The sequence below is a fragment of the Chaetura pelagica genome, unplaced genomic scaffold (assembly GCF_000747805.2).
Source record: "Chaetura pelagica isolate M959 unplaced genomic scaffold, ChaPel_1.0 scaffold28, whole genome shotgun sequence".
Taxonomy (NCBI): domain Eukaryota; kingdom Metazoa; phylum Chordata; class Aves; order Apodiformes; family Apodidae; genus Chaetura; species Chaetura pelagica.
Window position 1 is genome coordinate 653,327 of NW_009954303.1, and position 60,140 is coordinate 713,466.

General features: G+C 39.0%; 2 protein-coding genes across 2 annotated transcripts; one reads left to right on the forward strand and one right to left on the reverse strand.

The window, feature by feature from the left end:
* Positions 1-13,374: 13,374 nt before the first annotated feature.
* TRPM5 (transient receptor potential cation channel, subfamily M, member 5) lies at positions 13,375-52,834 on the forward strand. The gene is made up of 23 exons (XM_010003899.1): positions 13,375-13,491; positions 14,504-14,684; positions 16,179-16,345; positions 20,384-20,564; positions 22,876-22,940; positions 25,321-25,512; positions 26,907-27,009; positions 27,870-27,988; positions 28,599-28,949; positions 31,329-31,460; positions 32,661-32,784; positions 34,757-34,902; positions 35,625-35,737; positions 37,194-37,289; positions 39,597-39,855; positions 41,036-41,154; positions 41,704-41,836; positions 44,230-44,404; positions 47,435-47,603; positions 48,260-48,438; positions 49,927-50,059; positions 51,684-51,756; positions 52,733-52,834. The coding sequence occupies exons 1-23, from the start codon at positions 13,375-13,377 to the stop codon at positions 52,832-52,834; spliced, it is 3,429 nt and encodes a 1,142-aa protein (XP_010002201.1).
* A 3,905-nt stretch (positions 52,835-56,739) lies between these two features.
* On the reverse strand, positions 56,740-57,783 carry TSSC4 (tumor suppressing subtransferable candidate 4). The gene has a single exon (XM_010003873.1). It carries the CDS (start codon positions 57,781-57,783, stop codon positions 56,740-56,742), a length of 1,044 nt encoding a protein of 347 aa, XP_010002175.1.
* Between the last annotated feature and the right edge of the window lie 2,357 nt (positions 57,784-60,140).

Sequence of the window (60,140 nt, forward strand, 5' to 3'; positions counted from 1 at the left end):
CCTGCTGTGGTCTATTTCTGGTAACTGTGCTCCACTACTGCTGCAGAGAAATGCTTATTATTTGCATCTCCATCTGTTTCATGGGGCTTATTTTCATCCCAGAAAAGAGCTACCGGAATCATTATACACTAGCAATGTTTATTTTCATAGGGACAGGTGTGCAAGTAATCTGGTAACATCTTCCTCAACAGCAGCCAATGACACTGGTGACAATAGCCTCCTCAATGCAACTCAGCCCTGCAAAGGACAGGCAGCAGGTAGAACCACTGACTATACTACATAAATTAAGGATGCTTGTGAACAAATGAAGAAGAGATCATTACCTACTCCACACTTTCTTTCCTGTTCATCATCTGTGAGTAATAAACAGCAATATTTAACAGTCATTGCTACTCTTTCTTCCTTTTGAATAATGAAGTATACATAAAACTTCCAGATTTTCTGTATCGGGAATTTCATGAGCTGTATTTTGCTGACCTTTGTCTGTGTTCTAGATCAATTTCTGTAGGTTTTCTTCTGTTCGGTACTTCATTTTTCTTACAAAAATAGTAACTTAGTGTATTTGTCCTGTTCTGCAATTGGACATCAATAATGTTCTACTATTGTTCTCTCCACTGCTTAAACAGCCTTTTAGCTTACACTAGGAATAACCCTTTGAATCTTCATAGACTCTTGTATTTAGCTGACCCTTAGCTACTGTGATGGCCTGATATTAGCAGACTGCAGAACAATTACAGTCAGGCAGTTGTCTTCTATACAGATGTTTCTGAGACAACAAAGTACAGAGGTGGACCCATGATGCCTACTCTCCTGCACTGTAGTCTTCTCCTCTATGGGATTCTTCTGCTAGCTCCATGAGTTAAGCACATGAACACATGCTAACGTAACTGTATACTGTGCTACTCTGTTTTCCTCTTTTATATGTTTACTGTTTTCTCCTCATTGTCAGCCCTTGAAGACCATTCCCAACAGTATCTCGGGGCACAGATGACGTCTTCAGCTCTGGTGTCTATTTTAATATTTGCTTTTCTAAACTTTTAATGTAATTTTTCATTTAAAAGATTGCATTCAGGTCAGCAGATTATCTGAATGTTAGTTGACAGACATAAGGTAGAAAAAGCCTTCTTTATTTTAAGGTTTCTGATAAAAGGCAGTCAGCTACCTGTAGAGACTCTTAAATTCAGACAGAATAACAGGGAACAAAGCCAGAAATGCTGACAAGCCAGACTTTGGCTTTTTTTATTCTTATAACTCTTCATCTTCATCTGGGATAGCAACTTCTCCTAGTGAGTTAAAAAAATAAAATCAATAGATAATAAATGTGAAAGTCATCCTTGTCTTTGTTAAATTCTTTGAACTTTGTAGAATTCTTTTTATTCTAGCAGATAGCTCAAGAGAATTGGTCATGTAAATAAAATTAGGTATACACATTCTCAAAGCATGAGGTCTATTATCTTCAAAACGGGTTAAGACCTTCATAGAAGTAAACTGAATGTCTGCTAATTAGAATCACCCTATATGAGTATGTTGCCTTCTTCTATTATTCAGGATTTTCTACTACATATGTTTTTGTTTCATCAATATTATGATAGACAATGTGGAATAGGACATAGCTTATTGATAGTAATAGTAGCAGGTATTTTAATTTTGCACTTCAGTAGCCAATAATAATTCAGCAGAGTTCCAGTTTTTAGCTGTTTTCATGAGACTTGTGGCAAGCAAGAAAGTGGCTTTTTAATGTTTTTTAGACTTTCATTTTGTAATGAACTAGAGGTTAATCAACACTGGCTTTGTTCTTTTTTTAAGCAAAGGTAAACATCATTGTTGCATCCTCAATATATAGCTCCACACTCTTGTAAAAATATAAGCTTTTCCTGGCCTTCAGTATAATTCCACTTTATAGCAGAAATATTAATAGGAATTCTATTAAATTTCAAACATGAGCACCTCTGACAACACAGTAACTACTGAAGTGCTATTCCCAGCCCTTGCCTCCTCTGTAGCCCCACACTGTGACATAAACCTACAAGGAGATGGCTCATGGATCTAGCATCAACTGTGAAACCTTTTAACTTCCTGGAATGAAAAGCTTACTTGTCAGGGCACCTGATTTAAGCTTCTGTTTGGTTGCTTGAGGAAACCTGTGAGGGCACCATAAAGTACACTGCATAAACATAGTTCTAGTTTTATTTAACTGCTAAGGGCATTTTACTGTATCTTGATGATACGGGTTACTTGGACTAATTGGGACTTAGTAAAATCTCTTTTTCAGACAGATAAAAATTCATCACCCCTTTAATCTTTAACATATTAATTATTTCATTGTCTATATAAGTGCCTTGCCTTTCTGGCAAATGTAACAGTAAGGCATCCCATTAAAGTTGAGCTATATTAGAGCACTACAAAACTTGGCCCTGTGTAACATCATGTATTCAATGTCTGTAGCTACATTGCTACCATGATAAAACAAACAGGACCTTGCAGTTACAGAAGCAATGACATCTCTTTATTGAAACTGTGCATCTATCTTTCTCTCTCCAGTTTCATTTACAGAAACTAGATTGATACAACGGGATTTTTGTTTGGTTTTTTTCTTTCATCATAGCACTTAGAACCTCTAGGTATTAAAAAAAAAACCCAAAGAAACCCCAAACCATCCAACACTATATTATACATTGTAGAAACAGGGGGCAGAGGAAGCATCTCTTTTAATAGCAAGTTTGCTCTGTAATTGCTCTTTGCAGGACAAAATTTTGCTGGGTGAGGCAGAAGCCAGTTTAACACAACTCGGGAGGTCTGGGTGTTGAAGAGGTATTTCTAAACTAGTCAGGAAGCACGTAAGGACTAATGGTTTTAAGCAGGCCTTGATGAAATACAAACAAAAAAATCATTGACTGCTATCTGAGAGGAAAATTTTCATTGCATATAGCTTCCTTACAGCCACTTTAGAAGAGTAAAATTCATCAATGATTTACAAATCAGTTTAGTTTGCTATGGAGCAAACCTTTAGAAATGACAGGAGATTTTTATAAATATTCTTATTCATTCCTTCACCTCCAAGTTTCATCTCATTAAAAATCAAGAGGTTGCACCCAGGAAAAAAAACTGACCAGGGCAACACTTTGAATATGTATAAACATCAAGTGAAAGGAAGCATTTGTTATTCTATTTCATTCCAACAGCATGTTAACCTCTGTCAAGCAGAGAATTCACCACATTTGAAGATTTACCTCCTGTTTATAACTGGTTATCACTGTGAGTACACCTGCCAGCACAAATGTTATAAACATAGAGAAGGCATGTGTGTATTGGGAAACAACAGAGGCTTTTAATACACAGTGAATTTGGCATAACTGGAATCCCTGTGCCAGTAAATGCCTCTTGTCCATTTGTAGACAGAGATACTCCTAAGAATATGTAAGGTTCCACTTTTTCCTATATATTGAAGCAGTCTTTAACAACCTTAGGTTGTAAGTATTTTCATCCATATCCCACTTTCAGACACCTTCTTCTGTGCCTTGCAGTTTTATAATCTCATTTATGTGGATCTGATCTGATCCTTTCTGATATGTAACATGAGGAAGAGTACCAAAGTGCAAATTGACTGATTTTGCTGCAACTGTGGGTTAAAAATCAATACTATCCAGAGAAAAGAGGAAAATGCAGGCATCCTGGTAGTGCATTATGGTCATATATTTAAAATTTAGGTTTATCAGGGCTTGCTATATGCAAAAGAACCAAATTTCTGAAAAAATAAAATAATAAAATTAAAAATACATCATGCTGCATTCAGTGGTTCTGATTTCTAAATGAGCAACATGGCACAGCAAACTCAGGTGCTTAAGCCAAAGGCTTCCTGAAATTCACAACCACATCCAAATGCAACTTCAGTTTTACAGTTAATGGAAAAGACAGACACATCTTGTCAAGGGAAAAACTTAGAAAAGTTGAATAACAGTTTTGCCACAATCATTTTTGCACATAAAGTTCAATTTATTTTTTTTCCTGCAGTTTGTTATATTTAAGAAACAAACATGGCTATGTTATTTTCCTAAGGTTTGGAATTCTCAGATTACATCCTGTATATGGTTTATGCAAAAGAGATTCTTGGCTTTGAATATACTTCCCCTTTCAGCTTACAACATTTGCCTAAAGCACTGAACAAGCTCTTCTAAATAGAGGAGGAAAGCAGTCCCACCAGGAAACACAGTGAAGAGGGTTTTTTGCCCCTGGGGAAAAAAAATAAATAAAAATTGTTCTTTTATATAAAGAATGCTTGGCTACAGGCATGTAATTGAAAAAAAAAATAATTGTACACATGACAAACTTGAGAAGATGCAAAGATTATTTTAGCATGGTTTGTAAAGCAGAATTTGTAAAGATTGGTACTTTGCCTAATGCTAGGGGCTAACTTTGTGAAGTCAGCTGTTGGCATCAAGAGAGATATTTGTGAATTTTTACAGATTCTACAAGGATGATATATTAAGATCTTAAAAAAGAAAAATACTAGCTGATATGAGCAAAACCACAGTAGAATATTGCAAGTCTTTCTAGTTCCTAACTGGCGGTTCTTCTTATTTTCTAGTATTTCTGCTTTCAGCAGTATTCATTGTGCCCTTTGCTTTCAATAGTACTCGTTTGCTAGTGTTGATGTACTATCCAGCTTCAACTAAAGTTTTCAGGTATGGTTTTGTTTGCCCTATCTGAACATTATCCTTCCTGAAGCACTTCTTTTGAATTGAAACTATTCCCACGTTCTTGAATTTTCCTTCAGCGAGAACTAAGGCTGTGGTTTCACAAGACATTACTTTCAGGAGTTTGTGTGTCACGCTGTATACCCCATTAGTGAATTGATTTTGCTGAAAAATGACCTGGCAAAAATGAGCTCTTTTTAAGTGAACTGTGTCTGAATCACTGTGAGGCCACACAGAGAGTTACGTTGGCACAGCTTCAAAGTGGTATGCCATGCTGTGGGAACAGAGCAGTAAAGGTCCAGGAATATTTGAAGACAGTGTCAGCCTCCCCTAACAGCCCATACGCAGTCTGGTGTGCAAGTACAGCAAACTCCTTCATTTTTATGGAACAGTGTTGCTGTGTGTTTTCACTCATCTGTTCCATCTGCTCCTTCCATTGTTTGCCTGCATTTCCCTTTTATCACTTCTCCACCCTCTCAGGTTTTCTCCCCAGAATAAATCCACTTCTATGAAATTCACTGCTTGACATCCATATGCAAATTTCTACAGTCACAGTACATTATTCAAATAGTTTATAGGGCTTTACTGTGTTAAGTAGATGAAGACAGAAACAAAACAAAAAAAAGGACTAAGTACCTATATTTGCATTAGCAATTTGCACATTCATTTGTTAAAGGCTTAGTGCTAAGACTATCCAAACTAAAGCACAGTCCACTCTCCTTGAAATTAACAGGAAGACTCCTGCAAATACTAGATTTGCCTTGGATCCTTGGGATCATCAGGCTCCAAAGCCATACCCAGAAATACTAAAACAAAACCTATGTTGGTTCAGTAACAAAGTTCTCTTCCTATACACTTTTATAGCTTGCTGTTGTTAATGGGGCTTTAAAAATATTTTTTCCTCCTCTGACATTTTGTTCTGATTATTGACTACACACAGATGGAGCAAAGAGAGACTTGAAATAACATTCTACAACAACTGCTGCTATAGAAGGCAAACTGACAACAGCGATGTTTTTGAAAGCTTCTAGTGTGGCCAATTCACATAAATATATTTGGAAACATAACACAAACTTCTGTTGTACTAGGCCTGTTCTATGTTTTACTTCTTTGTGTGATTTTGTTTCAAGTTCCTTGTTTCTATAAACTTTTGCCCCTGTCAGGCACCGTGTCTGCAAACTCATAAAATCTCTGATAAATGAACACATTCCCAAGGTTGTTGTCAACCTCAACTAACCTCTTCGTCCCAGTCAAAGTATGGAGAAATCTTCTAATAGGTTATTTGCTTTGTATTTGTTGCATCTCTCCAGCTCTTATCTCTGTCACTTAATGACTTTTCTTAGCCCCTCATCTGAACATGAGAGAAGTGTAGCATACTACAGTTCAAGATGCACTTGTCATGACATTTGCATTTCTTTTGTTCCTTTTCTGTTCTCTCTGTGCAATTCTCAAGGATTTAATTGCTGCAGACCTCGAATCATAGAATGGTTTGGGTTGGAATGGACCTTAGAGTTCCAACCCCCCTGCATGGGCAGGGACACCTTCCACTAGACCAGGTTGATCAAAGCCACATCCAGCCTGGCCTTGAACACTTCCAGGGAGGGGGCAGCCACAACTTCCCTGGGCAACCTGTGCCAGTGCCTCACCATACCCACACTAAAGAATTTCTTCCTAATGTCTAACCTAGATCTTCCCTCTTCCAGCTTAAATCCTTTTCCCCCTTGTCCTATCCCTACATGCCAATGTAAAAGTCCTTCACCAGCTTTCCTGTAGGCTCTGCAGGTACTGGAAGGCCACTATAAAATCTCCTTGGAGCCTTCTCTTCTCTAGGCTGAACAATCCCAACTCTCAGCCTGCCTTCATAGGAGAGATGCTCCAGCTCTCTGATCATCTTTGTGGCCCTCCTCTGGACTCACTCCAACAGCTCCATGTTATGTTGGGGGCCCCAGAACAATAAAGAACATGACAAAACCCCACACAGGAAAGCTGGCCATGATTTCTGCTGGTGTATTTCACCATTCCTAGTTCTTTATGCTTTATTTAGAGATTTCTTGGCAATCATGGCAGAGGATTGAATCTGCTTTGTCATTAGGCTGTGATGCAGAAACATTTCATGCATTGTTGCCAGAATTTGAATGTACTAATTCCTGACAAACATTTTCCAAACTTCAACATAAGTATAAGCAAGATAATGTGTATAACTGCACATAGACGTATATATGTCAATCACACAGATACGTATGAGTTTATTTTCTCTAACAAATATTCCTTTTTGTCTCACATCATATATTTATATTCCCAAGGCAGGTTTAGATATTTTTTCCTTCCTGAATTCTAGTTAAAGCCTTCTCAAACCTCCCCTTTTCCATTGCATTTACCCCTGACTAAAATGCTGTTTTTGTTTCTCCACACTTAAGTGTCATTAGAGTCCATCCAATAGTCTCTGGAGCACATGCAGTCTTTGCTCTTCCCCCTCTAATTTTCTTTTTTCTGATCCCTTGCATCTGCTTTGTTCTTTATATTTATTATATTTTAATTTAAAACAGGTATGAAAACATGGTTACTATTGGAAGCAAATCATCCCATTAAACTGTTGCTGGCACTGGCCCAGTAAACTCACTGCTGCAATTTTCCTTGAGTACTTGCACTGAAGTCAGTAGGAGCATTTCCATTAGTAAAGTTACATAAGCATATATGTATCTTGAGGATCAGAGCTGCAGATGTATATCCAGCTCTTAGGGTTCGGAAAATATGTGGGTTAAGGTCAGGTTCTTTGGGTCACAATATACAGACTCCATCATAATAAAGGACAGTGGCCTGGTTGCTTCACTTGCTCCTTACCCAGTGGTATAAGAATTTTGTTCTAAGAAAGTATTTCTCTGAGCGTGGATACTATTATATCCCTGGGCAGCCTTCTTACCATTCTTCCCTTGAGCTTTCTGTTCTAGCCACAAATACAAAGAACACATCTTTCCTCTCATTCTTTTGAACTGGCAGGCTGTTACCTTCTCCTTTTCCCTTCAGTCTTTTCTACTTCTAGTTATAGAATTCTAATTTGCTCAAGCTTTCCTTCTCTTTTAGTACAATGTCTCTGTCCTTGTTGTTGCTACTGCTCTAATTATCTCCAGCTGGTCCATAATTCCCTTGAAACCTTGCACCCAAACAGAGTATTACAGATAAAGCTGTTCTGACACACAGCTATCCTGTTTATACTGTCCTAAGCAGCATTTCACTCTTGCAAGAACAGCACAGCATTGCTCACCTACCTTTGCTCTGCTGGTAACCCTTAAATCCTTTCCAACAGGAGTGCAATTTTGTTATGTGTGTTGGAAGTTGATTGTTCCTGCTCAAGCAAAGTTAATTTTCTTCGTCTCCATTGCAGTTTCCCCATTAGTGTTCACTTGCAGCATTGCTGTGAGTCCTCTCTTTTTCTGACCAACTGTTAAGGTTTACTTTTCTTTAGGATTGCTCACACACCCTGTTCCAGTAAGGGCCCAGTAATTGGTATAGTTTTCTTTTGCTCCACATGCAAGCTTACTTTAAAAATGTGTAAACCAATGGATTTGCTCCATTTGCCACTGGAGCTAAGGTGGAGGGGAGAAGGAGGACTTTGTGACTGATTTAACAGCAGCAATACTGGGCCTACTGTATTACTATATTTAATAATTTCACCTACATATTTAAATGTATTCCTTGAGTGGGTGGAGGAATTTGATAGTGATTAAAAGTCAGGGTGTGTCTCAGTCTGCTGATCAGTGTACTGGTATGAAGGAGAATTCTTATTCCTGCTAAGTCCTGAGAACTAATGACAACCATACACCTACTCTCTTAATCAAACCATTACCCTTGAAGACAACAACTGAGGTCAAGCCACCTCTTGAATGGGCCAATTTTCACAAGATAATGTTTGAAAGGCTCAAATTTGACCTCTCTTCCTTCCATGGACACAGCCTAACCCTAGTTAAAATCTAAAGGAAGGATGAAAGGGACCCACATTCTTGTTACCCATCCAGAGGTAAACCATTTGTCATTTCTTACCACACAAGGAATAAGAGCCACCTATTCACAGGAGGCTAAGTAGCAGTGACAATAGCTGGAAAGACCCTATGGAAAGCTGGGGGAAATAGCAAGAGAAGTTGTAAGGGAGAAGGAGCCTGGGGAGAGAAAGCATGACAGAGGAGGGTCAGGAAGCAGAGACAGGAGGGAGAACAGTCCAGAAAGAGAAATACATAGGTGTTGAAACATTTCTCTGTGGTTCTGATCTCACTGCTTTTTCTGGACAAACCTTTCAGGAAAGAATCTCTGTAAAGGTCTCCATTGTGGAGTTTTCCTACAGCCATCACAACTGTCCTGCCAGTTTCCTATATCCCAGCGATCTAGAATGCCCAAATAAGAAGTTAGGACTATCCAAAATGAACGACTAAATAGCATTAGGACTTGCAAACTCCAGCATCACAAGCACTGGTTGTACAATGGTACAATTCTAACAGCTCCTGTTTAAGAGGTTAAAGAAATAATGATTCATGAGACTTGCTGACACCTGGAATGACTTAATCAGGCCATCCCTAATGTAAATGACATTGACTCACATTTCCAGATGTAGGTGGAACTAGCAACTGTCTTTTCCTCATAATTGTCTTAACTTGCTTTGCTAGTTAGAAATAGTTTTCTAGGTTGTATTTCAAATCTGCTAATCATTAGAGGTACATTCTTTCCATAGATGTTTGTATTTATAGTCAATGGGAACATCTAGGACAGCATTTGACCTACAAACTTAAATACGTAGCAGAAGCCTAGATAGAAAAGTCTGTACCAGATAGAAAATCTGAACTAGAACTAAAGTAAGATTGCTCAGTATATACATATTTACACAAAATGTAAAATATTAATGAACAGGTGGAGGCAGGCAAGATCTTTGTGGCTTTTTTCCCCCTCCCTACCCTTTAAGTGTTGATTGCTTGCTTTTAAGTAATCTTTTCATCATATTTAAAACAATGGCATTCTCACAGATAATGGAGGGGAAAAAACCTTAAATTATATGGATTTAAAAAAAAAAAGAAAAAGTTGGAATTATCTAAGAGAAATTTAACAGAAAACAGTATATGGAAAGTTCTGAGGTTCTGGTCATTCCCCACTGGTTTTTCATCTAGCTGTGTCTAGCCTTTGTCTCTTCCATGAAGTGCTTAGACCATGCTCCTCTTTCTGGCTATCTGCCTATTCTTTCCCAAAGCATGGACTTATTCCAGAACCTTGCAATTAAACAATAATCTGTGATGTTACAGTGATGCAAACTGACCATTATTAAGCTGACTGCTGTGGAATGTCATGACTTTGACCACAAAGATTTGACCCAATTGCTGTGACCTGACATACTTGCAATCTAGTACAGTGCTGAAGTCTCAAAGCAATACCCCCTGAAACCACTGGAGACTTACATGAAATCTGGAACCAAGCAGAACAAGACTGAATTAAAGCCAGGAGAAAGGCACAAAAAAAAAAAGAAATAAAAAAATTGTATTACAGTTTGTTAATACATGCTTTCTTTGCTTGGACATTGGGTGAGATGTCCCCATGTTTTTTAAAAACAGACATCTTCACAGTTCAGGAGGAAATGACAGAGCTGATTATTCCAATATGAGGGGCATGCTGCAGTCTGTGTGCTGACTGATCAGTACGAAGGGAAGCTCCACTGCAGTGCAAAGTGGTGCTGAGGCGACGTGCAGCACGTGAACAGATCCCTGCAGTGTTCTGGGGTTCTGGCCCTAACTGTGAGGGGTTACACTGCAGTAGTTGAGACAGCTATAGAGAAAGGTAAGGAAACATTTAACGTGCTCAGCCTTTGTGTTCAAGAACCACATCTGCAAACTTATGCAGCAGGTTTGTTTCCGGGTGATTTTGCAACTTTCAGAATATAAGGAACTCCTGGTCCTGTTTGTTTTTTTTCCACTTGTATATTACCTGTAGAGCAGACTTTAAAATCTTCTTCCCCACCCCTTTAAATACCAAAGCAACACTTCCTTGCTCCTTAAGCACCAGTGGGTGGAACATTGCACTGACGTGGAACACTTGCACATTACTGCAATCATACAGAAAGTCACAGTATTTATTCCCTAGAAGTCAAACAACAGCTAGAAGATAAAGCAAGAAAAATTGTCAAAGTGTCAAATCTCATTAAAAAAAATAATTAAAAAATAAAAAAGAAGTGAGCCAGTTGGCATTGCTCATTGGCTTTGCTTGCAAAAGCTACTGAAAATTGCATGCAGAAGCTTTATGCAGAAATATTACTCCATAACAGTCCAGGATCTCACCTAGTGTAGATTCTCAGCTCCATATAGGGCTACACTATATTCTTGCAAGGACAACACTGAGAATCCTGTGTAATTTTTTTACTTGTTTTGCCATTCTGTCAGTACTACTTTTCTGCTTTTGATGCTGGAACACTTCCTAGCTTGGAATATGAACATGAGAACTGTAGAAAATCATAATAAATTCCATTTAGCTCTGTGTCCCATCACAAACAGCAGCCTGCATGGTATGAGAACAGGATGGAAATATGAAGTAATGCATCTCCAAAATAAGCTCTCAGTCTCTAATGTAATGGTTAGGGACAACTGGATTAAAAAAATCCAAAACAAACAAAAGACAAAACTGGGAAAACTAGTGCCCTGTGCAGTGTCTTCCTCACTTTACAGTCTTATAAGCTTGTGAAAAAATATTCTGTTTCTTATCTACTATTGTCTCCTTCATTGTTGATCATTACCATTAAAAACCAGAATTCCTAAACTGAAAATGAAATAATGTGCTATTTCTGGAAAAATTAATTACCCAAATGCAAGAATATTCCTTATCTTAGCAACTCAGTGTCTTTATTCCAAAAGAGAAGTCAGGGATAACCACATGATCAAAATTTGCCAAATGAGGTCAAATTAACTGTCAGATTACTTTGTAAATTGCTGTCTATTCCAAGTTCATTGCTTGTGTGTAGAGATAAATACATGTGTGCTATCTAGGACAGTGATGAATGGTGACTAAATGTACCCGGTGAATTCAGTCCTGAATACTTTTTTCTAATCAGATCCTTTGTTCTGTCAGTAAGTTCCAGGAAGTGATTACTGTACCTTAGAACAGTCAACATGTGTTATTGTGATTCTGTATTAACTATTTTTTTCCCAGAGCACTGCCTTGTGTGCAGGAGATAAAGCTGCATCTCCAGTGGAAAAGTGGACTCAAACAAAAAGGTTGGCTTTGCTGTGACTACCATTACTGACAGTCTAAAAGAAATTTTTTAGGTAAGATTCTTTAACTAGAATAGGCTGGTATCCCTGTATCTTTCCAGAAGTGACTAGTGGGGGAAGAATGTGAACAATATCTTTAAAATAGCAAACTCTGACAGAAGTTTGGGGGTGGGTACAGAGGTGTGGAATAGCTGTACAGGAAACACATAATGAGAAGGTCCATAACTGCTCTTCAGAGGCAGATAGGAGAACAAGGCAACTCCAAACAACATTTTCACAGAAAACATAAAGGAAGAGAAGAAAATACAAAGGCAGCAGTGGTGAAGCAGCCAGGATACAGGCTCCCAGAACAGCTGGAGGGCTTGCTCCCTCTACTGGAGCATCCTAATAGACCCACAAGAGACTTGCTAGTTTGACCCACTTTTGGTCCACGGCAAATGTCTTGAACTAGGACATAGAGATTATTTTAGGGTTCAGTACCATTGCTGACTTACTATCACAGGAATTTTTTCAAAGGACTGAATATGTACCTGAATATGCAAAGGAAGGCAAAGGGGAGAGAGCTATTTCATTGTTTTTGTTTTGAAAAGAAACAAAATAAGGCATACAAATCAAAGTATGTGTTTTTGAAATCTTCATTATATCAGTTTAGCCAAAGTGGAATGTAGGAAAAGCAAGCAGACCTTTTCAGTGCCTCATGTAATGCAGAAGAACAGCTCTTGTTATTTGACCTTTGCCCTATGACAGATTAGTCACCATCATTCCCGTAGCCACGTAGAGAGAAAACCACCTGCCTTTTTTAACTTTTTGAACTTGGCCTTAAATACTTCAGCCTATGAATAAATAGCCTGTTCCTACAGCAGAGAGTAAACCTCTCCTGAAGTTATCTTCAGACAAATACAATGTCATCACTTAGTTCTTTAGCATTCATGTTGGATAACATAAGTTAAAGTAGCATGATGCATAACAACATCAAGAAACTGTGAGTCAGACACCCACTGACACAAAGCTCTACTCTTGCTTGCAACAATTTGTGGCTGAGGCTTCTCTCTCTCTCCTGTAGAATCAGGTCTTTCTTTGGGCTTTGAGATGCCCCATGTGATTTTGGACAGATTGCAGGCTCTTTCACCTTGCAACTCAGCTTCCTTTCTGCTTAATGAGAGCTGAGAGAGCCTTAGTCCTTCATGCCCTTTTCTATCTGCAGTTACATAGCTCTGGTATGGAGGTTGCCTCCTCCTGTATATAATGTCCAACATTTGGTGCAAACATCTCCAATTTTTGCTGACTGATACAATAGTAAAAGAGTAAAATATTTGGCTAAAAGCTCAGATAGATGTAAATAAATGGATTTTTATGGCCTCTCCATTTTAAGCAGCTTCTTATTTTCCAGTTTTCTATCATCTCAGAGAACAGCTCTGTCTACTGGTGATCCCCTTACAAATACAATGGAAGAAATAGAAACCAAGCTCTGCAGCAGTGACAAAGAGGAAGATTTCAAAAGAGAGCTGCCATACTGCATAGGAGAAATAGACTTCACAGCTTCTGGGAAGAAACGTGGAAAGGTACAGCACTGAGGAGTTTTAAACTTGAAACACTTTTGCTGTTGTTCAGCTGTTAGTTCTCATCATCTCAACATGCAGAGATTATAAGAGTGCGGGTCAATGTGCCACAATGCGAGGCCCCACGTTGCACTCAAAGTAAGGGCCATACCTTCCTGAATCTTATTTAAAATAAGGCCTATTAATATACAGAAATCAATTTCTTGACTTGCACTGACATGCTAAAAGTACAGCTGGATCACTTCTTCCTTAAAAAAAACAACCAACACAAAAAAACCCCCACCAAAAACAAAAACCCAAACAACACAAAAATACAAACACATGTCCAGCTTCCTTAATTTATTTCCTTGTTTTAACCTCTTTCTGTCAAAAATCAATTACTAGGGATTTCAACATTTTAAATATACTTTTGAGCCTTTTCAAGACTCTCCTTAAAATCCTCCCTCTGTTCTGCTAATATGAAGCAAAGGATGTAGATGGACAGACCCACCTCCTCACCTCCTTTGCATACATTAGTGCTAGAGGAGAAGAAATTCCTAGGATCAGAAATATGCCTGAAGACTTTGTTTCATCATGAAATCTTAAGCACAAAGACAAAATAGACACAGAACAGAAAGAAGCTAGATTCATGTAACAAGTTTTTTGAAAAATAGACATAAAATCAGGTAAATATTTCAGCTAGTGCAGAAACAACAAACACCCAGGAAATATGCTGGCTTTGCTAGACTGCCATAGTACTGAAGGCAGTTCAAGAGGAATAGCAGTGTGAAAGTTAAAGCAGTCTGCAACATAGAATTAACCCCTGGAACTGACCCCAAGAATGTGCTGACAATTATACAGAAGCCTGCTAAATTCATCCTAGTATTTAAATTCTCTGTTAGGTCTTGCTCAGATAAATTTTTCTTAAATAACCAAGTTGATTATAAGTTTCCCTCTGCATTCACAATGAAAAATAACTCAACTGTATCCTACTGTCCCATTGTTACTCAGCATTATTTTGTTTTGTTTGTTCAAGTTTATGAAGGTGCCGTCTACTATTCATCCTGGAATTATATTTGAAGTTCTGCTCAATAAATGGAAGCTACCAGCTCCCAATTTGGTTGTCTCTTTAGTAGGGGAAGAAGAAAATTTCCAGATGAAGCCTTGGCTACGGGACACCTTAAAAAAAGGTCTTACAAAGGCAGCTCAAAGCACAGGTCAGTGCTTTAGATGTTAAAGAAAATTTATGTTCCTAGTGGATTCTCACACCTAGCATCTAGTGGTCTTTTAATGTCAAGGGGTCTGCTCACATGATTATTTTTGGATGTTCACAGCCATGCTGAATGCAGCCTACAACTTGTATTTAAATAGCTTTGAAAATGAATATTATTGTATCAGAAAAAAAAAAAAAAAAGTAATTTTAGACTTAATTACTCTGGGCAACCATTCCTGAAGTGTAAAATTACCCACAGTTATTCACTCAGGGATCACACTAGAAAGATAGCATGAGATGAGACCAAATACATTGTCTCTCTTCAGTGCCATAGTAAAATAATTCTTAATAGCATGGCAATTTGACTTCAACAGCAGTGAATTTAGATCAAACCCAAGAATTCTTGTTTTCTCTATTCCCACTTTTTAGCCACTGCTCAGAATTGTGTTACAAAATAATATTTTTTTTAAAGACTGTTTTCTTCAAATATGAGTCAAACAGATTTTGTTAGTAAAACAGCCTATGATTGGACTCAGGCTTAAATGAAGAGACCTTGGTAATGTCTAACACATAGCAGAAAATATGTCAGCTCACTTTCTCCCTGGCTGTTCACAGGAATGACAAGAGTAGTAAAAAGCATTTAAAAATAAAACCAAACAGATCAACATCTAGGAACATCCATGGGAGTGGTTTTCATATAAGATGAATTTTCCTTCATAGCTTTATGAAAATACCCTCAAAATGGGAATAAAAATATCTGTAAGCATTTCACAACAAGCTCTTAATTTAGCTTCACTGGTTCAGACAAGACTTAACAGTTTTGCTTCTTGTAATTAAAGCCATTTTTGGTACTTTTGTACCACACAGACATTCTCTATCTTCAGCTCCCTTCTATACTGAAGATTGGAGAGCATAAAGATCTTTAGTTCCTTTATGTTCTGTATTTGAAAAAGTCTGGTTAGCTGCTTGCCCAGAGTTCTCCAAATTCTTTGTCACTACAGCACTACTGTAAGTCATACTCTCCTGAAGAATTAACTCTACAACACTCATAAGAACAAGAGAAAGAGAACACCAGATTAAGCAGATCATGCCCAAGATCTTCAGCATGGGACTGCATAGTCTTCAATCCAACAACTTCCACCCTGTTCCTTCGCTTTTCCTTGTGTGACAATCAGACCTGCTTGATATAGTGATGTTTCTGCTTAGCTTTAGGCAGTAAGTGACTCTAGACTGGACACAGCATTCCTGATGGGTGTACTGACATCAGAGTAAAGATGACAACATTTGATCACATTATATGTGAAGCCTGTGCATATCACTTCTTCCTGTTCTCCTTATTAAAGCCTTACATACTTCATATGTATTTAATACTAGAAGTTATAGTGCATCAAGACCCATCAACAGTTTACTGAGCTAAAAAAACCTTAAATCCAGTACTGTAAGTAATGCTACTTGGCACACAAACACGTTCAATTATATTTTTACAAAATAATTTCAGGTGCCTGGATTTTTACCAGTGCTTTACGTGTGGGAATAACAAGACACTTAGTGCAAGCAGTTCGAGATCATGCACTGGCTAGTACCTCGTCCAACGTAAGAGTGACAGCCATAGGAATAACTTCACTCAGAAAAATTCAGCACAGAGAAATTCTGGACAGCACAAAGGTATTTTTCACTTCTTCTACTCACGAGCCAGGGTTATTCAGCAGTCAGCTGCACCTTGCAGAACTTGGAAGTAGTAGGCAGAACAAGGCTGATCTAACTTCAGAACAAAAGTGGGTATTAAGGAGTGTTTTGATGGCAAACAGAAATAAAGAGAAGGAAGAATTAATTGCTAGACCCTAATGACCTTTTGCCCTGCGCGCTCAGTACACTTGGCAGCAATTCCGCAAATATCCAGCAGGTGGCAGCATGAGACACGAGCTCAGCCACCAGGGCAAGGATGAACGTCGGGGAGAAAAAAGCACGATGAGATCCCTTTAATATTTGTCCCCTTGTCCACCTACTGCAGAGGCACTTACTCTAAGCAATTTCACAAATACTGTAATATGTATATATTTCTAGTGTACAACACAAGCCTTATATATTTCAAGACCAAGTTTTCTTACATAGACATTGAATAGGTGTCTAATATGCAAAACCTTATCAATGCATCAGGCCAAAAATACTAGCCATGCAGCATTTTGTCTAGTTTTTGGGAGCTCTAAAGAATTTACAATTCCGGTCAAAGCAAGCAAAGTTTGTGGGGGGGGAAAGGCAAACAAAACCATTACAAACCCCCCAAAACAAACAAAAACCACCACCAAAAAAAACCAACATCCAAATAACTAAAAAGCAAGTTGATGCTGTATTGACCTGGAGGTGGTGAAGAAAAAAAAAATATGGCATGACCACCTTGTCACTGAATATAGTGTCCATCCAAAGCAGAACACTGTAACAGAAGGTGTGTAATGACAATGAATGACAGTTCCTTTTTGGTATTTTATTTCCCTTCAGAAACGAAGAAACAAATGTCAAACACTGCCCTTTGAACTCACACCTAGTCCTTCTCAGATAGGCTAACAAGTACCAGCTAACAGCTGGGAGACTGTCAAACAATATCAATAAATTATTATCTTTTGGCTTCCCCTTTTTCCATCCTTTTTGCCAAGGACTCCTACCTGTGTGCTCTAAAGGTGGAACTGTTTAGCTGCAAGACTTTATTTTTGTGGCTGAAGTTGTCTGAAAGGACCTCAGACAAAAGAATTAGATTCACTGCATTTGTGATTTTTCTTCAGGAAAGTTGCTTTGGCAAGTGTGAACTAGCTATTTCACCTTCCTCCCAGGCTAAGAAATCAAAATGCATCTGGAATTTTACCAACCAGCAGCTAACAAACAAGTGCACTGGTCTTTTTATTGCATTAGACTTTCTTCCCCTTAACTAGAGCCAGAATTCTTTGTTGAGGAATATTTAATGTAGAGCATTCCTGACCCTATGACTTCTGGCACTGCTTCCACCCAAAGACATTCTGGATTTTAGTCAGTAAATTTAAGACAAAGGAACTATAGACAGGGATGTTGATCTAAACCCAATTCTCTTTTTGTTTGGCACTAACACAAGCAGCTTGTTGTATAAAATAGAGCTAACAATCCACATTATCAAGAACAAAAACAAACCCCGAAATCAGTGGATCCTTCCCATCTCTTCTGTGTTAATGGTGTGCTTTAAACATCATTGAAAGATCACTTCCACCTTTTTATACAATAAACAGGAAAATCCCCCGGGGGCCAGTTGTTGTGCTGCTGGGTCCTAATCAAAGGCCAGATCTTTGGCAAGTAGACTTAATGTTAAAAGGCAGCAGAGTATAGACACGCCCTCTGTCAAAACAAAATCTGAAGGCAAACTAATTGTGTCAAGAAGCTTTCCCCAACAAATGAGAGAGAAAGAGAGAAGGAGGCAAAAGAAACTTTTGGCATTTGCAGTTTGTAAAGGACATGGAAATGTATTGCTTTTTCCTCTGGAACAGCCTCTCTTCTTCCTACTCTGCCCAGAGCTGCTGATAGGGAAAGCAGCCAAAAGCTGCTGATAGGAAAAGAAGCCACAGGAACATGTCTGATAATAGCCTTTTTTCACCTTGCTTTGAAGTAGATTTCTCCAGTTTGACTGTATGCAGCTTCATTTCAGAAAGTCACTTAGGGGCATGTTATGCAGTGTGCTCAGCTGTTCTACCTGTAGTATGAAGGGTCTTGTCCCCTGGGTTACTTAGTATTTTCAGGCATTCATAGTGCTGCAATGAGCTCCTGGTGATATATTCATTGTCTCTCCATCAGCCTTAGACTTGGCTGTGGAGAAGAACCTGGACAACTCCTGGGTTTGACCTTCCTCATGATTCAACTGGGCACATGCTCTTCCTAGCAGACATTGCCAAAACCTGAGATTAAAACCAGCTCCATATAAAATCTGGCTCTTAAAAACAGAACATAAATCTCTCTGCCATACCTTAATGACAACTAGTTTACTTGCATAGTTACACTCCTATGTCTAGAAAGGCTTTAACACCTGTCTGTGTCCACAAAATTAGTGGAATAATGCAATGCCCAGCCACAATAGTCAAGTCTGGCTTTTGCTTGTCAACTCAAAGGCTTCAGGAGTTGGAAACAGACATGATACAAGGAAATGCAGATTTTAAACAACTGTTTTAAGCTGGCTCACTTGCAATAGGACAGTGATTATGAAGATGAAAAAGAATAACCAGGCACTTAAAGCCTTGCTTATGGATAGGAAGGATATATCAGAGTGGGTGTGCAACTGTGGGAAAGAAAAATTTGTTAAGGAAGTAGGGGGAGTTCAAAAAGTATATGTATGGAAGATCATATGTAGCACAATCCTTGGAACAAAACACTGCAACAGGGGCTTTATTTTACCCAGTGATTTTATGCAAAATTAACAAATAATTTCAATCTATAAACCCCCTCACCCACAATAAAGGAAGATCTGGAAGGCTGGAAGAGTGAACTTTATCAAGTTCAGCAAACACAAAAGTGAGGTCTTGAACCTGGGATACATAACCCAGGAGAGCAGCACAGGCTGGGATCTGGAAAGGGGCCTAAGGGTCCTGGTAGACAAGCAGATCAATTTGAGTTTGGAAATAATAACAATGTGCTGCTGCAGCAAAGAAAACCAACAGCATGCTGCGTTGCATCACCAAGGGCATCACCAGCAGAGATAAAGTCATCATCCCACTCAGCACCTGTGAGGCCACACCTGGAATTTTTGTTTTTGTTCTCACTATAAAAAATATAATTATGTGGATAGGCTGGAGGGCATCCAGAGAAGGGCCACAAAGAGGATCAAAGGACTGGAAAGCCTGCCATGTGAAAAAAGGCTGAGAGAACTCTGTTCAGCCATAAGAAAAGAAGGCTTAGGAAAGACCTCATCACTATGTTCCAGTATTTAAAGGGTGGCTACAAAGAAGAGGGAAACTCCCTTTTTTACAAGGAGTGACATGGTAAAGATGAGTGGCAATGGGTACAAGCTACTCTTGCTGAGATTATAATTAAACACAAGAGGAAATTTTTTCACAATCAGAACTATCAGCCATTGGAATAATTTCCCCAGGGAAGTGATCGATTCCTCACCATTTTTCACTTTTCATATTTGGCTGGACAGGGTGCTGGGACATTTTGTCTAGACCTTTCATGGCTTTTGCCATGAATGGTTGGACCAGATGATCCTTTCAACCTGCTATTCTATTATAATAAGATTGCAATTCCTAAAGTCTGCCTGTCACACGTTCTTTTAGAATACAGTTTCCGATAACCATTAGACCTCATACAACCCAGTCAATGAAATGAAAGGGTTTACCTCTGTTTATATGGCTGGGACACTAGCCCTCTGAGACCTTACAGCTCCATCCACAATTATTTGGTGTCATGGCCCCTTTCCATTTGTCCAGTAATAATTTCCAAAACATCTGGATGAATGTCTGCATTCCAGAGAAGAATACTGATGTCACTATATTTTGTACAGCCTGAGAGGGAAACTTCAGGGACTTCAGCTTTCAGTTCTGTCAAATTTGGCAGCTTTCAGAAGAAACATGTCCTCCTCTACCCTTTTCAAACAGTCTAGTCAAGTGACTCAAAGGTGGTGTGCTATGTCATGGCGCAGACAACATAAAAAACCCCATGTTTTGCAGAGAACTCTAACATCTCTCCTCTCTCTAGAATGAAAGCCTTGTACACTACCAATCTAATGATAATATCCAAGGCCCACTGCATTCCCTGGACCACAACCATTCCCATTTCATTTTGGTGGATCACATGACACCAGATGAGCCAGATGGAACCACTAAGCTCCGCCTCACCTTGGAAAAACATATTTCAGAGCAGCGTACTGGATACGGTGGTAAGGAGACTCTATATAAGCATGTAAAATTCCACAACAGTCATATTAGTGATACTTGTAAGCCCCTGGCCCTATCAAAGGCAAGTCCAATTCTCAAACTGGTCAATCATCTACGTGGGCAAGATCAAGAAAACACATTTGACATTATGTAAGAGGTAGGACTAAGGTGGCTTCTGAAGTTGAGAAAGCTGTTATTTGAACCAAAAATCCTGACTTTTATCACATCTCCTTAAAACATAGCTCAAAGCTGATCTTCAAAGTACAGTTCAAATTGTCTTAAAACACAACAAATAGAAAATAAATCCAGCTTTAAGTGCTCTAACCAGTGGCTCTAAGAGATGGATATTCATTGTTGTATACTTTCATACCCTCATGCACACAGAGTCTTGAATTGCCCCCACACTGAAGAAAAGACTTGTTCCAAAGCCCTCAGAAATATTTTAAGCTATATATATTTCAGGATAAAATCTTACCCTGGGTAAAAAAATGTAGCATCTAATGGTCAGATAAATCTATGTGACCTTTGTTTATAATGAGAAATGAGTACTGGGAAGGTCTCCTACTGCTGTTTGCGGAAAGAATTCAGTTGTAGTGCCAGTACAATTACTGACACTTTTCCTTTGTTTCTGTAAAACATGCGGTGGTAGCGCAGCTGAAACAGAAGGGAGAGCTCATTTATTCACACTTGTATGTATCAATGGAATATTCAATTACATAGCCCATAGTATTGTTGCATAGATGTACCTGAGACCATTAATGTGTCTGAAGAATGCTTATCTGGTGACTAAGATAGGAAAGACTACAGGTGGACTGTAATGGTAGGCTGAGATTGTAGTGCTGACAGTTAGAAAGCAGCCTCCTTCTGCTTTGCATACCAGGTCTGATGGAACAAATCTCAGTGAAACAATGTCAAAAGAAGCTGATTCATTTGACAAATACTTCCCTGGAATGTACTGAATTCAGCCATATCTTCTATAAACAAAACCAATGTCATTCATTCAAGTTCATTTATATTCAAGCTGAGCAAAGCTATGTGACTTTAATAAGGTCACACAGAATTTCCCTATTTAAAAAAAACCAAACAACCCAAAACTAGAAGTCACTCAGAGGAAATTTTTCATATGCTGAATATTCTTAGCAATTAAGAACTTCTCACCCTCCCAGCATGAAGTCAGAATGCACAGGCCAAGTTTTATCTATGGTAAATGAAGAATATTTGAAGCCATAAACATATCACAGAGGTGACTCTTCAAACTAGAGCATCACCTCACAGAGGAGGTATGGACATGCTACGTCATTCACTAAAACAAATGAGGTTACTCGCCAGTCATGTCCAGCTACAGCTCAGTTCTACCTTATCTCCATAGTAATCTCACAACAGGTCCAACAAGTAGTAAGTGGCAAGATGTATACTGCTCTGAGATACCTACAAAGGGAAACATCAAAAAAATTGCTTGAACCAAATGCCTTTTATCTTCCAACTGAAAGAGGCATTAATCTCATGATGCTACTGTTTGGATGGGGCTGTTTGTAACCCAAAGGAGACAAAAAATTTGCCTGAGTTCAGCATTTAGACTATAAACCATCTAGAAACAAGGATAGGGATGCCTACAACTTTTATCCCCTGCTGCTGGGATATGAGTTAAATATTTCTTCAGCATTTATGTTAATAACCAAGACATTACACTGTACTGAATGAAATTTTAAGCTGTTTAAGCAGAGTAACAAAGAGTATATGGTTCCTATGAAGTCTTATTTGACTCACCCTTGCTGGTCTACATAGTCAGCCTTTTGGCATTCTTAAATCCTCCTTTTATCATCAGGCTTTTGTCCTGGATTCCACCACACCTTTCTGCACATGTTACGCATGTACATAACACTTGGGACAGGTGGACAGCTTTTCACATCTAACTGTATCCTAATGTAAAGAATGATAGCTGCCTCTGAAAACACCACAGTCTTGTCTTGCGCCCTCATGAAGCTCCATTACCCCACTATCTGATCACCTTGCAGTAAATAAATAACTTGAAGTCAACATTGCTGTGACATACAGAAGTTCCAATATCCATATCTTGCAGCTGAGGTATGCTGAGGTGAGAACAAACCAGACTGCTTGCCAGGGATCATACAGGATGTGCAAGGCAAAGGTGCCTTCATCCTGAATCTTAGACCAGGAGCCTATCTGCTAGGTCAGCATTGCTCTCTTCCATTGATGCAATAACCTGCACTCTGCAAGCTCATGTTCTGGTAGAAACACAGTACTTTTGTGAAAGCTGTTAACTTTTTAAAAAATAAACCATCTATTTCACAGGAACAGGTAGCATTGAGATACCTGTGCTTTGCTTACTCATAAATGGAGGACCAGGCACACTTGAGGTAAGAAGTTGTTTGCAGCTTTAGAAAAATAAATTATCTGGTGCTAAGTAGTTAATGGACAATTTGGCTCGATGACAAACACATGTATTGACACTTTACATTAAGTAAAAATTTGTATCTGTACATCATTAAGAACTGAAATCTGTTAATATTATATTTATCAGTATTTGTTTGGGAGAAATATTTCCTTTTGAATAGATGCCAGCTGATCATTAAAGCTTCCATTGCCAGCTCATAGAGTGGGAAAAAGGAATCCCATACCAAAACAAATCTACTGAAGCCAGCTCCAAATGTAGCAAAATAGAAATACTGTGCTATTACTCAAGTTCACGTATGAAAAAAAGTTAATTGTTCAGCACTGTCCAGCAGCACGGAGACAACTGTCTCTGTCAGAGAGCTCACAGGAAGGACAAGACCAGGTTTGCTAGATAGAAGAGTGGAGACTTGTCTGCTAACAATCCCGTATCTTTTACAGCAAAGGATCAGTTTTGATTTTTTCCTGAGTAGTCCTACAACTTAAAGAATCTGGTAAATAGGAGATACTCTGATTTTTATTTTACTTTTATTGGTATTCTATTTTGCTACTTTATAGAGGCCTGTATGTCCTGATGGCATTTTTAAAATACTACTCTCAGATCAAAAGAAATACTCTACAGTACCTTTGGAGAACAATTTAACCGTAATTAAGTTTCCAAGTGATGAGATTCTGCCACACATGCTGGTAAACTCTTTCAGAATAATGACTCATTTCAGGTGACATTTTCTAGTTTCAGCTTCCAGTCCCTGACTCTTAGAATCATAAAATAATTCAGGTTGGAAAAGACCCTCAAGATCAAGAAGTCCAACAGTATTCCTAACACTGCCAAGTCGACCACTAAACCATGTACCAAAGTGCCACAACTACACAACTCTGAAATACCTACAGGGATGGTGACTCAACCACTTCCCTGGGCAGTCTGTTTCAATGCTTGATAACCTTTTGGTGAATAATTATTTTCCTAATATCCAATCTAAACCAGCCTTGGTGCAACTTGAGGCAGTTTTCTCTCATGCAATCACTTGTTACTTGGGAAAAGAGACTGACCCTCACCTCTGTAAAACCTCCTCCCAGGTAGTTGTAGAGAGTGATAGATTTCCCTCCCCTGAGCTTCCTTTTCTTCAGACTAAACAGCACCAGTTCCATCAGCCACTCCTTACAGGTCTTGTCCTCTAAGTCCTTCACCAGGCACTCTGCCTTTCTTTGGACACACTGAAACACGTATCAACCACTCCTTACAGGTCTTGTCCTCTTAAGTCCTTCACCAGGTGCTCTGCCTTTCTTTGGACACACTGAAACACGTCTTCCTTGTAGCAACATTGTCGTATCTTTGTCAGCTGGACTAAAACACACACTGGCATTAGAAATCTCAATGTTTAAACTAGGATTATGCCACCTCTTGAACTTACTTTCTACAAGCTAAGTATGACAGTATTTTCTGTATCTTGGGTGTTGAAAAATCACCTATCACAGCCTATAAATCCTCTTTTCAAAGTCTTAAAGTGATTTGGAGACCAGAGGTGACTGACTGGAGATGCCCTAAATTTACATGGCTGGGAATGGATAACTGAGTATGCTTTTTTAAGAATATCAGTTTCTTAAATACAAATTGGATAATATATGCCAGGGACTACAACAGTTGTTAAAAAAAACAACCCTTAAACTAAACTAAAAAAACCAAACAAACCACACACGACAAGTGAACCAACAGTTAGATTTTTGGAGTCTCATTATCTTCTTGCATAACTCCAGAGTAAGAAATAGATTTGCAACAAATAGTCATTATTGTAATTATGATGGCCTCTGCTTCCCTTTCTCAACAACCTGATTGACTCATTCTAATTGCACAAATAACAGAATTATCAGCCTTCAACTATTGCAGTTGCTATGCTTCAGTGTTGAGGTTTTTCTTCCTGTGGCCCCATGGTGCATTCCCACAGGAAAATTCCTGATTTTCAGAATGTATTGCCAGATTTAGCAGCCAGAAGAGCCTGCTGAGAATTTCTGTATAGTGCTCCTCTTGTGCTTGGCTATGCTAAACACAAACTGTGGGGCAGGGGCGGGGGGGAAGTCAGGGACAAAGTAGTTTTATGTAGTGTCTGTTCAAATCAGATTGCTTAGCTGCTCAGCAGATGTGTCATGAAAAGAAGTATAGTCAGAAGTCTACACATGAATGACCTGCTACAGAATCAGAAAAATCCTAATAGCTTAGAGGAGTCTGGACTGACTCCATAGTGACTATGGTTTAAGCACACATTTATTCCTAGTTTGCAAGAAATTTTTCTTTTGAATAACATTTTCTTTCCAGATATTAATTCTAAAAATGTACTTTTTAAACTACAGAGAATTTGCAGCAGTTTGGAGAATTCTGCCCCCTGGCTTATCTTAGCAGGATCTGGAGGTACAGCTGACATCTTAGCTGCATTCATGAATGATCCACAGCTTATCATGCCAGAAGCTGTTGAAAAGCAATTTAAGGAGAAATTCCCTGCAGAAAGCTTCTTGTGGAAGGACATTCTCCAATGGACAGCAACAGTGAGCTGATATGTTTGATAATTACATGCATCTGTGTTCACATGCTCTCTCCTACAATTTCTAGCTTCAGTAGAGTATTCAGTACAGGTTTGACAAGAAGCTGCCCAGAAGTTTTGGCTACTCCAGTGCTCCTGGGGAGTAGAATACCTCTTTAACATCAAAATCAAGTTGATCATACAAACCATTTTGTTGTAGTGATTCAGCAAAACACTGTCCTTCCTCAATCATTTCCTCAAGTAGGAGCTAGCACCCAGGAACCCCACAGTCCTTCTGGAGGGCATGAGGCATTATTTATACTCCACAGCTGTAGAACTAGTGCAGCCGTGACAGAAGAGACCTCATTCATGATCCACAGCTGTTAAATGGAAACCCAATTGTGGATAAGCATGAATAAATTAAAAAGAATGAAGGGAATTTAGAAACTATCATATTGTCAGTTACGTGTGTTCTTAAAAAAGAAAGACAAAACAGTATTTAGAAACTATCCTATTGTCCTATCCTATCCTATTTAAGAACGTGTGTTCTTAAAAAAGAAAGACAAAACAGATTCTCAGATTTTCATTACTCTTTGTATTGAGGCCACACTTGCTGGACTTAAGCCATGAAGTGTAAGTGTTCAAGAAAAAATGCTTTGACACTGTATTTATGTGAAGATTGAAGAGCACTGGGTGCCTCTGAGATAAATCAAGTCCACTCGACCTGATCATCTACTTTTTCTTTGCAGTCCCTGCTATAATCCTTAGCTTAAGAAGTTCCACATATTAATTCCATTAGGGAGGACTTTGCCAGATCACAAACGTAAGGTGATGGAAGGGCACCTAGAAGCAACGACGCTCACCAAGAGAGAGAAAAATCAATAAAAAGAGAAGCAGAAGAAACGAGCACTGTATAGATCAATATTTGATGACTTTTACTTGAAGAAGATTTAGAAACCACTTTTAAATAAAACTGTGAGAGCAAACCTTAAATGTCAAAGCAGGGAAAAGTAAAACAAAACTAGTGCTATGTTGGCTACGGCCTGACTATGATTCAAGTAAGAATGTGAGTTGACGATCTTTTAATTAAAGCCCTGCTCTTTTTCTCAGGATATCCAAGTTTTATCCTCCATTTTTCTAGCTGATTTTGGAACAGGAACCTTGCCTTAGGACACATTTATATCTGGGAAACTAGTAACATCTGTTTTCTTGCCAAACCTCAGCTTTACAATTAGAATGTAAGTTTCTGGGAAACCCCCTGCCCATGCAGGGGGGTTGGAACTAGATAATCTTTAAGGTCCCTTCCAACCCAGGCTATTCCATGAGTCTGCTCCTTGGGTGATCTCCACTGAGCTCTTAGGCATTAACATATAGCAGCAGGAGAACTCATAAAATTATTTTTGTTTCAACTCCCAATAGATTCAGAACATTGTTTCACACCAAAATCTTCTAACTCTGCACAACTTTGAGCAAGATGATTCAGAAGAACTAGACACAGTCATATTAAAAGCTTTAGTGAAAGGTAAGAACAATAAGCAAACCACAGTGTAATAGTTTTCATATTTGACTTCTTATGTGCTATAACCATATTTAATTCTTCTCCAAAGCAAGTTGAGCTGGTTGGTGGGTCAGATTTCATTTCTAATACAGTGTTCTTCAGCTTGCTTACAGACAAATTAACTGTGCAATTACTATAGCTCTTGTAACCTTCATTTTAAACCAATGTTTGCTTTTTAACCTCACACTATTGTATAGTACAGTTTTAATCATTCATTTCACTACTTGGTTCTCTTAGTAGAGAGGTTACAGAAGAACTGAATATTCTGCAGCGTTTAGTCAAATTACAAGCCATTTAAAAAACAAACAACCTGCAAAAACAAAACAAAAATGCAAGTTCCAGAACTGCTGCAGTTCCAGAAACAATCCATTTCTCCTGTAAGAAATCTTCACTGTATCTTGTGAAAGAAGACATAACTTGCTCTGCCATTCATTTTAGTTAGTGTTCATTTAATTGTTTGTATTAGCCTAAATTTAGTGTGGGGGAAAAAAATACTCCATTCCTAATAGAAATTGAAACTAAGACAAAGCCAATAGCCAGTCCTGTTACCTCCTTTCTACACGCCAGGGGTCTCTTAGAATCCTACAGACATTTAAACTTCATATTTTAATAAATAATTGAGCAAGCCCAAAATATTTTTTAAAATATTAATATTTTTTAAGTAAGGTAAAAAAAATGCTGTGAAGGGTTCCTGTTTGAGCAACCCACAGATCTATGATAGCTAAAGAAAAGCTTGTATTCTTAATCAAACTGCAAATACTCTATAAAGTTAAATATAACAAGTGTGAAGTACTGAGTTTATTTACATTTCCTATTTTTGCCAGCCTGTAAAAGTCACAGTCAGGAGGCTCAGGAATATCTGGATGAACTGAAGCTGGCAGTGGCCTGGAATAGAGTGGACATAGCTAAAAGTGAAATATTCAATGGTGACGTGGAGTGGAAGGTAGAAGGTTTTATTTCCTTAAAGGACAACTGGTGTGTAATTCAATGTGTACAGGACACTGAAGCATCCTTACAGAAGACTTCAGTTTTTAGTACTGATAGATTGAGCAGTGGTAGTATGCTTCCTCAGGCTTTTTGTCTGTCTGATCCCCTATATGATAGGGGCTTAAGACAGAGGAATAATAATTCAGTGATCACAGTCTCTTTCTTGACCTCTTCAGGGGCATCACTCCCCACACCCACTGCCTCCTCCAGCCTTCTGTACAGACCTTTGAAGTAAACAAACCTGAGCACAAGCAAAAGAAGCATGCAGATATTACTGTTAGAAGATGGTAGGAAAAAATGTCACTGTTTCTAACTGTTGTATAAATACCCAGTGTGGTGAGTAGCTGACATCACCACAACTACAGCACGATACTTGCGTTGATATTTTAACAGTAGTACTTACACAGGCATTTTGCCACAGAGAAGTCAGGAGAGTCCTACCTCTCTTCCTCATTCAAAACAAAATGTGCATGTCTTCATGTTAAATCCCTCCTCATGTTAAAGCCCTCCTCGTCCATCCATGATCACCCCTAAAAACCTCTTTATTTTTCTTTTCATCACTCTAGTCCTGTGACCTGGAGGAAGTGATGATGGATGCTCTGGTCAATGACAAACCAGAATTTGTAAAATTATTTATCGACAATGGGGCTAACATATCTGAATTCCTGACATACAGTCGTCTGCAGAGACTCTACTGTTCCATTTCTCAGAAATGCCTCCTCTATGAGCTTCTACTGAAGAAACATGAAGAAAGCAAACTGACCTTGGCAGGACTCACTGGTCAACAGAGTGAGGAGCAGAAGGAGATCTGTCCACTTTTCACACTCAATGAGGTCTCCAGAGTTCTCAAGGATTTTCTCCACGATGCATGCAAAGGTTTCTATCAAGACCTCAGACATGGAGGCAAGAAGAAATCTGTAAGTTACAACTTTCCATCCGAGTCCTGCTCCCCTCCAATTTCGAATTTGAAAGAGTTTAAAGTAGGTCTAGCCTTTGGGGGTAAGGCAGGGAAGGAAAGGGAAGATGAAAGAAACAGTTACTTCAGTTTCTCATTTCTTTTTTCAGATCATTGTTACAGCTAAAAAGGTTTGATTTTTAATTTCAAAAATAAAAGGGAAAGAAGGGAAACTCTAAGATAGGTTGTGATTCCTCTTTCACCCCCTCTGCACGTGGGGTTTTATGCAAGGTTTTACCTTACCTTGAATTAGTGTTAAGATATGGCCTCTGTTTCAGGACCTGCAGAGGGTCCTGTATCTCATGCTTCTCTAGTGCAACTTCCACAGACCAATCCTCATTCTAGCACCTTGAATGTGATGTTTGATCTTATTAGCCTCATGTTTAAGAACAGATTTAATAAAAGAAGAGAGAGATCTAGGTTAGCTAAGCAGTAATTTGACATAGCAAGTGCAGTCTGCATTTCTTATACAGAACTTCAAGAAGTACTTGAAAGACAGTATTTTCTAGGAGACAAGCAGGTGCTGGCCATTTTCAATCCCAGGTCTGAAAATGGGAATCTTTATAGATCTGCTCCCAGTTTTATACTGTGTAGGAGTAGACTGGATATCCAATAATGTACACTGTATGACATTTGCCTTTAGGCCACTATAGTGTGGTTATTGAGTGACATAACACACAGCAAGAAATAAGAACAATTGTATGAAATGGCCCTGTCAATCACCCTGGCCAACACATGACAGGCATAACATGTGATAGGTACCAGTGTGGAATGTCTATAGTGCACTGTCCACAATTGTGCAATAGATATATAATAATTTTTGTATTTAACAGTGTATTTAACATTGAAGCTCCAAAGTGCCAAAGTTCTTGCAGAAGCATTAGAAATAAGTTTGAATACATAACTTCAAAACAGAGCTACAGGGAAATTTCATTAAGATCAGAGCTTTAGAGAAAATAAACTGAACAACAATTAAACTTTTTCATATTTCCCAAGTACTAGTTTAATCTTGAAACTGTTTAAACTACAAATAAACAACAAAATTTCTCACTCAAGTGCTTCAATCACTTTTCCTGTGATAAAGCCTAGTTAAATTAATTCATAGTATGAAAAGCTAAGTTTTCATCTAGTGAAGATTTTGTTGTTCACAAGGACAGACAATTTGGGGCAATACCTTTGATGTCACTAAGCAGACTCCAGATTTACAAATTTTATAGAAATAAAAATTTGCCCTGAAGCCTCACTCACCTTTGTCACAGTAAACAAGCTAAAGCCAAATGATGTAAAAAAGGCCCAATTCAGACACCAGACCACACTGGCTGCTAGCTTTCCTTTCCTTCTTCCCATGGCTGCCACCAGCTGATAACAGAAAGAGTATCACTGTACTGGGATATCAGCATCGTTGCTGCTCAATTGTGTGTCTTATTTCAAGTTAGGATCTAGTGGTTATAAAGACTGATGAGACTTCAGGGGTATCTTTGTAGGGAGCTATTCAATCAAGTGAATTGCATTGAAAACCTTGCAGGAGAGAGAAGCAGAAAAAAAACACCACCATCCCCACCCCTAAATCATTAAAATAAACTTGAACAGAATCCCATACTTTAAGTGATTAAAAACATATCCTGACAAAAACTTGTTTTACAAAAAAAATAAAAGAAATTAAAAAAAAAAATCCACTCCAGCTGCTTCTAATTAATTCAGTAGATATAAAGGCACTTAAAAATATATATTTCAAATTCAGAACCTGACCTAAGTTGCTGTACTTTCTCTGGAGAGGGTTTTTTTTAATCAAATGCTAAAGGAATAAGTGGTGTTCTACTTAAAATACCCCCTGCATGAGGGAGGTTTCTCAAAGGAAAGACTGAAAATAGAGCACAGACATACTCTATTCTATCTTGTCCTGCTAAAGGGCCTTGGTGGGAATTATTTCTGTTGAAATAAAATGCCTTTTGTTCTCTTTTCTCTGAAACCATGTCCTCTGTGTGCAGAATCCAATATAACTAAAGGTGAGCTCAGATTAGTTAATCACAGGTTTGCCTCATATATTACACAGCAGCAGTGAAACCCTGGCCTTTTAATAAAGTCAATGAGAGCTTTACCATTGACTTCAATGGAGTCCTGGTTTCATCCAGAATGTTCTCACACATATTGAGTTACATCAGGAACACAAGGGTCCTTTGATTCAGTACAAAATGAACTACCTCTCAGTCCTACAGATAAGAAAAGGAAAAAAATCAAAGGACTACTAAGCAGCTCTCAAGGCCCACAGCAGCTTAGATCACGTCATTTGTATGGAATGAGACTGCAAAGCAGGTTTTAATTTCTACAAACCATATTTCAGGATAAAATGAATACAAAGCGATTACCTGGACCCTTGGATATGAACCAGAAAACCAAAAATCCTTGGAGGGATTTGTTTGTATGGGCAGTACTTCAAAACCGGCACAAGATGGCAAACTATTTCTGGGCTATGGTAAGCTCTGTGCTGTAGCAGCCTCGGGTGAAATATTGGCATATTTCAAGTATATGAGGTGGTTTTTGCTCAGCCTCACAGCTCAAATGACAGATAAGTTTGTTTCTAAAATATGAGATGTGGCATTTATAGGGCCTTTCATCTCCACGTGGCTCACACCAGGAGGGGCCAGCAGTCCTGGAGGAGAGGAAGGGCAGAGGAGCAGCAGGTGTAAATCAGGACAGCCTGAAACACTGCTGATGAATTTCAGCTGCCGAGTTCGCCCTCCTCTGCCACGCTCCTGAGGACTCACCCCTCTCAGTCTCAGGCTTTGTTCCCTTACAATAGGCCAGTTGTTTGGGTTCCAGTGCTGGAGGGGCGAGATGGCACAGTGCAGTCGAGCATCTTGAGCTTACGTGCTGTACGCGTAGGGAACAACAGCATTGCACTCTCAAAAGCTGAGCTCTGAGCTGGCATAATTGGCTCCTGTTTTACAGTCCTTCACAACCAAGACCCTGTCTCATGCATCTGCAGGACAATGCTGTAGCTTCACTCCCTTCCCCCCCCCACCTCCCTGAGCCAGACACAGACACAGGGATCAGGCTCCATCCCTGAGCTTCCAGATGGCTGCATCTGGCAAGGGACTGGGAGGAGACGTTCGAAGGGACAAACTGCAGCACAGCTCTTCAGTGAGTGAGTGTGTGTGCTTGTGCATGCAGATATATCTGCTCCTTGCAGGGCCTTCTGTTTGTGGAGCCCTGTTATCAGGAGGCACATTTCTCTGCTGGGGGCCACTGTGTTGCCTCTGCCTGCTGCGCTCTGTCCCTTCCCCTATGTCACAGAATCATAGAATCATCAAGGATGGAAAAGACCTTCAAGATCATCAAATCCAACTGTCTGCCCTACAACTCCTAATCACTAAACCATCTCCTGAAACACCACGTCCACCTGTTTTTTTAACACCTTCAGGGTCAATCAAACCCAGAAGTATCCAGCCTTTTAAGCCACAAGAACTACCAACATGTGCTTTTCAGTTCTCAAACATTATCAAAGCTGCAATTTCAATGAACATTTTGGACTTTCAAGTCTGTATTTGAGGACAGATTCTCTGAAGGAGAAACATGCTTTTATTGTTGTTAGTTTTATTCCTTAGTGAAGTCTCCCCAGTTCAGAAATACCCTACAGGGTATCTTAACAGCAGCACCCCTTTCTGTTCTACAGGGTCAGGAAGGTGTAGCCTCAGCTCTGGCAGCCTGCAAGATCCTTAAAGCAATGTCCCGTCTGGAGACAAAGACTGAAGTAGCACATACAATGAAAGAGGCCAAGTATGAGCAGCTTGCTGTTGGTAAGTAATGGCACCTTTTAAACAGCACCAAAAATGTAAGAAGTGACTGCCATTGGAAGGCAAGCAAGTGAAAAAAAAAAATAGTTTCAGTTGTGAAAGGTCAACTGTCATGAGTAATTTAACAGCCTTGCAGCACAGACAGTCCTGAACATTCAAATACCATAGAAGAAGGACTTAAAACCCACTAATTTTGGAAAAAACAGTGTTCCAAGACTGGCCCCTGGGATGTATGAATGAAATTTCTCTCCTGCTGTATGTTGGTATTTTAAGGGTCTGATCTTAATACAAGGTGTGTTACAGCAATAAGCAAGATAGAATAACAAAAACACTTCCAGGGTCTCAGCAGCCTAGTTTTCCTGCAATATCAAGCTTGCTCTGCAAGGGCCACTAGAGCAACAAGTTTTAAGGTTTGTCTTTGCTGCTAAAAATAATTTGAGATTACCTCATCCAGAAGAGGGCTAACTGCACTGCAAAACTGCAGTGAGACTCAACTCGTTTCTCAGCCCCTCCCTACAGCAGGAAGCACTCGGGGATCCGCAGTGCTAGAATGTCCAGTCCTCTTCCCTTTGTCTGGTTTAGAAACAGATGCCTGCACACAAGCTTCTCTGCTGAGCTGACATCAGTCTAATACTTATTTGAAGGCAGCACTGCTGTGAACAGAGGGCTTCAAACATGCCACACATGGAAATGCAGAGGTGCTTTATTTCCTTTTAGAACTAGTACATCAACCAGCTGAAGGCTCATGCAGATATTGCTGCATTATTGATTTACAGATCACATTTTCCCCTCTTCTCACAGGGACATTATTATTTACCAAAAATAAAAGTCAGGTTCTTATATAATCACAGGACTTGAGTTATTTAGTCATGGAACTACAGAGTCTAATCGAATACACTGAAGTCTGCTCCTTGGCTTTGCAAAGTATTAGATCAGAGTCTCCATTTTATTTTATGGCCCAGATTAAATTCTTTAAGAATGATAAATACCACCTCACCTGCAAAAGAAATCTGGCTATCAGTTTAGGTGAACTTGATAATTTCCCCAGCTCTCACAGTGTAATAACAAGATCTAGGCTGGTCTAAGAAGGGTGCTGAGATAATCACGTGAATCAGCAAAATGAAACAGACACAAGAATTCAGATCTTGTCTAATGAGAAAACCTTGGCTTTTTGGACTGTTTATCCTAGTTTCTGAGATCTAGGGCCAGCTTCTCTGGAAACAGAACGACACTGCAACACTCTACCAAGTCTAAATTATTTTATGTCAAAAAGCTATGTCTTAAAACCAAGTATTTTTGAGTGTGGAGGCAGCGAGGCAACTCATCCTTCAAACTGTTGGAGGGTCACCTCAAAGATACAGTTTTTCTTGATCCTGCCTAACACTCCACGTGAGACAGCTACAGATGAGGGCCTGTTACAAATGCCAACATGAGTCCAAGAAGTTCCTTATGCTGTCTGTAGAAGAACTGAGAAAGGAAAATTTCTTCTCGGATCAAATGATAGGATAAAACCCAAAGAAACCCAAAACAAAACCCAAAGTTATTAGCGGCTCAGGCTGAGAAGGGAGCATACAGATAGAAAGAGCTGAGAGAGAGGTACTGAGAGATTTACTCCATAGCTTTCTGCAAGTAGTGGGAATTTTACAATGAAAATTATTTTTATTTTACCAAGGCAAATCTATTTAATCTGCTCTCTGCCCCAACACATGTGCACACACACATAAAGCCATAGCGAGTTATTCTTGTCTTCAGCACTGTTCCTCTCTCCCTTCCACCTTCTTGCAGCTCTCTCAAGCTCTTTTCAACTACTTCAGCCTTGCAGATGTCTCAGGTGCAGCAAGGAGCATCTGGCAGTGCTCAGGGTTTGCTGCCACCATGATGCACCCTAGACACATCACTCTTGTCTAACATTCATTTAAAATGTTTTTCTTGTAAATTACAAGATCTGTTTGCCTGTGTTTCTGTCATTTGGCAGAACTGTTTAATGAATGCTACCACAACAGTGAAGAGAGAGCATTTGCTCTGTTGGTGAGGAAAAACCAGTACTGGAGCAAAACCACCTGCCTACAGCTGGCTACAGAAGCAGATGCAAAGTCTTTCTTTGCACATGACGGTGTCCAGGTAAGTTTCACAGACCCTTCCCTCACCACCTCTACCCTCGTGGCCTTTAAGCATCATGTTGAACACAGAAGAGGATAGCACAGCAACTGAACAGTCCCATGCAATGTATTCCCAAAAGAGACATACTTCAGAGGAAGGGCTGCTCCCTCTCCCTGCCAAAGCAACACAGTTCCCCCTTTCCCCTCACTTTCATCCAGCTGTCCCACAAACCAGTTTGTTGAGGAGGTTTAGCCCTTACTCCATCCTGTGCTTTTTCTTCCTTCCTTGCTCACAGAGAAGCATCAGGAAAGCAATTTAAATCTGCCTGAGGCATAATGAAGTTGCTCCATGATGTGAGGTAACTCATTGTTCAGATTCAAGGAAGAGCTCACTGATAAAAGTTAAATCAAATTACTTTCAGCTTTGCCCTCACAAACTGAGCTGTCTCCACATACACAAAGCTAAATTAAGAGTGATGTTCTAGCTCCCAGTGCGTGACTTGCACTTTCTTAATACTACAGATTTTGCTTAATTCCACTTGCTTGCTGTTCTTTCCACTGTCCTCTTCATAACCCTGCATACTCAACATCTGCAAGAGGGTGCACCTGTTTGCTCTGAAGGTGTGCCTGTTCTTCAGGTTTCCAGAGCATTTGCTGTCTTAGGAGATGCAGAACATAGGTGCATTTCATCTGCATTTATGTTTTTGTGATGTTAAAGCCATCTTCTGTCTTCTTGACTTTCAGGCCTTCCTGACAAAAATATGGTGGGGAGACATGTCTACAAGCACACAGATCCTGAAGTTAATATGTGGATTCTGGTGTCCTTTCCTAATCTTCACAAATTTAATAGCATTCAGGTACAAACATAACTATTAGGGTGCGAGACATAAGTAAGGGACAAAAAATAAGCCATAAAAAAAAATAGTCTCAGAATTTCTCATCTAAGTGGTAAAAACAGTAGAATAATCTCAGAATGTCAACAGAGGGACTGCACCACTATTAACCAAATGAGTTTTATATGGGACTGAGTGATTTGTGTGCCCTGTGCTAGTGCCTATTCTAATACTTAAAAGATCAATGCCATGGTTTGACATAGATCACTTCTATTTTGTAAAGTCCTCAGAAAAACCTGCTGGAATTCTGTCAGCTCCAGATTCTATGCAGTAATGTGTAGAGTATCTCCAGTATAGCACCACTTATTTCTAGATTTAGACATGTTTGCTTCAAATGTCAGTATCTTATCTAGAAAAAGAGCCATCACATAGCACTATTATCAGCCACAAGCCTTTTATCTTATCAAGGAAAACAGCTGTCACAAAGGAGTATTATCAGCCACAAGCCCTGGTAGCATTAAGTCAAGCTTAAAAAACAGGACTGACATGAAATCAATTAAGATTTTCCAATTCAATGTCTAATGAGATCTCTTTGTTAGTCTTCTGCAGACATAGATTTGGAGTTCAGCTTTTTGTCAGTGAAGGCTAGAATCTCAGGCTTTCTTAAAAACACACCCAAAACAAACACAAAAAACCTCACAACAGGAAATTAAGAAGGGGCAGACAAGGTGCTCAGGCAGTGGTAAGAATCCACAAACTGAAACTTACTAAGACCTCCTACTACTGTGAGACTCACGTACAAATAATCAGAATTTGCTTTATGGAATTACATTCTATTACAAAATACATGTTCCTTTAACAGTTAAACTACTTAAAAAGCAAGAGGAAAACTTGTTTGCCACTGCTGACTTAAGACTTTCTGACAGTGTTACTAAGATTTCTTGTCATAGTGGCTGCCAGATTCAGAAATTCAAGTAATTTAATGTGACATTTTGGCAAAGTTTTCATGGAAAGGTTTAAATTATGATTCCTAATCAAATTAAGCCTTTCCAAATTTGTTCTTTTGAGGACATTTTTTGCCTCTTTTCCCTGGAAGTGCAAGAGTTGACACCATGTTCCCTACTGCTTGAGGCATTTCCTCTCTTAATTGCTACTAAGAGTAACCAGGAATGGAACACTGGGGAATTGTCTTCTAGGACTGACTGAAGGGTTTATTTCTGCTCAAATTCTAAGTAATTTGAGGGAATGGAGCATCTGCTCCATTTTTGTGAAGCATGCCAATTATCACTTCTCAAGTGACTTCAGCCTTTGCCTTACAAATAAGCAGAATTTGCACAGGTAAGGATTATGCATCATTTGATAGCTTCTCAGTGGAGCAAGTCCAAGATAAGTACATGCTAGCAGTTCTCTGTGAATGTCAATTTAGTAGTGAAAAATTGCTAAGTATCATCTTTCAACTAATGAGTTTATTTCCTTACAGTAAGGAAAAACAATCAAAGAATGACCCAGAGCCATTTAGAGAACTGGAGAGTTTTGATGCAGAGAGAACTCTCTTTTTTTCCAAGGAAGAAGATAGGTAAGTTTAAAACCATTGGTTAATGTAACTTTTGTGAAAACAACACTTAGTGTTCTTTTCTGATTAGTGACCTAGTAATGATCTAAGGAGAAGCTGAGGGACTAAGAAAGTCATTGCTCCTCAGAAAGTGTTGTGCCTTCTGATTACTGCTGTGGTTGCTTTCTAAATGGAATACAGAAAATAGGGATATATCCCTGTTTTAAGGAGACACAACTTTACTTGTTCTGAGAAGGTAATTTCTACAGAATAAGGAATCAGCTTAATACCAGGGGAATCATAAAGCATTTCTTGAGATCCCCCTCAGCTTGTGATGGCTGATACACATTGAATTTAAGAGCTAAGCCTCCTATCAGATTACTGAGCTGAGCAGAAATGATTTTCAGCAAAACCTTACATGATTTCAGTGCATCGCTAGATCCTTGCCTGCAAAGGCCACAAGAGAAGTACTTGCAACCATCAGTACCTGCAAATTTTATATTAAGTCCGCTTCCCACTAATACTAGGGCCCTTCATTTACATTTCAAAAGCTGGGCCTGAAGTACGACAACAAACTTCTAAATTAGAGGGAGCATTACACAAATGGGTAACTAAGCACAAAGATTTTGTCAGTTGCTCCTGGTGATCCATAATTCTGTGATTCAGAACTTCTGAATCCCCCCCTATACCTCTACCACATACTCATCACCGAAACCTGGGAGGATACAAGGACCTAAATCAGAATAGAAAGAATTTTGTGTAGCACAAAGTCCTCTTAATAGCTAAATAGCCACTTGTAGTAAGCATGTGCATTTCAATGATTTAAAGAGAACTTCAGAAATATGTGAGCAACAGTAGTGAATAAGCTTCATCTGCAGTATGAAGTGCTAGACCAGCTCACAGTAATTTGGCTCTGTTTTTACCTCTGGCATTTAGCTGCTGGTATACTGGAGAAAATCATTAGACTGGCTGCAAGTAGAAACTTTTCCCTGTGACAAATGTTTTAAATAATTAGCAAGAATATCAGGGAAAATTAAAAACCACTGAAGAGTTGTTTATTTTCTGTGAGGTGAAATGGAAAGCATACCCTAATGCACCCACCCCTTGCTAAAGATCACACCTCTTAGAGTCAGAATCACAAAATTAAAGATCTAATGACATCCTTAGCTTACCCAGGAGAGCAATTTATGTGGAAACAAAACCTCACGCTAAGATCAGGTTGCTATCAAATACAGGGAACTTGCATTTTCTGTACAGGATAATTTCCAATGCCATTAGATAGCACTTCATGTTCCAAAACACAGCAAAAACAACTGTAGATGTACAGGTCAAATTTCCCCTCAGTTACCAAAGTACTTGCATAATTCCACAATAGTCAGAGACTACCTTAATGAATAATGTATGAGGTCAATTTTTTTCTAAAAGGCTTCTATATTACTTTTTCTCCAGTTTACTCTAATTTTATAATAAATGGCAAAATGCCAGGGCTTACACTTAAGAAAAGGACTAAAATATTCCTTCAGTAGTTCACTCAGAGTTCAGCAAGGACAGTCAAGAAACACATGCTTACTATGATCCAGCACTTTTGAGGCTGGGTCAAAAAGAGGAACTGTCACAACAGCAACAGGAACTTCTGCATGTTTCTGCAGGCCAAAATGGTTAAGAACTGACTTTCGAACTATGTTGGCCATTTGCTTTTCTTTCCTATTTAGGATGACAAAGAGCAATTAGCCCACTTCCCCCTCTCCTTGGAGATTTGCAGTGTCTGTAGTACATGCAAGAATACAATGAAGTTACATATCGAATTAATACAACAAAACTGAAATAACAAGAATTTGTGTTTAAGACTGATGGTGTCCAGTGACAGGACAAGGGGCAATAGGCACAAGCTGGAGCACAGGAGCTTCAAGTTAAACATAAGGAAAACTTGTTTACGGGGAGGGTAATAGAGCATTGGAACAGGCTGCACAGAGGGGTTGTGGAGTTTCTTCTCTGGAGTCATTCAAAACCCATCTAGACCAAATCCTGTGTGATCTACTCCAGGTGACCCTGCTGTACAGCAAGGGGGTTGGCCTAGATGATCTCCAGAGGTCCATTCCAACCCCAGCCACCCTGTGACTCTGACTTTCTTTTCAAAAACTTCTTTTTGACTTGAAATATTCCTGCTATGATAATGTGACTGCTCTGACTTCTACAGCCTTCTTCCTTGCCATTTGCAGTGTTTGCTTGTTACTATCTTACAAGAAGCTTTATATAGAATAAACCGGATCCTATTCCCATGGACTAATTTTAGGAACTCATCACCAAGCCTATATTATTTTTGTTTTGCAGAGGAAATTGTAAATTAGAAAAGCAGAACCCTTCTGAAAACACAGCGTGGGCGACATTCATGTTTACTCGGTGGAGAAAATTCTGGAGTGCTCCTGTAACTGTATTTACAGGGAATGTTATAATGTACTTTGCTTTTCTATTTCTATTTACTTATGTCCTTTTACTGGACTTTAAACCACCTCCACCTGAGGGTCCATCTGCTAAAGAAGTTATACTTTACTTCTGGGTTTTTACCCTGGTCTTGGAAGAAATCCGACAGGTCAGTAACCTACAACATCTTAGTAATAACACAGTAAAACATGAGGCAATATTTTGAACAGATTTACAATCTGTAGAACTGTACAAGCTTCAAAGTTCCAAGTGGCAGGCACAGTTCTGTACAGAGGAGCAATACAGAACCTACCTTATCCAAAACACTTTGCCTCTCTCTCCCAAAGCAACCTCTTCCTCCACCATATAAACCTGTAGCTCCATGTTTGTTTTTCCATCCTGCTCCAGCTGTAGCCAAGTGGGCTACCAAGATTCAGGTGTCCTTCACTTTGCAAAATATGTCCCTGATTTCACTCTCCAGAACTGGGTCCTCCAGTTATATTCAACATCTGGAAATACAGCAGACAAATCTACATCTACAGAATTTTAAGAGATTCTTCCCCACTGGAGATCACTTAAAAAAAACACCCAACAAAACACCCAAAAAAACAAATGAAAAAACTACCACAACAAAAAATCAACAGAAAATAACCAAGTAAATTAATTCAGATTATTTGTGGTTTTCCTACAATATTTCTCAATTCAAAACATTAGCAGATCTCTTTTTTATTTGCTTTAAAAAAAACCCAAACCAAACCAAAAACAATAACCCAAAGTTCTCCATTATTCTCTCAGTTACCAGTAAAGGGGATCCCAATTTGTTACAGTTTATTTGAAATTATGCAGCAAGGCCATAACCAGAGGAGGACATGGAAAATATTTGGATCAAAGAACATTTTGCCTGTAAAATATGAAGTGTGCCAGGCTAAAACCTATTTAAGAAATCCAGCTCTTCCCTAGATAATCAAATGTGCGCTCACTGACAATTCAACCACCAGATCTGTTGATGCATTTTAGACAGGCAGCATCTAGAAACTGAACTTTGACTGGAAGTTGTTTTATTGTTTAACAGCCCAAATGCTGACAAAACCTTCAACTAGGCCTCAAAAATTCTCAAGTCTAATATCACAAGAATAAAAAATAGATTTCTTTTTTCTTTTTGATCTAACATTTTTGTTTTAAGCCAGTTAACCAAGCTTATGTTTTCAAGCTTTTTTTTCCCTGTTACACTAGGAAGTTGTTTTGCTCTTTGCAATGAAAAAGGAAACAGGTGTTATGTTAAAACTCAGTCATAATGAAATAGTGAAACAAGAAACAGAAATATACCAATTATTATTCCTATTTTTCAGAGTTTCTATACAGATGAAGACACAAATTTAATGAAAAAATTTAAATTGTATGTGGAGGATAACTGGAATAAATGTGATATGGTGACCATCTTCCTCTTCATAATTGGGGTGACCTGCAGGTATGTATCTGTTCCATGTGATGTGCTCAGCATCAGGAGCAAGGGCTATGTATTGCAACTGAAAGGAAAATCTCATGTGCATGTGAGGACAAGCTCTGACATTTACTTTTACAAGCTCTGAGACATGTTTCTGCAATAAAAGCTACTCAAATTCTGTGGAATCATAGACGTTGCTCTGGACACCACAAAAAGACATATTGGTGTATTCAAACGTGTACAGAAAAGCTCTGCTTTTGTTTGCTTGTTTGTTTTTGGCAATCATGGGTAGTCGATGGATTTTATCTTTTTAAAAATTATTATTATTTTTTAATTTAAATAAATCTCATTCCTGCCAAAACAAAGAATAAAGTGTCCCTCCATCTTTTGGCTATTTCTCATCATTTTTACAGACATTATATTACATTTGTCTTGCAGACTTATGCAACCATAACCCTGAAGCACCTCCCTTTTCCTAATTAGGCTGTGTCAGGAAACTGAGTATAATATTTGAGAAAATACTTCTTAGCAGCACTTGCTGAGATCTGATATTTCATTTAATGTGCTCTGCAGGATGCTGAACTCAACTTTTCAAGCTGGCCGTACAATACTTGCCATTGATTTTATGGTGTTTACACTTAGACTTATCCATATTTTTGCAATTCACAAACAACTTGGACCAAAGATCATAATTGTGGAAAGGATGGTAAGTGTCTCTCTTAGATAAATACTTGTGCTTTCTAAAAAATGGAGAGTAGGAAATCTTCTCTTTACGAAGGAAATCAGTTTATAACCTATTTTTTTAAGGCATGTCATTTTGCATGTATTCCCTTATTTATTGTATTAGATGCAGTAAGTTTGAAAGAGATCCTTCCTAAGACCTCTGTAGTGTAGGTGGTCCCAATTTACTAATCCTTGTACCTTTCCTAATAATTTATCCTCAGATCTGGCACACGAGGAGTGGAATGTCTGACTTACTACTGTTCCCCCTACTTGATAAGCTGTTCATATGCAGAGCATAACCTGAGACAAACAACAGGCCATTTCAGAAGGGCAGGGCACTTACTGAATGACCCTGTTCTGCCTGGGGAGACTGATTATGTTATTTGCAAGAAGTGTGAAAAAAAAAAATCTGTGAAAAAGGATAGTTGCAGGTTTCCCACAGGAGTTACTTGTACTTTGTAGCCAAGTTACAATGAAAACTTATTAGTACTTTGTGAGCTGTTGATAAAATATTTTAATTTATTACCACTCTCCTGCAGGAAATGAGGCATTAGGACTATAGTTCCTGTGCTTGGGTATGCACTGGTATGGTGAAGTAGCTTTCTATTTAGGCATGTTAATTCTCTAGGCCAATTAGGTCACGGTAACTGATTAATATAAGTTCATCTAATTGCAAGTACTATTATAGAATCTACAAATATTTTATTTGTGACTAACAGCAGAGCTCAGTAAAAGCCCTACAGTCTAAACAAGCCTATACATTGAATAAACATAACTACCAAGCTATTTGGATTTGTCTACAAATGTAATAACTGGAACTCTAACATGACATTTGCTTGGAGTAGCAAAAGGGTAAATGGCAAATAAATATTTGTTCTTGAACATTATCTAGCTTACAGCATTAGCAGACTTCTATTGTAAGAGAAGAGGTCACATCTGCAGCTCCTAACCCATCCGTGCTGCATATCGAGCTAAACCAGGGCCCTGAGTAAATATGGTAATGTGTCTGCTATGTTGACATCTGAAGTCATATGAGATAACACACAGATTAAAAAGAAGAAAGTAAGAGTATGAACAGCAGCCGAGACAAAACCCTAAAATGGGACCTTTCATCTTCTCCCCATTCAAGCCAAGACAATGCCTCAGCTTGGGTAGTTCAATGTGGAACCCTGGAAGAAGGAAACAAATGGAAACGTGGCAATGAAAGAACAGTGAAAGTTACTTCAGTCAATGATAACTTCTTGAAGGATTCATCAAGTGGGTTTAAGCAAGAGAATTTCCCCTAAAGGGAGAAGCAATCCATGGCTGTCTCTCATCGGCTTTCTCCTTTTTAACCGTGCTACAGAATTGCTGAAACAAGTGTGGTAGCTGCTAAAATGGCAGTTCAGTGCCAGGACAATGCCCATGCACTGACAGACTGCAAATTGTGGAAAAATATATCCAGACTTGCCACTGCTCTCTCTTAACTATGACACCATTACAGTCCTGAAGCACTGCTAAATTTGAAATCATCCAGAAAACAAAACAGAATGGAAAAAAGTCAGAGAGACATCAACTATGGCCTGTGTGGCTCAGTTACTCTATTTAGTAACAGAACTCCAAGTAACCTCCTGGAGGTCTGAAATGGCTATGCTTTTGCATAACTACACAATCCAATCATCTAATTGAAATGAATCTACAGTCCCTAATGAACTCTGTCAGATTAGATGGAAAGAGGATTAAGTGTACCCCTTCCACCAGGGAAAAAATATTGCACATGAAATACATTTTAGATTTTTTTTTTTAAATAAGTGTTTCAGGATTCGATTACTTCTGCTTCTGTAGAGAAACGGAATGTTTAAAAGCAGGAAGTCCTGAAAACAATCCCTCAGATGCATTACTTAGCTTGAAAACCCAAGACAGAAGCCACCTGATCCTTTCAGCCTTTCACGGCTGCTGTGCCAGTGGTTCAGTTTTCATCAATGAGCACTGTTTGTTACCAGGATCCACTGCTGCAGCAGAACTCTTGTCATTCACAGTAAAATGGTCAATGGTACTGTGAGATCTCACAGTAAATCTGCATTTAAAAGGTCTGATGACTTTCACTTTAAAAGTAAAATGTGTTTTATTTGTAAATGCTAGATGATTGAAAAGCAAGGTTTTAATTTAAAACATGCCTTTTTCTAAAGGAAAAATGCTGGTTACAGGCCAAGAACAATGTAACAGCAAGGTCAAGAGTGGAATTCTGTGCATGGAACTGTATCCTATTCCACCACCTAAACAAGCTTGTAAGGAATTAGAATAATTTGAGGCACTTTCATATAGAAAGACTACTGTTCTTGGACTATGCTGTGACAGTCACCTCTCCTCCTTTTCTCCTCTCCCTCTCTTTTCTAGATGAAGGATGTTTTCTTCTTTCTGTTTTTCTTGACTGTGTGGCTCATTGCCTACGGTGTGACAACTCAAGCTCTGCTTCATCCCAACGACAGCCGAGTGGAATGGATATTCAGAAGAGTGTTTTATCGTCCCTACCTTCAGATATTTGGCCAGATTCCACTGGATGAAATAGACAGTGAGAAAATTTCTTTTACCCCTAACTTGGCCATTTTTGAATGCACAATTCTGATTACAGCATGGAATTCTTTCACAGTCTTGTATTTTGTTTGGTTTTAATAATTATTTTAATTAATTATTGTATTATTGTATTGTATTTTTAACAAAATATTGTATTGTATATTTTTTTTATTTTCTGGTGCTCTCAGCACAAGAAAGATATAGACCTGGTGGAGAGGGTCCAGAGAAGGGCCAGCAAGATGATTAAAGGCCTGGGGCAGCTCTGCTATGAAGACAGGCTGAGAGAGTTGGGGCTGTTCAGCCTAGAGAAGAGAAGGCTCAGAGGAGACCTTATAGCACCTTCCAGTACTTGAAAGGGGCTCCAGGAAAGCTGGGGAGGGGCTTTTTACCAGAGAGGGCAGTGATAGGACAAGGGGTAATGATTTTAAACTGAGAGAGGGGAGATTTAGGTTAGATATTAGGAAGAAATTCTTCACTACAAGGGTGGTGAGGAACTGGAATGGGCTGCCCAGGGAGGTTGTTGATGCCCCATCCCTGGAGGATTTTAAGGCCAGGTTGGATGAAGGTTTGTGCAACCTGATCTAGTGGTGGGTTCCCTGCTCATGGCAGGGGGGGTTGGAACTAGTTGATCTTTAAGGTCCCTTCCAACCTTAATGATTCTATGATTCTATTATTTTATTTTTTCATATTAGTCCTGCAGGCCAAAGCTTTCACATTACTATGATATGAATCATGTCATTGCAAAGAGACGTTGTGCAGTGAGGAATTACGTTGCAGCAAAAGGGTCGACCCTATTTAGATAAGCTGTCTGAAATATTCACTCATGGATTTGCAGTTTTATAGCCTGCCATACCTTCTTTCACTTCAATCATTTCCATTCTGTTTAATCTAGACTCAGATAACCCTGTGTAAACTGATATAATAGCACCTCCATACATACATACAGTCTTACTGCAGTACAGTTCTGCCCATAAGCAAACATTTATGTTTTAGAATAAATATTCCTCTAGAGCATTTGTTGACTGGAGGTAAAGCAGCCCAAATCAAATAAAGCTAGTAACTGCATATGTGCAACATTTCAAACAAGGCAACATAAAAATAATCACAAAACAAGGAAATACTTAGACATAAAGGCTCAAAGCAACATTTCTGATGGATTTGCAGATAAAGTACAGAACAAGTCATCTCCCAAAGAAGTTTGAAGTAATGCCACTGCATTTACCCAGAGCAACAGTGCTAAATGTCAGTGGCAATATTGAAGTACAAGTCAAACATGAGGTAATATAGATGGAACAAAAAAAAAAAAATCCCATAGACAGAAGCAAGCCAGTAAGCATTCTTTCATGTTCACTTTGTTTAGTAAGAAGCAACATATGTCTTAGAAAACTGAAAAGCCTGACTGAGGCAAGAGAGCATGGCTGTGATTTATCTCACTTAACTTTAATCATCATTGATGTAAGCATGCACAGCACAACAAGTCATTCTTATTTCCATTGAAGTAATTGAAGAGAAACAAGTGTTTCTGGAAAAAGAAAATAACCACGTGTTGCATTCCCTAGAAATGTGTGTTTCTCTTCATTGAGACTCCAAAGGGTGTCTTCACCTGGATAAATAACTGGATAAAAGAGGAAAAAAGAATGAACTACACAGGCAACTTCCAGAAGGGAATAATTTGTCCTGGGGCCCTCTGGGGCTTATTCTGCTCAACATCTTTATAAAGCATACAGAAAAGGAGATGGGTAATGAGCACAACAAAATTTGCTGATAAAACTTCATTACTGGGTAGTAGACACTAAAGCTAACACCTAAGAGTTGCATAGGACCCTAAGTGCTAAATCATCATTTAAGATTCAGTGTAGATAAGTTTAGGGTAATTCAACTGGTGAAAGCAGTCCCAGCTGTGGTGAGTTTTGATATAACTGCATACTATAGAGAACATGATGGTGGGGTTATCTGTGGCAGTGGGGAAAAGAATTACTAGTAAAAAAATGGAGAATAAACAAGTATCATTATTCTACTTCACATTTGTGGACTTAGTTCATAGCTGGAGACAGGATACAGGGCCAGACCTCTAGTCTGGTGCAACAGAACCATTCTTGATAAACTCGACTGCAGGCTCAGATGTATAAAGTAGTTTAAATTTAGAATAAGGAACCTCATTCCCAGCTTTTACTGAATTTTCCCCTCTAACACATGTATCAGCATGAAGACTGTGAAGACAAGTATGTAGGAGAACACAATTGCTAAATACTCAAAAGTAGGACTTCAGGACCTCAAAACTAGTCTAAAAAGTATACAGCCTTTTCAATACAACCCCCATTTGCTGAATGATACTAAAATGCCATTTGTGACAACCATCTTGCCAGTTAATGAGCAGTCAAGTTGTGGAGGTCTGCATTGTCCTAGGGTTGCAACTCTCTTGAATATTAAAGTAATTTCTCTTCATGTACATGGCATGATTACATTTTCACCAAATTAAAGACATTTTATATTAGTTCACAAAAATGATCTTCCAACTGCAAGAATTAACTCAGTAGCTCAAGCAATCAAAGAACTGTCCTATTAGTGTTAAGAGAGTCTTGTATGTATGGTCCTGCTAGTAGTCAACAAAGGCAGTACAAAAATACTACCACAATATTGGATTTAAGCTTTTAATGACTGTAAAATATTCAGAACAAACTTATGCTGTTATTTATATGCAGCCAAGATTAAGTCTCATTTTAGCAATCATTGTCCTTGATTTGTATCCTAACAGTAAAGGTACTAAATATAGACACACATCCATGTCACTAGTTCTTAAAAAAAAGACACATTTGGAGATACTAGTTCAATCTTTATTTGCACTGAAACAACTATGAAATGCAAGCACTTCAAACCTCAAGAAAAATTTGTAGTTCTTGCTATCCTTTGTTGAAAGTCAAAGATTTTGCTCACCAAAATGCAAAGCTTTTGTCACCACTCAAAGAAATCAGTATAGCAGTAGGGTTTGTAAAAATCAATTATTTATTTCTCTGCTCTTCCTTTGCAGCATCAAGAATGTACCCCAGGAACTGTACGTTAGATCCACTGCAGGTTCTGCAGGAGAACTTGCCATCATGTCCTAACAGTTATGCCAACTGGCTTGTCATACTTCTGCTGGTCATCTTCCTACTAGTCACAAATGTTCTCCTTATGAATCTCCTGATTGCTATGTTCAGGTAAATGCAATTTCAGTAATACCAACTTGGAGGCTGCAGTTTTAACTGAATACCCACATTCACTACATCACTCTTGGCTATTCATTTTGGAACACACTAGCTGTTTTCCTTGTGAATATTATTTGGGGATTGATAGGTAGGCTTCTGTGATCACATAGTTCTGAAGTGCTCATTATCCTTTCTTCTGCCACATTAAAGCCAAGAAGAAAAGAGTCCTCTTTTACTGCTAAAAATTCAATTAAACATGTACACAAGAGTCCCTGGCTGTGCTGCAGCACAAATCTGCAGGTGCAAAGCAGCTGTAAACTTGGCAGACTTAACAGCAGATAATCTGCACAGATGGGAAATGCTTGATGTCAACACAGCTCATGATGACTCATTTAGTAGAAGAATTGATGAGGCATGTTTGCTGATCTTGCCTGAGTGAAGTGGAAATACCTTTTAAAAAACCCCAACACAACTAATGTATGCTTTAATATTTGAAGACTGCAACTATTTTAATATGTAAGAATTTGCACAAATTTTAGATTAACACTACACAGGGGACTTCCTGTTCCTTTTTTAAACTAAAAGTGGAACTAAATTTTGTAATAATAAGCTTTAGTTTGTTGAGGTAAAACAAGTTATATACTTTTTTTTTCCCCCCTAAACTACAGTTACACTTTTCAAGTTGTTCAGGGCAATGCAGACATTTTCTGGAAAATCCAGCGCTACAACCTGATTGTTGAATACCACGGCCGGCCTGCCTTGGCACCACCATTTATCATCATCAACCATATATCTCTGGTTCTCAGAAGGATCTTCAACAAAATGGAACATAAAAAAGAACTTCTGGGTGAGCTAACACACATCTTGCAACTGGAGACCCTGATACTCTCTTGGGACATGTTGCATGGGCAAAACAGAAGAGAAATTAAGATTTCCTTAGGCCAAGAGTCATCATTTATTTTTAACAAAGACAGCCAGGAGAGTATAAATGAAAAATTAAAGCTTCCAATGGATCCTGTACTATAAACAGTTTCCCATAATGCATTTCTTTATTATAGTTAGATTATTTCTTTATCATAGTTATTACAACAAATGTGTTGATATAAATCTGGTTAAAGGGATTTGATTTCTGAAGAGATAACAATGGATAGTTTTAATGAATAACAAATAGTTATGTCACTTGCTCTGAATTTTAGTAATTATTAAGTACAGACAACCCTACAAAAATATACCAAGTCTAAAATTCTACTAGGATCAGTGGAATTTCCCAATACAAAGACATGGAGAGTGAGTGAGCACACTTAAGAGAAACAGTGGTCCCTTCAAAGTTTTAATTAAAAAGACAGATGAATTTCAGCTAATTACAGAAGGCATTTGCAGGCTTTCTATAGTGATGGTAAACTTAGCCCATCTAGTTTAATAGTGTCTGATAGTAAGCCTTGTTTATTCCTCGTGTGGGCTGATAATAGGCTTAGGAGCCCATTTCAAAGCCCTTTGACTAAGCTCCCTCTCAAACACACTCCTTCTGGATATCAAAGCCTACAGATGAAGATTCCTATAAAAACCCCACAAACAACAAAACCTAACTAAAACAAAAAACCTGAACATTTTTATCCCCTAGCAAAGAAAGTACCTGACTGGCCAGGTTATAGATTTAGTAGTGTTTGGAGCATGCAATCAGTGTGCCCTTTTACCAGTCTTTAGGAAGATGCAACTTACGTTACATTCAAAATACGTCTATGAAATTGAGGTCAGTTGTTGGCTGGGACACTTGACAAGAACAACAGGCTTTATACTTAAAGGCATAAGGACTCCAGTTGGAGACCTGTGACTAGTGATGTTCCCCAGGGGTCAATGCTGGGCCCAGTCTTATTCAACATCTTCATCAATGACCTGGGATGGAGTGTATCCTCAGCAAGTTTGCTGATGATAAGAAGCTGTGAGGATTGACTGATACACCTGAAGGCTGTGCAGCCATACAGCAAGATCTAGAGAGACTGGAAAGCTGGGCAGAGATGAACCTAATGAGGTTCAACACGACTAAGTGCAGAGTCCTGCACTTGGGGAGAAAAAACACCAGGCACCAGTATAGATTAGGGATTGACCTGCTAGAAAGCAGCCAGATGGAGAAGGACCTTGGGGTCCTGGTGGACAACAAAAAGTAGAAAATACCTATTTTACTCTACATTTTCATAACATGACACTCCTGCAATGACCAAGTGCTTGCAAAGGCAAGACTTGATTTTTCATTAGTGTTGCAGCCTTCCAATACCAGTGTAAGAGAAAAAGGAGTAAAATCTAATTCATAATTTCTTCCTTTTTTTTTCCCCTGCAGAAAGAGATCTTCCAGTTGGCGTAGATCAAAATATCATAACATGGGAACTTGTGCAAAAAGAAAATTATCTTGTACATCTGGAACAAGAAAGGAAAGAAAGCAATGAAGAAAGGCTGAAGGCCACCTCTAATAAGTATGTTATTCTGACCCATAATAAATGTACCTTGCAAATCTTCAACTTTGAATGAGATAAACATTCAGGTGCTTGTAAAGCTTATATGGAGAGTTACACTACTATGAGGTTAAGAAATAAGCAATCCATAAAAACATGTGAGAAGCCAGCATCACTGGATTATTAGAAGAGGTTTTGGCACTCTACAAGCATGTACAATTACAGACCTGTAAGCTCCAGACAAATCTGCAGTCAAGCTCAATGAAACTCATGCTCATGAAGAAATGGTGGAAGAATAGTTCCTTTGCTATACTGTAGTGCATGTGCTTCCATCCCTTGTAGGAATACAACTTAGACTTCTGAGTTAGCCTTTTGAATGTCTTAAGATTTTGAATGGGAGTTTCATAGATTCATATAATGGTTAAGACTGGAAGTGACCTTAAGAATCAAGAGGTTCCAACCCCCTTGCAGGGACACCTCCCACTAGGCCAGGCTGCACAAGCCTCATCCAGCCTGGCCTTGAACACCTCCAGGTGGGCATCCACAACCTACCTGGGCAACTATTCCAGTGCCTTACTACCCTCATGGTGAAGAATTTTTTTGTGATGTCTAACCTAAATCTCCTGTGTTTCAGTTTAAAACCATTACCCCTTGTCCTATCACTGCCCTCTCTGAATAAAAGCCCCTCCCCAGCTTTCCTGGAGCCCCTTCAGGTACTGGAAGGTGCTATAAGGTCTCCCCAGAGCCTTCCCTTCTCCAGGCTGAACAGCCCCAGCTCTCAGCCTGTCTTCATGGCAGAAGTGCTCCAAGCCTTTGATCATCTTGCTGGCCTTTCTCTGGACACTCTCCAACAGCTCCATGCCTTTCCTGTGGGATCCCTTTCAGAAAGGGATACTTAGAGCTTTGCACTGAACCAATCACAAAATGCTTTAATCCAAATAAAGCAGCAGCTTTTCCATATTGACATGAATGGAATGTAACCTGTTACAGGGAAACTTTGCAATAGTAGTTATGGTAAAGCAGAGAAGGATTTGAGGAGCCTATGGGGAATCAGATGCTAAGAATAAGGAGCATGAAGGATGCAGAAAGCATGTGGGCAATATGATTTGGAGGCACTATATCACTATATGGAAGTTCTCTACACAGTCCCTTTGGACTCCATGGAAAAAGGGATTTAAATGTGAAACTAGTTCATGAAAATGAAACCTTGTATAAATTTTAAGTGACTCATCTCCCCTGTGTTGATGGAACAAATATTGTGGCCTCAGTTCTCACATCAGAATCAGTTCGTAATTGATGCAGGTGGGACGTGACTGGAGAGAGTTGGGCCTAAGGCTCCTTTCTGCTGCCTTGATTTCCACAGCGGCTGGGGCTAAGTGGCCTTCACCAGAAGATGATCAGCTGCTGTAACCTGTGTGAGTTTATAATTGGTCCCCAGGCAACAGGTGCACGAGAGTGTCTCAGAAATGCCATTCGTACTTACAGAAATACCTCAAAAGGACAAAACTTTCAGGGGACTTTGGGTTATCTCAGCAGCACAGAATTGCCAGTGAGAGGTCATGGCTCTAGGAAATGTGTTTTGTGTTTTAGGATTTCTTCTGAGGCCTTTCCCTTTTTGCTCAGCATGTCTCTTTTGTTTCCATAGGCTGGATAATTTGTCAAAATATTTTTGTGGATTGAAAGAACAAGAAAAGCGGTTTAAAGTTATGGAAACTCAGGTAAGTAATATTTTTAGAAGCATTCATATCAGCTTTAGGATTTTACTACATTTCTATCATTTCATAGTGGTTTGGCAAACCCTATTTAGGGCTATAAGGAAGAAGATCTGTATTACGGTTTCACTTACTGTTTTCTCTGGCAACATACACACACAAAGAAATGTTTCTTGCATTGGTAGAAAGAGGAACACAACATTTCTTGCTCTCTTTGCTAGTCTACCTGAGAAGTATTTAATTCCTTCATTAAGAATGGTTCCAGAAGGAAACACTTCATCTTCCTGCCTCCATTCTCTTCTGTCACCAAACCTTTTCTTTCTTTAAACTGACTGAAAATACCCGCATTCTGTTTGATCTGACCAAGACTTATCTCTTGGACAGGTTTTTTCCAATTCTCTTAGACACCAGATACTGACATCCCAAAGGGAAGTGTCTAACATAAAAATGTGAAACATAAATAATAGAAGGAAACCCTATCTTGAGCTTTTGATGACAAACCTTTGAAATATAAACAAACATTTCTTAAACAGTCTGAAAATGCTCAGCACTACCATGTGCTACATAGCACAAGTGTAATTGTTTTCTTTGTCCCTAGAACTCCAGTGTAATTTTGGCCTGACTGAAAGTTTCTTAATACTCCCGTTGCAGTTTCCCTCCCTTTTCTTATCCATTTTATGGCTTCCTGAAAAAGTTATGCTATGTTTAATGACCAATGTTGACACCAAATACAGACCCAACAGGAACACACAAGCAATGCTTTAGCAAGTTTGTGCCAACTTGAGATAATGCAATATACTTTAAAAAGGGAAGATATTCAATAGGAATTGTCCTCCAAGACAGTTCAATTATTTATTTTTTTTAAATGTAGTATCTCTGATGCTACTTCAGTCTGCTGCCTAGATTATTTTTCCTGTAAATTTAAGAATGGATCAAGTACTACAAACATTAGCTGATGTGGAAATCACTACCTATTTTGTAGATTTGCTACTGTACAGCTGTTATCTCCTCAATGGCAGAGGTTTTAACCAAAACCAACCTCTTGAGCAACCAACCAGCTTCAAACTATAAATGTAAGTATTGAAAATAATGGAAAAGCTCTATAATACAGCCAAACAATTTAATTTAAAAAATTGCAAGAAAAAATAATTGGAAAAGAACCATTTAAGAAGGTATAAAGGAGTATATTAGAGGTAATGGGAATATAGACAAGGAGTAGAATACTCATACTTGACATACATGACAAGGCCTCAGATCATTCAGACTTGAACTAAACTCAAACTTGACTTAATTCTGTTAAAAGCTTATAAAACACATACGTAAATTGCTTAAGTATCAACATTCCAGTGAGGAAAAACCATCCTGTAGCATGTTCCCCAGACATCTTAATACTGTAACTGCATAAAAATCAGAAATCTAAATAGCTGAAAAATAAAGAAACCTGTTTTTATAATTTATTGAGCAAATACATAATAGAATCTACAGTATCTCTTTACCCTTGATTATTTTCAACATTTTAAAGTTTTTAAGTAACTACTATTAGGTGCCCCTTGTCCTAAGGCTTTTAAACAAGCACATGGTTTTTACAATCCTATTAGGTTTGAATACCAACACAGAAGTCCGAGGCTGACATCACATACATTGATAACTAAATTTTAATCTCATTGCTTCAGATTAAACCTTTTGCCCTAATTAACTATTGCAGAAGTAAAATTCTAATCTTATGGAAGTATGAAGCCTAGCTTCAAAGCCTTTATGCAAAACACTGTCAATGTTTGACACTACTGAGGATTTCTTTGTCTTCCTCCTTCAATTTCTTGGGCTTTCTTCCCTCCTGCTCTTATATTGATTGCTTGGTCCTTTCTCCAAAACTCCATTCTGCAAACTGCAGAATCCTCTAGGATTACTCCACCACCTTATTTTCAACATGCCTTCTGTTCTTCAGATAACACACCCTCAATCCAACATCACCATTGCTCAATTCCACATTGCTCTGTTTGAGGAAGTCTCCGTTTTGAAGGGTGATCATTTACACAATCAAAACCAAGCCACTTCCTTGGCCAAGAAAGCAAGCTCACATTTCTGAGTTCCTTAGGAAATCAAGAAATAGTTTCCACAGGAAAGGGCCTGGGATACTGAACTATTACGACCCATAGAGTTCCTGGAGCTCTTGCAATCCTCAAACAATTGCAATCACTATCTTTACTACCCACGATGGCTTCTGTGAGGTATTCCTCTGATGGAATTCCTTGCTGAGGGCCCCTCACTTATCCCCAGAAACTGGAATCTCATCACACAGTCCTCAAGTGTGCAGTGGCTTGCAGTCATTTTTTCAAACACAAAGCAGGTGACCCTCCCACAATTAGACCCCCCAGCCTCTGCTGCTTGCTCTTTTGTTTTAATGCCAGCTCAGTTAGTCAGCTTGCTGCTATTAAAGGAAACCTTGCCTTTTTGTACCACACCACAGTTACATCCAAGCACTTTTCTCATTTCATTTTACTTTTCTCTCACAAGGGTCAGGAAAAAAAAATAAATAACAGACTGTAAAGCAAGAATGTGTAGCAAGAATTGTCCTACAAACTAGAAATTTTTCATTACTTAAACTGGCATGTACGTTTTAAGCATACAAAAGTTAGCTGGCTTTATTAGAATTTTGTGTTAAGAGACCAATAAAATGAATATTACTACTGTGCTTTAATGGGAAATTTCTTTAGAATAATATAAACAGTATCAGAAAGGGGAACTACTGGGTCGTGGCCCAGTGGCCACTTTTCACTGATAAACTTCAACTGAACTTAATTTCCTCATGCATATAACACCGCTTCTAGGCAACAAATGCAGGTTGTGCAAAAGCTTTCTCTGTTAGCAGAGGCAGAAAAAAAAATCTCAGCTATGATAAAAATACCTTTCCGACATTAGTATTTTATTAATGGATATGAATCTTGTTATGGTGTCTTCATAAAAAGGCATTTGTTCAGTTTATACAACTCTGCTCCAGACCTAAGCAACCTGAAAAACAGTTATTGGAGTTTTTGATACTGTCCTACCTGTTCTTCACCCTACGCAAGCAGAACTTATAAAACCAGTAAGTTTTCACAGAGCTACAGTTTTTCTTAGGACATAATGCATCTTGTACAACCAGCCCTGCTCTTGGCAGTAGCTTCCTTTCTGAAACAGCTATTATCTAAATTGTAATCAGCAGATTAAGTATCCACTGAAACCCCAAATCTATTTGGAATTGTTATGTCCTGTTCACATGCTCTGGAACAACTAATGGATTTAGCAATGACTCATTATTGAATGTGTATCAAGCTCTATACTCATGAGAAAATACCTTCTGCTTTTAAAATTAAAAGGTGAATTTCAGAAGACAGAGCAATGTTACTCATTTTACACTGATTTCTGCTTCTATTGCCAAATTATGCATCTGTTCAAACACAAAGACCCAAATTATTTGGGTCTACCAGTCAATTGTTGATAAGATGCTGACACCCTCACAGAGGAAGTAACCTACTCAAATACCTGTTTAAGCAAGCACAGCATAGCAAGAAAAATTACAGATTCTAGAGATGTAGTCTTTCACTTCATGGTTATAAATACTAACATTGGGGTTGGTTTATTTAGAACACTGGCCAAGTCAGTCCAAACTGATCTGAACTAATGTTAGTTTCAAATCATACAAACTTTCAAACGATTTAATCTGTCAACCTTATTTATAACATTTATTAACATTGTGTGAAAAACTACTATACTTTACATTCATTACAATGTGATTCATTACATGAGGTGATTGATTCATCCTGCGAGGCAATACCTTGTATATTCTAAAATTATTAAGAATGTTAGAAATATGAATTTTAGAATCTAAAATATAAGACTTGAGGGAGAAATTGTAAGAGGGTAAGCTTAGAGTAACATTCCAGAAGATTTTCAAGACAATTCTCAAATAAAATAAACGGAGTATTTGTTAAAACTCCTATAGCTGTATTAATCGGCATAGTTCAAAGAGATGAAGAAATCAAGCTACAACTGAAAGTTGTAGTATAAATACCTCATTCCCACCAAATCCCACATACAGAGTCAATGTGGAAGCAGTGTCACCTGGAAAGGACACAGACATGCGCAGACCAAGAATTATCAGATATCATACCAGCAAGAGAAAAAGCTGCCACCCAATTTGACAACTGAATTCTGCTCTCTATACAACATGGTGAGACTTGGCTGAAGCCATCCTGAGGGCGTCTTCACCAGGATGTATCCAGAGTTGTATCTCTTCACAAGAAACATTGTTTTTTAAAAATCTTTATCATGTAATACTAAACAAGGTAGGTATTAAGCCAACCTGGTTTTGCTAGTTCCCACCTGGGCCCTCCAAACTCATGGCTGGGCACTGCTGTGCTTCCACTATCAATGGCAATGAAGGACATATAAAAACCTAAAAAAGTTAAAACAAAACAAAGCACACACACAGAAAAAGGCTTTCCTCCCTGGGACAGGCCCAGGAGAAATCACATCCAGTAGAGTAAAACTAGGTCTTATCGTTTTATTTTCCTTGTTCAAAAATCTCTGCGTAATGAGCTCATAATCTTTGTTCTGGGATTCTACATGATTTGGGAACAGCTCTAAATTTGGGGGTTATTAAGAAGTCTTGCAGCCTTTTAGCTAACACACCTTTTTATTTAGTGCTCAGGGCTACTTCAGCTCCAGAGCAAGCCCCGGAGAGCTGCTCAAACAAAGAAAGCATGCTTTATTCTCTTCTAAGATAGAACTATCCTGTGCCCACAGACTTCTCACAAACAAAAAGTCTGGACTGTATTTTAGACAGCTTAATTTCTAGCAATATAAAATGTTCTTGGTTGCTATGATGCAAACTGATAGACAAAAGGTATCTTGTAGTTTCCAGACCAGAAAAAAAAAGTCAGAGAAAAAAAAACTAAACACCTCCACAGACAATACAGGTTCTTGGCTGTCTCCAATGTGGTCCCTCCTTCAGGATTCTTCCTCCTCCCCTTCATTGTCTATTTTAGGTCGGAAATTTTTCCTGTTCTTCTTCTTACTGCTATGGAATCCAACTGTTTCCACCAATGGCTCTTCACCTGTACCACTAAAATTCGAACAAAGCTTACCTTCTGTATTTAGGTCCCTCACCATCATGCACTCCTCCTCCTCCTCTGCTGCCTTTCCACTTCCACTACCTAAATGACCCAGCTCTACTTTATCATCCTCCCTCAAGTCACCTATCTTCTTAAGAGATTTTGCTTTCAGATCTGGTTTCGCATTTTTCTTATCATCCTCCCCTGATGATGTTTTCTTTTCCAGTCCATCAACACCCCTTTTTACTGGTTTGGTGAATACAATCCTCCCAGCTCCACAGCTGGAAGGGTCCTGGTTGAAATATGGGATGTAGGTATCTTCGGCAGCTGAGCTTTGTTCCTCCCCTCTTTTCTTCAAACCCTCTAGAAACTCCATGGCCACTGCCCTGTTAGTCTTGTCAGTAGACTCTGAAACTCCTTCTAGGCTGTATTTGGTCCAGCGCTCTGGGTGTGCCACATAGTCAGGTACGGCAGGAGAGGTTTTGGGAGCCAGCACTGGTTTAGCTTGCTTTCCCAGGTTTTCTGGAACCATGTTACTTGAAACTGTTGTTGGAGGCAATGGACGCTTAAACGTCCCATCAACAACATTATCTTCAGGCATTGAAGGCACAGACAACTTGGCTGCCTCCTCCAGGCAATCAAAAATGCTCTGGCTACGGAGAGAGAACGTAGAACTCATGCCCCTCAGATGGAATGGCTGGACAGGAGATCTGTGACTGCAGTTTGAAGTGTCAGGAGTCTTCCCTGATCTGTAACCCCCATCATCTACAGATGGCTCCTCAGGAGATATTGTATCAACTTCCGCTTCATCTGTTAACCCCAGATCATCAGAATCAGAATCGCTGAGTGACACTGTGTCTGAGGGCAAAACTCCTTCATAGTCTGTGGCACCCCCAGCCACTATCCCTAGAAAGGGTTCACCTCCATCCTGATCTCCCATCTTTGGTTATCAGTCCAGGGAGGTCTTTGAAATAGGCCCAGGAAAAGCTGCAAACACAGTTTTCCTAATGTCCAGTGAGTTTAGTGCCTAAAATACAAAGAACGGTAAAAATTCAACAGTTAAATAAGCCTATAAGTCTGTATCATGCAAAATAATTATTACCAGTGTCACAGGTGGTTGTGCTTCAGGGATTCCTAAACAATTTTGCTTGAAATAAAAGCATTATTTGAGGAATGACTGCACATGACTTACACAAGACAATATAAGACTATGAAGTAATTTAAAATAGTTTTGCACATCAAATTTCATGTCAGGTTGCAGCAAGTCCAATTATTAAAAGATAATCATAAAGTTTTGGAGAAAATCTGAACACCTCATAAATGCCTTACACATCTCCCAAGAGAAAGCAATGACCTCTCCAAATTACATCCTGCATTTATTTATCATACTGTGTATGTCCACAAAAACACATCCTAATCATTCAGTTTGTTCCAGCCATTACTACCCTTTACTGCATTAGCCACTTTACCTCCTGTCCCAGTAATGATCACATTCTGCCTGTTATAAGGGGCACTACCAATGATGGAGGTCATGGCAGAGAAGTCACAAAAATATCAGGGCTGTGGTTTCAGGATTGCTAAGTGCCATAAAATACTAGCCCTACTCTGTCCTTGGCTTTAAGCTCTCATGTATTTACTTGATTCCTGGAATCACTCAATGAGCCAGCTAAGAAATCAAACTCACTGGATTAAGAAAACTAATTGCATATGCCATGCTTGTGCATGGAAATAAGCCTGACTTCCAGCAGCAACTGGAATACCTGATTCCCTCTGCCACCTGCTTGAACTTGGCACCTTGCAGAACTGAGGTGGCTGACAATTGCTCTGCCACTTGCTAGGCAATCAGAAACAAGAGTTGGTGAACACAAGCTTCAGTTCAGCTCACAAGAATGTGAATTACAGACACAGTTCCAATATATTATGAGAATAAGCTCAGCTACCTAATTATAAGTTCTTTTGCAACTATTCAGTTTCTGTCCAACAGACATGGAAAGCTTGTTAGTCACTCACTTTCTCTGGAGACTGAGTCAGCTTTGCCTCCTGAGGGTCAGTTAAAGCCACCGAAGACCTCAACACTTCCACCCTAGAAAACAAACATTCCCATAAAGATACTGGAAATGTAGTTTTTAAATGAGGTTTTAAAATAATTCCTTCCCCCTGAATCATCCAAAGCTGCAGAACTGAGTTCTAAATCTGACGCAAACTCACGCTAGTAGTCTGCAGATATTCCTGGATTTTTGGCAAAAGAACACACAGCTTAATAAGGCAGGCACCACTATACTTGCTCAGTCTCCACATTCTCATTGCCAACGTTATTCTGCAGAACAGAGGAGAGGTTTTAAAGAAATAAAACTGCAACTTGGACATGCAGTAAAGCATCACTGTATGAACAGTATTAAATGCAGCGAAAAAGTATAAAATTCAGTTATGCATTGCAACTACTAAATGGTGCAAAAAAAGATACCATAGATACCACATAGTTGTGTTTTCAAAGAAATGTCATATTCACTGTTAGGGCTTGGTTTTCTTGGGACATTAAAACATGAAACTTCTGAATAATTCAACAGACCAAGTGCTGTGTTCCATGTAAAGTCTGGCTGTCTTTGACAAAAGATCTGATGAATGCTTTAGAAAACATCGCCCTCAGTGTAACCCCTAAATGGGAAATAATTATCTAAAAATCATCCTGCTTCATTTTATAACACATCCAAGTAAAGACTACAACCCAAACGAGACACTGAAGAGCAGCTGTTTTCAGATGGCAGTGTTAAGTGTTCATCACAGGCTGTGAATCAGGGTATCTGTCTGAGAGGAGTTACACAGAGAGAAAAAAATTTGTTCCTAAGGAGATGTTTTGGCCTGAACTGCATTGGAAGCAAAACATACTGACCCTTACAGCACACACCAGACAGACTCACGGGTTTATGAGGGTGACGTGATCACAACTCACAGGATGGTGTGTCTCTGTACGGGAAGGTCCCCATTAGACTCTTCCATCCTGGTCTCACACTAACAGGCTCTGTGTGTCCTCCTGCAGCCTGCGAGGGACACAGAGACCCCAGTCACTCCAAAGCAAGGCCAAGAGTCTGTTCTCATGGCAGAGACAAAACTGCAGCAAAACCTACCGGGAGCACCCCGCTAACCCTAGCACAGACCTTCCGAGCGGTGCTCACAGAGGCCGCTGGGCCAAGAACGAGTGCAGCAGCCCTGGGGCCCGGCTCACACCTCCAGCTGGGCACCTCACGCCGGGGGGGGGGCCCACGGCCTCGCCCAACATCACAGGTACAGCCTCAGAGG

Bases quoted from the DNA above. Each gene is read 5' to 3' on its own strand.
- TRPM5 (XM_010003899.1), top strand. From the start codon at position 13,375: ATGGAAGAAATAGAAACCAAGCTCTGCAGCAGTGACAAAGAGGAAGAT. The intron at 31,461-32,660 runs GTAAGCTCTGTG...TCTGTTCTACAG, and splicing joins CAAACTATTTCTGGGCTATG to GGTCAGGAAGGTGTAGCCTC. The intron at 32,785-34,756 runs GTAAGTAATGGC...GTCATTTGGCAG, and splicing joins GTATGAGCAGCTTGCTGTTG to AACTGTTTAATGAATGCTAC.
- TSSC4 (XM_010003873.1), bottom strand. From the start codon at position 57,783: ATGGGAGATCAGGATGGAGGTGAACCCTTTCTAGGGATAGTGGCTGGG.